A 72,089-nucleotide genomic window follows, 5' to 3' on the forward strand; every position below is an offset into this window, starting at 1 on the left:
AGGTCCCTAATCACTCTAACACCTTTCCTTCTTCCTCATAAAGTCTAGATCTCATGCATGGCTCAATATTCACGGCCAAGATTGGATTTTTATGAACATACAACTCATATTACCCTGAAATATGGCAGATCTAGGCCAATGGAGACCATTCGCTCATAAAGTCTCCACCTTGGGACCAAAAACCCTAAAAATTGGTCCAAGAAGCACAAATAAAAAATGACAAGGAAAGCTTTGAACTTTTTACCTCAGAAAGAAGCTCCAACCTCTGTAGAATTCGGATCTACTCTTGTCCACCAACTTCTAGCTCCTAAAATGGCCTCCTCTTCTCTTTCACCACCTTGAAATGGCACTTTGAAGCTTAGAATGCACACTCAAGCTTAATACGGGTTTTCTGCTCTCTTAGGGTTCACTCACTGAAGTATGGTGGCTGGGGATAAGGCCTTAACATTCCTTTTATAGTGTACAAGCCTCAAATTAGGGTTTGCATCTGGGCCCGCTACGCCGAGCGTAACCCTAGGTACGCCCAGCGTACCTAGGCGAGTCCGCGTCCAACTTAAGCGCATGAGTACGCGCAACGTACTCTTCAGTACGCCCAGCGTACTCATTTGCCTTAATATCTCCTTTAAGGGTTAAACTTGACAACTTGGAAAAGAAGAAGGGTTTAAGAGACGCACCTGAATTCCGGGATGTTACACTATTATTGGTGTGTATTCGACCCGAGAGTAGCATGGTCCATTTGGGTTGCACTTCACCGGAACAATTTATATGGATAGTCTTTTGAGAATAGTATGTTTATTATTTATATTAATATATTATATGTTCTAATATATTAATATGAAATCATATTATTTAATTAATATTGATCAAGAATTAATTTAGTGATCAAAAGGAACTAATTAAATATGGACTCTTGTCTATATATGGAATGAGCCAAGTTCATTTAGGTTGGGCTAAGCTTGCGTGGATAGTCCATGGAGTTTTTAACCCATGGATCATATGGAAATGAAAGGTCATGGGTATTAGGGTATACATGAATGTAACCCTAATCCTCCATACTATATAAAGAGGTCTTTGACACATGAAATGGGACTAGTCTGTGAGGATACAAGAGTGGGCCGGTTTCTAGTGTGCATTCTATTCTCTCACGTTTTCCAAGGTGTTTTGGTGATTTGTGATTCCACTTGAGGATTCCACACTTTGAGGCTAATCTCTTAAAGTTCAAGACTTCAAGCTCAATCAAAAGGTATGTCATCTAACTAGGCTTTTGTAGTATAGTTGCTTCATATTATGCTAGTTAGGATAAAACCTTGGAATATTGAATATTTGCATTTATAATAGAGAAAACATAGATCTAAGGTTTATAGGGTTGCATGTACACCATAGGAGTGTTAGAATGCTCAAAACCCATCAGAGGCAACATGCCAACATACCCGAGGAATTCTAGTCTTTGTGGCTGTGTACCTGGGGGTAATCCAATCTTTGTGACTGTGGGCCCGGTGTGCATGCATTATATGTGTATTGTGGTGTGTAGTATTTTGGGACAACTCACTAAGTTTCGTGCTTACTCAACTGTTTATGTTTTCCAGGTACCATCATGATCATGGGAAGGCGAATGCATGATTGTACACATTCATCAACAACAATGAAGATTCTGCATTTACTATATTACTCTGATTTTAAACAATTTACTTTCGAACAAATGGTTTTTTTTAACTTGCATTCTAAATATGTAAAGTTTTACTTTAATTAAAAATGAAAATTTTTGATGTAAAAATGGGGGATTACAATATATATATATATATATATATATATATATATATATATATATATATATATATATATATATATATATATATATATATGCAAATTGAGTTTGTGAGTGTAAATCACATTTCATTTTTAGATTGCTATTTCCAAGTAAAGAATGACTAAATTCATAACATATACAACATTTTCAACATATAATACTGTCAAATAAGTATCTTTATGGAAATGAATGTTTTCACTCTGGTCACAAGGGATTGTTACCTTTATATTTTTTTTCCATAAAGAAACTTTGATCTAACAGTTTTCAACCTTCGTAATTTTAAAGTTAAATTAGTGGTATTTTATAGGAAAATCTCCAAAAAAGTCATAATATTTTAGTCCAATATATGAAAAAAATCCCAAACTAAATTTTGTTTACAGAAAATCATAGAATACCGGCTAAAACTTCGAAAAAACCTTTTTGGTCGGCTTCACAGATTTAGCCGGTATTCTGTCATTTTTCGTTTGTTTTGTCAAAATAGTGGGACTTTTCTAACAATTACACACTAACCAAAGTATTTAGACTTTTCTAAAAATTACCCTGGAATTAATGAATATTATTATTAAAAAATAATTCATAAACATAACAAATATTTTTATTTAAACAATGGAAATACATTTATTGCTAATTTCTAAGAATAGAATGGTAGACTAAGTACTTATTTATTGCTTGCTGACCACTTTAAACTCTGTATGTTCCTCCTATGCTTCGTTGTGGGTGTCATGGTGAGATGTACTATGTGAGTGTTCCTCTAATAGTGGTGTTCCTCTTATTTTCTTTAACCTATCTACCACCCAACATCCATACCTCACCTTGTAACAACCACTGGCTAACACACATATATCAAATATGAAAAGTGAACCATGAATGACAGTTTATATGGTTACAAGTGAATGGTGATTATCTATTTAAATTGTCATTTAAAGTTGTCACACCCCAAAACCGGAACGGCGGAAACGTTCCGGGGTGGAGGACGTCATGTCAAGTATCACAACATATGCAGTACAGTAATCAAAGTACAACAACCATTGCATTAATAGTAACAATTTTACATAGGTTACATTTAGCAATACCATCAAAAGTAAATACAGAGAATAATATAAAATGCAGCTCGGTACAAGGCTGTCTTCACAAAAGCTTCCGGAGTGTACTTGTCTACTGACGACCTGAGAATACAAGTTATTTTGAAAGAGAGTATCAGCATTTTAATGCTGGTGAGTTCATAAGTATTTTAATGACATTGATATAAATACATGTTTTTCTTCAAAATAATCTCACTAGATAATGGTGATTTGAGTTTACAGAGTATTAGAATTCTTTCCAGAAAATCCTATATTTTATAATAAAAGTAGTCTTCTACCAAGACCCAATTGTTTTATGTTTAAGGAGTAATTTCCCCCAAAGGTAACTATTATTATCAAAATATAGTTTATACTTTAAGGAATATGTGAGAAGATCACAAGCAAAAGTAATAGGGAAAATACTATTTTACCTCAGCAGTAACGCTGTTGACTAAAAGTGAATAAAACATAGACTCCAGGTGGTATCGAATGAACCATACGCCTCGGAGAGTCTAAAGGAATGAAGTATAGACTCCAGGCGGTATTAAGTAAACAATACGCCTCAGAGAGTCTAAGTGAATGAAATACAGACTCCAGGCGGTATTAAGTGAACAATACGCCTCGGAGAGTATAAGTTAACCTTTAATCCTAAGTAGGTCAGTTTAAAGGTTTAATATGAGGTCTAGTGTATAACTAGGAAAATATATTATGATGGTTTCATATGTAGAAAATACCGTGATAATACTTATTACCTTAAAGCCATGAATTATAAGGTAATTGTAAAGATACTCGTAACCATACTGATTGACGGATGTAAACACGACGACCTGCTGGCATCGAAATGAATGTGACATTTGTCACCCCTTGGCTTGGTCGGCCGGGACTGTAGCTAGCAGTCAGGATGTGGGATGGTCTGTCCCGTATAGACCTATACACACAATGCCCGCTCTCCCTCCAGGAGACTCTGGTTACCGACTTGACAACGGTGAAATCCGCGTCATGAGGATGTATCTCGTGTTTTGATTTCTATAAACATTTCTTTTTACTAAAAGTACAAGTTCTTAGAATATAGATATAACTAAGTTCTCCTTCATGAAAATTATGGTTGGTTTCTAAACTATACCTATTATAGTTTACTCGAGAGGTTATCTAGATGCCTTTGCTACCCAAAGGTGTTGAACTGGAATAAGAGTATTAACATCTAACCAGATATACATAATATATAACTAGGACTTCAACGACACTCGGACAAATAACCGGATGCTCTAAGTCCACAACCAAACAAGGAACAAGAAATAAAGCGGGTTATCAGTCCTAAGTCCTTCAAACCCTACTTATATAACTATATCTATATAGACATGAATCTATCAAGAATATAAGTTTAAAAGACATTGATAAAAGCTTGGTAATTTATAAGAGACTCTGGCACTTTAAAAGAGATTTGAAAACAAAATATGAAAACCTTTAGCTGGATAAAACAGTTTAACATGCAGAAATCTTTTTTTTGCTATACAGTTATTAATCACATGCGGTTGATATAATAACTTTATAGTTCAACTTGTATTCCCCCCCCCCCCCCATAAAAACATTTAAAATCATTTAAAAAGGTTGATTAAGGGGTATGAACTCACCTGAAGTGAGTAACTCGAAAGAAAGATTAATACAGGATCGCTGGGTGTCGAATGAAGTCGTGAGCACAACCGGATCCTAGTTTAACATGTAATAACACATATATGAATACACTTAGGGTATCTAACCACTAATAGAAACATGGACACACCTTAGGGACATGAAAACACTTAGAATTAAGTGTTACAAACACATATTGAAGTCCCCAAATGAGTGTAGGGCTTTAGATTTGAGTGTAAGGCCACCAAACTCGACTTTTATGAGTGTGCGGCCAGGTATACGGCCAGGGTGTGCGGCCAGGCTGTGTTTGCGGTTGCACACAGGAGTGTGCGGCCGTACAGAAGGTGTGTGCGGCCGTACAGAGGAGTGTGCGGCCGTACACAGGAGTGTGCGACCGTACACTCCTCATTTGTGCCCGAAATGTCGATTTTTAGGTGTTCTTGTGCTAATACCAAGTCCTACTAGTGAATGAAGGCCAAACTCTTCACTTTGGAGAGCTTTAAGGTGTGTGCGGCCACCTTATGAAGGTGTGCGGCCGTACACCTTCAAAGGATGAAGAACACGAAGAACACTATGAGTTTTAGGCTTAGATTCAGGTGTCTTACCAATATAACAAGCTGAATAATGGAGTACTTCACGTTTTTGAGGCCCTTAGAGTGTTCTTGAATGAAGTTTCTAGAGAGAGAAAGTAGAGAGAGAAATTTCCAGCTTTGAGAGAGAGGGAAAAAGGGGTGTAAGGTTGGCTAAGTGTTCAATATATAGGGTCGAGTGTGAGGCTGGAGGGGGTGTGTGGCTGGGTGGCCGCACACGCGGGTGTGCGGCCGTACACACCTTCTTTGGTGTGTTTGGCCCGATTTTGTGATGCTACACACTTTCTAACCCTTCCCAAGACTCATACCTAGGTTATACTAAGCCTAGAACACTCATATAGACCCACAATTTCGTTAAAAGATAGCAAAACGAAGGCTGACACTCGGCTGAGTTGAATAGCTGAACTTTACAGGACAATGATTTTCGGGTTGTCACTTAATCCCCCCGTTAGAGGGAATTTCGTCCCGAAATTAGAATCTTAACGAACACTCACGGATGGACACGAAAGCTGCGGATACTTCATGTTCAATTGATCCGCCCATTCCCTTGGGGAATCAAATCTATACTGAGTCCTTAACGAACATTTATTACGAGGTATGGCTTTTCCTCCGTTCTCTAGGCAACACGAGATAAGGTTTCATCAGTTTCCTTTACCGAGCTAGATTTCTCCTGATTCTCTTAACGAACGTTTATTACGAGGTATGGCTTTTCCTTCGTTCTCTAGGCTACACGGGATAAGGTTTCATCAGTTTCCTTTACCGAGCTAGATTTCTCCTGATTCTCTTAACGAATGTGGCCCTGGTTTCCATGGATCAAATCGAGAAAATGGTGAGAGTTTTGTCGGGTACTACCGGTTCATTCGCTGAGACGTGGACAGGTTAGGGTGGAATTTATGGAATCCCTAAAGCAGTCTGGGCCTGACGGATACTGGACCAATTCTATCAAGAATCTCTGCTGGTCCTCAGTTCTTTGGAATATGGAACGTTTTAGTACCCGAATCATAATGTACTTCCATGGTGAGATCATCACTTGGCGTGATCACCATTCTGAGGTTCCAAAAGTTTTCCCTTACTGGAGGTGTGGTCCTCATGATTGGTTCCTAGGAGTCTCAGGTCGTATTCGGAGTCGTATTTCCTACTGGTTGGCTTTCGGAGATTTTCTGGATCATTGGAGGTATTGGCTATATACTAGCATCTATTGCTTACGTGGCATCTATCTCGACCCTGTGCAAAATGGACCTACACTTCTGACTCTCGAGGTGTTTCTAACAGAAACTCTCAAAGTCAGTGAGATAGAGGGTTTTACCAGACGATGCTTAGAAAATTACAATTTTTCTCATCGTCTAATAGATGCTTTCACAGTATGATCCCTATTCGAAAAGAATCATTCTCTAACTTGCTTCGCTGTTTCATGGATAGCAGTCTCAGATCGGGGCTAGCTTCGCCCTTAGAGATTTTCTGAAGTGATTGACTATCTCGGGAGGTGGATCTACTATCTCTTTAGAGATAGTATTCCTTGGAACACCTAGTAGTCTAACAAATCTCTAAGACATGCTCCATTCTCCATTGTGTCTGCTCCCTCCAGTTTGTAGGAAGCACGTGCTCTTGTATAACCCACCGACTAACACCTAGACCGGTGTCGAGTCCACAATCTCTTTACGACCTGGGTTATATAGCTTGACACAACTTACCGTCTACTTTACTCAAGTATTCTTGGTCGCGAAGGTTATCACGTGGTTCTTGGCATTCTAGTATCAACTTCGATGAATGCAATCGATCGTCTATGGGGCGATGGTGACTTTTCTCGCATGAGGAGGCATGGCGTCCTTGGCACTACTCGTCTGTATCTGGATGGACGAAGTGCCTGAGTAGTGCGAGTATCCCTTGCACTACTCTTCCGGTGTTACTGAGTTTCTCTATCTGGGTTAAATCTAGATAGAAATGGATTCTGCTACCCAGAACCTCTAATTTCTTCATCCATTCTTCTCAGAGTTTAACCTGTCACAGCTTTTCAGGTTTCTTGGCCCACTACTGAGATGCTTAATTTGTGGGATTTGGCGTGAATGGATGGTTGTAGTCAATGTTTTTGACCCTTATGACTTGAGTTACTTTTCCTAACTGAGGGTGTTAACTACTATGTTGGCTTAACCGGGATGACAACAACTTTCGAATTTGTGGTCATTTTAGTAGTTCAACCCACAGTGGTTCTCTTGACTCTAGCTCCTTTTTTATGGGATAGGATGAAGGGTCTTATTATAAGGTTCGTGGTAGACCTCATACTCGACTCAATCACTATTACTCCGTGTATGCAAGTCGTATATAATTGAGATTGACGGGATGTTCAGATGTGTGGCCCCACCCCAAACCCACAACCAAACAAGGAACAGGGAGTAGGGAGGAAGCACACATCTTAAATTTCATTGATCTAAATTATATACCACTCTAATGCATATACTCAGCAGTAGTAAGTTGATCCCATGAGTTCTTTCTCTTGATTCACGAACCCGATTGCGCGGTGCAAATGGTCTTTCTGGGGGATCTACTGAGTAGGCCTCGGGCGGTTATTGTTTTCCGGAATATCTGCAGTGCCTTTCGTTTCTGGTCTTAAAGTCTAGCGGGATTGGTTAACAGCACGCGGTACCCCTCTCCTAGGTACTTCTGAAGGTTGGACGAGAGATACGACTGACGGTTCGCATTAGGTTTTCCTTATTAGGTTCGAAAGAACCTTTATTCGATGCACAGGATATGGTGAAAGTTCGTTTTACACAGCACTAGGAATTCTTGCATGGTTGAACTAAGTCAAGCCATGGCTGACGGTAGTGTCGAAATTTACACTCATCGACACGATATGGAATGAAGATCGATAGGACCATGTGCTGGACAGGGCACACAAGTTCTTAGCGTCCCGGGTTTCGTCCAGGGTATCACTATCGTGGATACTTGGACCGTCATGATTGACGCTGAACTCTAGGGGTCCTGGTGTTTTTGAATAATGTACTTTTCATGAACGGATTTCTCACGAGACCTCTCTATAACCGCCTAGTATACACTAGTCATGTATAATTAAGATTAAAAGGACTGTTGACTGAGCGACCCCGCCCTAAATCCACAACCAAACAAGGAACAGGAAATAAGGCAGCATCACTCACTCGTGGTCTATCAATCCCAATTATACATGGCCTTAATGCATATGCTAAGCCATCATAGCTTTATCTGATGGGTTTTTAAGTGTTACAACAGTGCTGCGACTTTCGCCTTAACGAGGGAGTAATTACAACTACAATGGATTATTTTAAGTTTTCGATTAGCTACTTAAGGTCTGAGAAACGTACCAAAATTCTACCGGGTTCTTGATGTTCCCCTAGGCATTAGGGTTAAACTCCTCCTGCACCCTTGTCATTTTTTTCAGTTGGGCAGTCCCTCTAAAGTGCCCAATTTCACCACATAGGTGGCATATTGGACTGGTCCCAACATTGGTGGTTGATGTAAATAACTCAACCGAAGTTTTTGCAGTTGCGAGCGGTATGCCCCTTCATGTTGCACCTAACACAAAGGAGTTCTCGACAGACTCCATAATGATGGTAGTCACACTTGCTGCAGCGGGGAAGGTTTCCTAGGTATGCTCTTCTTGGTGTCGAGGCAGAAGGGTTGACAGAGGCATTGACCACTTCAGCTCGTTGTCCTTTGGAAGGTCCTTGAGTCGAGGTACTTCCCTCCTCGTTCTCAAACTTCCTTTTCAGTGGGTTAGGTTGGAGTTCTTGGGTGGCTTTACACACCGGTGCTGGTTGCTGCTGTCCATTGCTATGATCGGGATTCCCGATAGGGCTTCTACTAACATTGGCGTTGTTAGCATTCAGGTGAGCCATGACAGCTGCTACGGCTGCGGAAACTGCAGCTTGGAACGTAGCTTCATCGATTTGAAGAATCGGTGTCTTACCAGCGGGTTGGTTACGTTTCTTTGGAGGAATGGTTTTTCCTACACGAAAAGGAACACAAGCTGATGAGAGACGATGGTTAACCCTAGACGTATCCTTCTTTACTATGATAGGCATAAATTTTCCCGCGCCTTGATTTATGGTTATCTGAGCGTCGACCTACATCCCTATTATGCAGTCTGGGTAACAGAGTAGGAGTAAGTGTATCGGAAAGCCACAAAATGGGTGTCGTTCCTACTAAGTTATCTTTATATTAGAGAGGTTCACTTTCCGGCTTTGAAAAGATTCGAGAGAAGTTCGGAACGAAGATCACGGAAGAAAAGGCTCATGAAAACTGATGGCTAAACACTCTCAATCGAGGTTTTGTGATCCGATCTATTTATATTAATCGCGACGGGAAAGGCGATTTGCCTAGCACATAGTGTGAGTAGTGTAATCACTAACTCACTAAATTGTATTATTTTATGGATTATTAGCGTGACGTTAAAGAGGTAGAAACACTTCTCGGGTTCCATGCATTGGCTCCCTCTGTCCACCTCTTATCCCTGACTGGAACAAGCGTTGGTTTCCTCCGGGTATCTATATAGGGTTCTCTGCTCTCGTAGACATATTGAATTTCTGCTCCGCCTTACTTCTGATTCTGATTCTGAGTGTCATCACTTCATAATGGATGACTGGAATCTCAGAAGTTCAGGCGAATTCCCCACCGATATCCCTAAAAGGTATAGGCACATGGTGATTTCAATAGCCTCATCACTGTTCGTTTACTTCCTACTTGGAAATCTTTCTCAATGAACCTCTTCTGGGTCTTTATCGACTCCTCTGCTGATTACTGAAGTGGATAAGGTTTCCTAAAGGGGTTTGTGCGAGAATGGGAATGTCTAAAGAATCTTACGAGATTATTAAAACATTTTACTGGGTGATCCATATCGAGTCCGGCTACAATTACATAGTGTACACAAATCATATATAACTTAGATCTGATAGGCCTTCGAATATGTGATACTTCCCTATATCCACATCCAAACAAGGAAAAGGAAGTAGAGCGAAACCACACATTCTTAGCCTATGAGATCCTCACTATATATAACCTTGGGAGTATACACTCTGTAATCATAGGTCTATCAATAAGGATCTCTTTTAGTTTTCACGCAAGGTTATTTATGGTTCCTAAAATACCACTATAGTATTTTAATTACATGTTTGATTCCTAACTTCTGAACATGCTTTTGGGTTTATTGCGAGTCTTTTAGTATCCTAAAATACTCCTATAGTATTTTAACTTTATGTTTGGCTCTAGCATTCCTATTTGGTAAGTTTCAGATTCATTGCAACACCACCATCACTCCCAAGCACACGTTAGTCGCATCTCGAATAAATGTAGTTGATCAGGTTACATTTATTCCAGCTTACGATTACATAACTGCCCAGGTTTGACGGTAATGCTCAACATCCAAAGACTTTTATTCTTGTTCTTCTTGTGATACTTGTTCGGGCTTTTATATTTTGGATGTTCTTATACTTTTGTAAAATATGGTTATATTTTAAAGTATAATTCTTGGTCAGATTGTTTTTATCCCATTGTATTTATAGGTTGTATATCTTTTATGATTTGATATACTGAGCTCACTATAAACAATGCTCTGATACCAATCTGTCACACCCCAAAACCGGAACGGCGGAAACGTTCTGGGATGGAGGACGTCATGTCAAGTATCACAACATATGCAGTATAGTAATCAACGTATAACAACCATTGCATTAGTAGTAATAATTTTACATAGGTTACATTTAGCAATAACATCAAAAGTAAATACAGAGAATAATATAAAATGCAGCTCGGTACAAGGCTGTCTTCACAAAAGCTTCCGGAGTGTACCTGTCTACTGACGACATGAGAATACAAGTTATTTTGAAAGAGAGTATCAGCATTTTAATGCTGGTGAGTTCATAAGTATTTTAATGACATTGATATAAATACATGTTTTTCTTCAAAATAATCTCACTAGATAATGGTGATTTGAGTTTACAGAGTATTAGAATTCTTTCCAGAAAATCCTATATTTTCTAATAAAAGTAGTCTTCTACCAAGACCCAATTGTTTTATGTTTAAGGAGTAATTTCCCCCAAAGGTAACTATTATTATCAAAATATAGTTTATACTTTAAGGAATATGTGAGAAGATCACAAGCAAAAGTAATAGGGAAAATACTATTTTACCTCAGCAGTAACGCTGCTGACTAAAAGTGAATAAAACATAGACTCCAGGTGGTATCGAATGAACCATACGCCTCGGAGAGTCTAAAGGAATGAAGTATAGACTCCAGACGGTATTAAGTGAACAATACGCCTCAGAGAGTCTAAGTGAATGAAATACAGACTCCAGGCGGTATTAAGTGAACAATACACCTCAGAGAGTCTAAGTGAATGAAATACAGACTCCAGGCGGTATTAAGTGAACAATACGCCTCGGAGAGTCTAAGTTAACCTTTCATCCTAAGTAGGTCAGTTTAAAGGTTTAATATGAGGTCTAGTGTATAACTAGGAAAATATATTATGATGGTTTCATATGTAGAAAATACCGTGATAATACTTATTACCTTAAAGCCATGAATTATAAGGTAATTGTAAAGATACTCGTAATCATACTGATTGACGGATGTAAACACGACGACCTGCTGGCATCGAAATGAATGTGAAATTTGTCACCCCTTGGCTTGGTCGGCCGTGACTGTAGCTAGCAGTCAGGATGTGGGATGGTCTGTCCCGTATAGATCTATACACACAATGCCCGCTCTCCCTCCAGGAGACTCTGGTTACCGACTTGACAACGGTGAAATCCGCGTCATGAGGATGTATCTCGTGTTTTGATTTCTATAAACCTTTCTTTTTACTAAAAGTACAAGTTCTTAGAATATAGATATAACTAAGTTCTCCTTCATGAAAATTATGTTTGGTTTCAAAACTATACCTATTATAGTTTACTCGAGAGGTTATCTAGATGCCTTTGCTACCCAAAGGTGTTGAACTGGAATAAGAGTATTAACATCTAACCAGATATACATAATATATAACTAGGACTTCAATGACACTCGGACAAATAACCGGATGCTCTAAGTCCACAACCAAACAAGGAACAGGAAATAAAGCGGGTTATCAGTCCTAAGTCCTTCAAACCCTACTTATATAACTATATCTATATAGACATGAATCTATCAAGAATATAAGTTTAAAAGACTTTGATAAAAGCTTGGTAATTTAAAAGAGACTCTGGCACTTTAAAAGAGATTTGAAAACAAAATATGAAAACCTTTAGCTAGATAAAACAGTTTAACATGCAGAAATCTTTTTTTTGCTATACAGTTATTAATCACATGCGGTTGATATAATAACTTTATAGTTCAACTTGTATTCCCCCCCCCCCCCCATAAAAGCATTTAAAATCATTTAAAAAGGTTGATTAAGGGGTATGAACTCACCTGAAGTGAGTAACTCGAAAGAAAGATTAATACAGGATCGCCGGGTGTCGAATGAAGTCGTGAGCACAACCGGATCCTAGTTTAACATGTAATAACACATATATGAATACACTTAGGGTATCTAACCACTAATAGAAACATGGACACACCTTAGGGACATGAAAACACTTAGAATTAAGTGTTACAAACACCTATTGAAGTCCCCAAATGAGTGTAGGGCTTTAGATTTGAGTGTAAGGCCACCAAACTCGACTTTTATGAGTGTGCGGCCAGGTGTACGGCCAGGGTGTGCGGCCAGGCTGTGTTTGCGGTTTCACATAGGAGTGTGCGGCCGTACAGAGGGTGTGTGCGGCCGTACACAGGAGTGTGCGGCCGTACACTCGTCATTTGTGCCCGAAATGTCGATTTTTAGGTGTTCTTGTGCTAATACCAAGTCCTACTAGTGAATGAAGGCCAAACTCTTCACTTTGGAGAGCTTTAAGGTGTGTGCGGCCACCTTATGAAGGTGTGCGGCCGTACACCTTCAAAGGATGAAGAACACGAAGAACACTATGAGTTTTAGGCTTAGATTCAGGTGTCTTACCAATATAACAAGCTGAATGATGGAGTACTTCACGTTTTTAAGGCCCTTAGAGTGTTCTTGAATGAAGTTTCTAGAGAGAGAAAGTAGAGAGAGAAAGTTCCAGCTTTGAGAGAGAGGGAAAAAGGGGTGTAAGGTTGGCTAAGTGTTCAATATATAGGGTCGAGTGTGAGGCTGGAGGGGGTGTGCGGCTGGGTGGCCTCACACGCGGGTGTGCGGCCGCACACACCTTCTTTGGTGTGTTTGGCCCGATTTTGTGATGCTACACACTTTCTAACCCTTCCCAAGACTCATACCTAGGTTATACTAAGCCTAGAACACTCATATAGACCCACAATTTCGTTAAAAGATAGCAAAACGAAGGCTGACACTCGGCTGAGTTGAATAGCTGAACTTTACAGGATAATGATTTTCGGGTTGTCACAAAAGTTCACGTTTCACTCGTGTAATCTGATGGTTGTTACCAGGTAATGTAAGGAGGTTAGAGGATACTTATGTTAAAGAGCATAATGAAAGATCTATATGTTCAAGAATCGTTGTGTAATGATATTGTCTAATAGCATGTGATCTTATAGCGTCACACCTTATAGCAAGTAGACACTTATTAACTGTTTATTAATTAATTTGATTATTAATAAGTATTATCAACTCTTGTAATTAATTAGAGAAATGTATATAGTACATCTCACCATGACACCTACAACGATGTATAGGAGGAACATAAAGAGTTTGAAGTGGTCAAAAAACAATAAAGAAATACTTAGTCTATCATTCTATTCGTAGAAATTATCACCAAATGTATTTGCTTTGTTTATAATTATAAATGATTTGTTAATAATAATATTCATTAATTTCATAGTAATTTTCAGAAAAGTCTCAATATTGCTGTTATTGAGTATTTTTTAAAAAAAGTCTTACTATTTTAACCAAACTAACGAAAAAGGACAGAATACCGACTAAATCTGCAAAACCGGCCAAACAAGGTTTTTTCAAAGTTTTAACCGATATTCTGTTGTAAACAAAATTTAGTTTGTGACTTTTTCATAAATTGAACTAAAATATTAGGACTTTTCTCAAGATTTTCTTATTTTATAAATTGTTTGATCCCTTGATATATTTTAAAGTTATTTTTTTTTAATTTACATCATTTTTTTTATAGTTTTCGGCTTTATTATTATTATTATATATATATTAAAGTTATGAAAAGTTTTAATAGTAAAGTGACACCATTTTTGTCAATTTTGGTCCTCCAACTTACAATATTGACCCTTCATCTTTATTCTTTTGTTCACAAACAACCCTTTCACTTTGGTTTGAATTTTTCATAACCCTCGCCTTTTATAACACATAATTAGTATTTAGTCTTTTGGCAGAAATGGTCCCTCATCATTATTATTATTATTGTTAGACAAAATTACACGATTGGTCCCTGTGGTTTACCAGATTTAACATTCTCTTTTTGGTTTTAAGTTAATGTTTTATTTATTAGAAAATACCAATGTTCTAAAAAGCTCGTCATGGCTCCGCCATGGCGCGACATGGCTCCAAGGCTTGTGTCTGCCGCCAAGTTTTATCAAAACGCCGCCTTAACTGATATATGTGTATAAAATGAAATAATAGTTGAAAATACATATAAAAATATTAATCATATACAAAATTGACGCCTTAAGTCACGACTTACAAACGACGTGGCTTGCCAAGGCTCGAAAAAGCTTGAGGCTTGACATTGCCGCCAAGTCACGCCTTACGTTATTTAAAACATTGGAAAATACTCACCCAATACCATAAACCCACCCACCATCTGCCATCACCCCCATCACCACCACCGCCAAAATTACATAAATGGTCCATATGATTTACCCATGGTGACAAATTCAGTCCCTACTACCTGAAAAGACCAAATTACACTCACATTAACGGAAAAAACAACCAACATGCTACTTTACTTTACAAAGCAATACCTTCCGACCCCGGCAATACCGGTGAATCTTTTCTAGTTATTATTATTATTATAGTTTCTCAATTAATTGTCATTTATGTTTCACCAAGATATATTTTTAAATTTTATTTTTGTCCGCAACCTCCATACATATTTTTTTTGTATCGAAACTATATTTTGATAATTTTATAGCCACTTGATATGGTATAATTGTCACGGTTTTATATGTAGTTTTGAAATTTGGAAATGAAATGCTAAGGAGTTCTTCGTCACAAAGCACACGGGAACTAAATACTAGTTTTAATTGTAAATTATAAATATACTTTTATACTTCAATTTCATTAAATTTATGATTACGTAGATATTCATGAAACTAGGCTTACGATAAACTAAATTTACAAACGAAATATGTAATTACATTTGGTCATAAGTCAAACACAAGTATTTTCTTACGTGTGACTATGGTACATATTCTTTTGACAACATATAACGACATACTGATGACATTATGACCTCTTATATATATAACTGATATTTGAAAATTCAAAATTAAACTAGCACAAATAGAAAAAGATACCTTTCTCTGCTATAAATTACATCATCACCTTCCCAATTAACTGCCCAATTGTATACAAGAGTGGAAAGGTACCAAGAACGAGATAACTTCCATGATGATGAAGAAGTGGGCATTCCAGAGGAACTCAGAACAGAAGACTACCTCGGAGACACCCACAAGCAGCGTTCTGACTAAGCTCATGTCAAATCTCAATCAATCTGACCGCAGACCTATCATCCCTATGGCCCAAGGCGAACCATCTCTCTCCCCTTGCTTCCGTACCATTCAGATGACCGCAGATGCCATTGCTGAAGCCGTTCATTCAGCTAAGTTTAACGGTTATTCCCCCACAGGTGGGCTTCTCCCAGCCCGAAGGTACGTACTCCAATTCTTCTTTCACTTGCAAGTTCTTCATGCCAACTCTTTTAATAGTTTTGTGTACGAGAGTTGTAGATAATATGTAAAATGTAGATTGGCTAACTAAATCTTGTTTTATTCAAGGAATATACTCGAATAAAACAAGCTGATAGACCAAATTAACATACTGCTATGATCACTATGAGTCGTTGAAATTTCAGAAAAATTACAGTTGTAATTATTCCAAGGCAGAAAAGTATACTAAATTTATTGCATGGGGTTACATGTGACATAATTTAGTAAGTGCAAAATTAGAATTTGCTATAGCCTTCTCTATCTCCTTTTCACGATTCATTAGTAACACTGAAGTCGTTATGTACCATCAATTTTCCCATGACAATGATTTGGTTAAGTATTAATGAAATTAATGGTTAAGTATTAAATCTAGACAGTTATATATTTATGATTGTTTTTTTTATCGACTTAACGGATTAATTCAAAATGCATGGCTTAATGTATTAGAGGTTAAGTATTTACCTAATTTATCTTCTTTTTTTTGTCAAAATTCTTGTCATGTTAAAATTGATGAATATATATTGTGAAATACTGAAATGTACTGCTAAAAGGCCTTTTCACACGTTTATGCTCTAGAAAAAGAAACTATATATCTTATATATTAATCCTCTATTTATCTATAACTAACTCGTTTAAAAAAAAAAAAAAAAAGACAACCTACACATGCTACTGTTGTAATAGTTGTGTATTACTGTCGGATTTGTTAATTCCAAATCCGGAAATAATTCCTCAGCTTGATATAGTCGATGTCTTTTTTAATGAATACGTGCTATCAAGAAAGGATTATGTTGCATGATACCATGCTCGAAGTATTGTCTTTTTTATATTCTCCTTATTATATATGTAATTTTTTTAATCAATATCAATTATTCGTATATTATTGGTGAGATTGTGAGTGTTATAGTCAATATTTTTTTAATGCATAATGTTTTCTAGAAAGGATTATGTTGCATGTACCACGCGTTAAGAGTGGTTAGATGAGATAATTGCACTTATATGTTAATGTGTTTCTTTTGTCTATATGTATATATTGGAGAGCTGGATAAGGTGTGATTCATGCTTCTCATTTGTAGGAATTTTTTTATGCCTACCCCTTCCTAGAGTTGGTGGAGACCGGAGAGTCTTGGCGAAGTGTTTAATTTTTTAGTCTTAATAAACAAGTAACAATAATAATATAGCTATAGATATTGGAATAGTTTGGGTGAAGAATGTTAAAACCGAAGTATAAAAACAGAAAACGAAATTTGCATACAACTATACACGAAAATGAGGACATGATAATATCACCACCCTTAAGGATAATTTGCCCCCAATATTTTGCTGTTGATTTATATGGCAAAGGCTTTGAATAGTTGCAATGGTTAATGAAAACCGAAAAAAAAATGTCATTTGTTTTTCCTCCAAAATAACTGAAAAACTGTCAAGTGACGATAAAACTTAAAGGTATGTGAGGATCAAAATGTAAGAATTTTTATGTATACGTGCAAAAGGTGAAATATGCTAGGTGCTAAGTACTAGTCTTCGATAATTAATATATACTACTAATTGCCAAGAACCCATTAGATCTAATCACTATATGATAATGACCAAAAACACGTTTTATGAAAATATTGCACAATTTACTTTAATACTAGTAAAACTCATCTTACTTTGACTCTATAAATTTTTTTAGGGCTGTAGCAGAGTACCTTTCTCAAGGACTTACAAATAAGTTATTACCAGATGATGTATTCTTGACAATGGGATGCAAACATGCTGCTCAAAACATACTAACCGTTCTTAAGGGTTCAAAATTGAATAATATTCTATTTCCCAAACCAGGCTTTCCATATTACGAATTCCTTGCTCGATCATGCCATTTGGAAGTCCGTCACTTTGACCTTCTTCCTGAGAAAGACTGGGAAGTTGATCTTGATTTAGTCGAATCTCTTGCAGATGAAAATACAGTTGCCATGGTTATTATTAACCCTGGAAACCCTTGTGGGAATGTTTTCACACACCAACATCTAAAGAAGGTGCAATGCCCATGTGGATTTATTAATTTGTTTTCCATGATTATCATTGTTGATGTGTTTTCTATATGTAGGTTGCCGAGACTGCAAGGAATCTTGGAATATTAGTGATTTCGGATGAAGTTTATGATCATATTGCTTTCGGGAAAAATCCTTTTGTTTCAATGGGAAACTTTGGATCAGTAGTCCCAGTTGTTACACTTGGTTCCTTATCAAAACGGTTCATTGTTCCTGGTTGGCGACTTGGATGGCTTGTTACCCATGATCCTAACAACATTCTCAAACAACACGGAGTGATCTCTCTTTCTCACACAAACATTAATACATATATGCTTTAAGCAAACTCATAAATGCATCGCTCTAACTTCAAGTTTTATTTTCAGATTATTGAAAGCATTAAGGGATATTTCCATATGTCCTCCAACGTGCCAACGTTTATTCAGGTATCTTATTGATGCTATGTACTTTATACTTCATCCAAAAAAGTCACCTTTATATTCCTTCTACACTCATTGTTGGGGCAAAGAGAGTAAGTAGAAATGAAAGTTCAAAAATTAAATCTAATATTTATAGTTAACACCGAGAACGTTCAAAAATTAAATCAAAAATTAAATCTAATATTTATAGTTAACACCGATAGCTTTTTAAATTATCAAGTCAAACTTCAGATCTTAATTAATGCGCATTTAGTTTTGCATAATGATTTACTTGATAAGATCTCTAAGTTTGTTTTACATGTAGGGTGCGCTTCCTGATATACTTGGCAAAAGGGAAGACCATATCTCCTCGAAAAATGTTAATATAATTAGAGAAGCTGCAAATTCTTGTTATAAGGGAATTATAGACATCCCTGGTGTAAGTTGCCCGAGCAAGCCTGAAGGGTCCATTTTTATTATGGTAAGGAGATGATGCAAAATTTTTATAAAGAATATAGATTCGAAGAGCTCAAGGAGGTAGATGCAAATTTTATAAATTTTAAAGATAATAGATATGTTAAGTTGCTATTTATGATATGAATTGTTTCATTAAAGTTTATGTACAAATGCTCTCCTTGCCCACATATGAGAGTAGGTACACTTGGTGTTTGTCTTACTTGTTTTTTTTTAATGTTTATAAGGTGAAATTGGATATATCAGCGTTTAAGGACATCAAGGATGATTTAGACTTTTGTGTCAAGCTCGCTAAGGAAGAATCAGTTCTAATCCTACCAGGTAATTTTTACATTAATCTTTTCCCTATAAAGATCTTTTAGTAGTTCATCTTCCATGGGTACCTAAAAGGACAAAGGCACAAAGCATCCTTAATTGGATCTTGAACTTCAAAACCATGTCCTAATATTTACTCGAACACCAATGAAATTATTTCCTGAAAATATAAGAATTTTTCTATGGTGAATATGAAAACTATTTTTTGACCTTAAAGGCCGACATTTAAGTTATTCCTACCCAACTTTGCTACTTTTTTTTTTCCCTTCAGGGATAAGTGTAGGACTCAAGAATTGGCTTCGGGTAACAATTGCTATCGATCCATCAGCTCTTGAGGATGCCATCAAGAGGCTTAAATCTTTTTGTGGAAGGCACTCCAAGAAATCAATAAGTGTTGAATGCTGGTTGGATCATATTTCATAATCTCCAGAGTCTCCAGTGGAGGAAATTTGTGGATCAAATATTATATATATATATATATATATATATATATATATATATATATATATATATATATATATATATATATATATATATATATATATATATATATATATATATATAGCTACCGATTGATAGAATGAAGCTGTATATTTCAAGAAAATCTAAACCGTTGATTATTGGGAGTTTGGGATTTAACTTTAACCTGCTTTGTGATGGGAAAAACGGAGCCACAATGGTAAATAACAATGTGAAATAATATTTTGTTTAACTAAACTATTCCCGTCTTGAATCAACCTTTTAGGATGCAAACAAATAAGATATTTTCACTTGCAACAAATCAGCCCCAATGCAAGTTATATGATCAATATAATCAACCCAAAACAATAAGTAATCAACCAATAAAAACACCGGAATTTTAGCGTGGAAACCTCTCAAGAAAGGAGAGTAAAACCACGGGACTACTAGAGCCGTTTGAAATCCACTATCACCAAATTAGAGCAATACAAAGTCTTCTCTAGATGTACTAGATGCATACAATAATCATCTTATACTTGGAACTAAATCACATCAATCATATGGAATCAAATAAGAAAAGACAAAGAAGAATATCACCAAAAACGTTCCTGATTTCCAGCAGCAAACAGAAGCGACAATTCCCGAGTCTCTGGAGCTGATCTGGACAATTCAACTGTTGGATCTGAAGGTCTCGATGTTAGGAAGCTTTTGTCCAAAAATCAAAGAAAACGGACCGTTGGATCTCCGAAAAATTACCAAACACTGCAGGTGTATCTTCAAAAACGGGAATTGAGAAAAAAAACCATCTTTTCTTCTTACTCTCTCTAACTCTGTTGGTGGCTGAAAGTTTTTTGTGTGTTAATGAAATTAAGGCATGTAACACACACACACACACACACACACACACACACACACACACACACACACACATATATATATATATATATATATATATATATATATATATATATATATAAAGAAGCGGGCTTTCCTCATGGGCTAAAAAACCCAAGAGAAAACCCAACAAATCTCCCCCTTTTTGGCCTACGAGGAAGAGTTCGCTATCCCGATGATCGAGCAACATATCTTCAACTTCTCCCTTGCTAAAGCTTTAGTCAACATATCGGAACCATTATCATCAGTATGAACTTTCTCAAGTTCAAACAAGTTGTCTTCAAGAGCATCTCTAATCCAATGATACCTCACATCGATATGCTTTGTTCTTTTGTGAAATATAGAATTCTTAGAAAGGTGAATGACACTTTGATTATCACAAAGAACAACGTAGCATTTTTGCATAAATCCAAGCTCTTGCATAAATCTTTTCAGCCACAATAACTCTTTGCATGCTTCTGTTGCTGCCATATACTCAGCCTCAGTTGCGGACAAAGTAACACACTTTTGCAGTCTTGACTACCATAACACAGCTCCCCCTGCAAAAGTCATCAAATATCCAGAAGTGGATTTCATGTTGTCTTTATTTTCTGCCATATCAGAATCTGTATAACCAACAAGCATATATGCTCCATTTCCAAATGTTATACCCAATTTGGAAGTACCACGTAGATATCTGAAAATCCACTTAATTGCTTCCCAATGCTTCTTTCCGGGATTTGACAGAAACCGACTAACAACACGAACTGCATGGGCAATATCTGGCCTAGTACATACCATGGCATACATCAAACTTCCAACGGCTGATGCATATGGAACTCTATCCATCTCTTTAATCTCCTTCTTAGTGGAAGGACAATCTCTATCAATCAGCTTAAAGTTGGTAGTTAGAGGCAAACTAACCACTTTAGCTTTATCCATGTTGAATCTGCAAAACACCTTCTCAATGTATTGCTCTTGTGACATATCCAACTTCTTTGAAGCTCTATCTCTAGTAATGCGAATGCCAAGAATCTGTTTTGTTGGCCCCAAGTCCTTCATAGCAAAAGACTTGCTCAATTGTTTCTTCAGCCGAACAATTCTCTCTCCATTCTTGCCAACAATCAACATATCATCTGTGACAACTTGAAATTTCTATTCTGTACAACCAATCACTTCAATAGAAGTCAGAACTGTTTTTGCTAACTTTCAAGCTTTTTGGAATCAGTTTGAGTATTTTAAAGTAAGTACTTCAAGAGATAACTGGAGAGACGATACCCTAGGGTTTATTGTGCAACAATAAAGACTCAAAACTCCAAGAGTTTGGAGTTTACAGCCTAAACATGGTGTTTACGGCCGTAAACCCCAAGGGGTATAAATATGGCACTTAGCCATTTTTATCACTTTTTCACACTTTCAAGAACTAGAACTCAAATCCTCTCAAGTATCATCCGATTTTCCTTCTTGATCTTCAACTTTGTAAGTGTTTCTTGCCCTAATTAGTTGATATCATACTTAATCTAGTGATCTTACATGATTCCATCCGTGAAATCATTCCATTTGTGTAGATCTTCAAGTGTTCCTAGTTTCACCAAGAACACACACTAGTGTTCTTGGACTTTTAACACCCTTTCAAGCTTCTACATAGTAAGTACTCTTACCTTGGCTTGTTATAAGGCTTGTTACACTTCTTAATCATCTAGAAAACACAAAGAATCACAAGATCAAAGGTGTTTACGGTCCAAACATGTTCTTGGACTGTAAACCCTAATGAAGCGGTCATTGTGTGCCCTAGTCCCTTACCAAGCCTTGGATACTAGTCTGGATCCCATCCTTGATGTGCTTAGGACTTTAAACATCAAAAAGACCATGAACCATTAGAGTTTACGGCCGTAAACTCATAGAGAAATGGTCCATGGGCCGTACACTCTACAAAGGGGTGAAATGATGCCACAATCACTTCCTAAGGCTTAGACTTGAAGTAGGAATGCTTCTTTATGAATTATAGGCTTCAAAACACAAAATGGTGGAGTTACCATGAGTTTACGACCGTAAACTCCAAAAGAGTTTACCCTTGGACCCTAAACTCAAATGCAAGGCCCTACAACCCTTAGATGCAATCCTTAGTACTTATAACACTTGAATCAAGGTGTTTTTCATGTCCTAGGGTGTCTTAACTTGTTTAATTAGTTGTTAAATGACTAATTGGATACATATATGTGTTATTATATGTTAACTAGGATCCTTGTGTGTGTTCAAGTCTTCACTTGACACTTAGCATCCTATATCACCCGTTCATCCAAACCACTCACTACAGGTGAGTTCATACCCCTTAATCAACCTTTTTAAATGATTTTAAATGCTTTTATGGGGGGGGGGATACAAGTTGAACTATTATAGTTATTATATCAATCACATGTGATTAATAACTACCAAACAAGTGGATTTCTTACTTTTCAAACTGTGTTACCAAACTGTTTTACTTCGAACTGTTTTACAAACTCTTTTACATATCAAATACTTTTATTAAACTCTTTTAAACTTATATTCTGTTAAATGTGTATCTATATAGATATAGTTATATAAGTAGGATTTAAAGGACTTAGGGCTGATAGCTCACCTTACTTCCTGTTCCTTGTTTGGTTGTGGACTTAGGGTATCGGTTGTTTGTCCGAAGGTCGTTTGAATCCTAGTCATATATTATGTATATGTATATAGATATAAAAGGTTACTCCTTTCTATTCAATACCTTTGGGTAGCAAAGGTATACAAACATGTTCATACATTCAAACAACATTACTAGTAAGCTATAATAGGTATAGTTTAGGGAGATACTAATACTATTACTAGAACAGTGAAACATACAAAGAGTCAGTTCATACATGAGTCAATACCATACAGAGAGAACATAACATACAGATAGAGAATACTATGATGAGAAACAAACAATACCATACAGAGAGAACATAACATACAGATAGAGAATACTATGATGAGAAACAAACAATACCATACAGAGAGAACATACATACATGCTAGACAAAGAGAGAACACACAATACAGCTAGCACATATATATATATACTAGAACATTACTAAAGTTATGTGAGCCACGTAACGGGGCATGGCATCACCTGTCATGGCCCGTTTTGTATCCAGAATCTCCTTAAATGGAGAGCGTTGAGTTTGTGTATAGATGTATACTGGATTGACTATCCTACACCTTGCTGCTCGCTACAGTGGGACTTGCAAGTCTACGGGTGCCAAACGTCATTTCTTCCGACGTCTTACATCATCGTGTTTATAGTCGGTAGTATGGTACAGGCCGATCACATGGTACTTTAAATAACAATTGGTTTAAGGTAGTTAGTACAGCAGTAGTTACTTAATACAACACTACAGTACTATTTCATTTTCCCATTGCATTCACTTTGTGATCTTCACACAATAAACAGTAATGTAAAAACTATATTTTTGGTTAATGATAGTCAGATTTGGGAAAATACATACTCTTACAAGAGACACACACACGACCACTAGATGCCTTGGTAGAAGGCTACTTTTAGTAGGAAACATAGGGTTTTCTAGGAGAATTCAAACACTTACAAACATTTTCAAACTTATACATTACATACTTACAAACACTTTCATACAAACACAGGCACTAATATACTTATGATCTCACCAGCTTTAAAGCTGATAAACTCTTTCAAAATAACTTGTATTCTCAGGTCACCTGTAGACAGGTACCGGTGCCAGGTTTTCAGAAGATGGAGCTCGTTCAAGACTCATCTTTTATTTTGATTCATATTTTGGTGTCTATATAACTTGACAGAACACACTTGTATTAAATTATATTATTAATGCAATGGATGTTGTTGTTGCTTGTTTACTACTTTGCATTGTTGTGATATTGTACATGACGTCCTCCACCCCCGAACGATTCCGTCGTTCCGGTTTTGGGGTGTGACAGATTGGTATCAGAGCATTGTTTATAGTGAATTGAGTATATCAACCCATAAAAGATATACGAACTATAAACACATCGGGATTAAAATACTCTGATAAAGAGTTTATACTTTTAAATAATAAAATATTTAACCAAGTATACATACCTGCATTCATACTAAAATCAGTGTCACTAGGATAGAACAAAAGTATTACGATTGTTGGGCAACACAATTAGACTTAGAGACATATGGTCAACCCTGGGAAGATATAGCCTGATCAACTATATTATCCGAGGAGTGACTAGCATGTGCCTAAGGGTGGTTGTGAGGTTGCAACAAGTCTAAAAACTTACCAACATTACTACAATGAAAACAATAAGAACAGAACATAAACTTAAAATACTATAGGAGTATTTTGTGTTACTATAATTACTTATCTGAGAACTAAAAAGGTCTTTATTAGTATGCCAATAATTGCTGAGTGGATACGCTAAGGTTATATGTACTAGGATGTCATAGACTTAGAATCTGTGATCTTTGCTCTACTTCCTGTTCCTTGTTTGGTTGTGGGCTTGGAGTTAGGGTCACCTATTCGAAGGTCTATCCTATTTTGAGTACATATAACTGGTATGCACTAAACAAGTATTGGAGTAACTGATAAAGATGCTCTTATAATTATCTAGTTAGTTCGTCTATTAATTATTTCTTTATCCCTTTTCTCGCATAAATTTCATGGCTGGATTCCATATCCCCGGAGACCCGTACTATCCCAACCACGGTAATGCTGGATGGCTAGGAGAAGAGCCGGAAGATGATCACCCAATCCCTTTGGATGATCACCAAGCTGAAGGATTTTCTGATGGTTCTGACTCAGAACCTGAAGTCAACAACCTACCCCCAGCTGCTCAAAACCCAAACCCGAACCCTCGTCCAGCATTTCAAGGACTCACACCTCTGTGGGCCACAAACTTGAACAGATGGAGTCAGGAACAGGGCCAACCCATGCCCTACAATGGAGACAGAAGCTTCTACAACCTCACCGAGGGAGGTTCAGCTGACAGGGTCCTACCCGTCATGGTTCGAAGGATTTCTCGGAACACCGAGCAAGGTCGAGCGGCTATCGACCGAGTTGTGGAGATTGACGCCAACTCTGGCGTTAACACAGTCCGCATTCGCCAGCTAGAGTCTGCTCATGAAAGGACTCAGGTCCGCAATGCAGCTCTGCAGAGAGAACTTGCTGAAATCCAAGTTGAAGTCAGAGAACTTCGAGCTCAGCAAGCAAGATCTGAAAGACGTATGAGGGACATAGAACGTCTTCTGTCGGAGTCAAGAACTCACTCTAGTAGTTCTAGTCGCCGATAAAGTCCCACCGACTTCTCTTTTGGATATAACCTAGTTTATGTAAAAACTCTAGTCTAATTTCCTATCTTTGTAAAACTTAGACCTGTTAGGTCTTGATTAGGTCGTAGTTCTGTCAAAATTTTCCCATCTTGGTTGATGTAAGGCCTACTTCTAGGCCGTTTTTCCCAAACTTGTTACATCTGTAATTCCAGTATTATTGACAGATATCTAATCGCATGGAAATTATATCCAAATGCTTTCATCTACAGTCAATCATACTATTCAATTGTGTTGTTGGGCTATGGAGAGTTAGTCCATGAGTCATTCTCATCAATTTTCCTATTAAATTCTTATCAATATCTGATGTGTTTTGAGCATTCTAACACTTCCTAAGTGTACATGCAACCCTAATAACCTTGGATCTATGTTTGTCTAATAATCATGCAAAGTTGAATTCCAAGGTTATATTCCTATCTAACATACATGGGGAACATTTTTAACTTGAATGAAAGATAGAATAACTTACCTTGTTGTTGATTATGATCCTTGAAACCTTGTGAGCCTAGCACCCCAAGTGTGATGCCTCAAATGCTTCACACAACACCAAATGCAAAGGAGTAAACTTTGAGAGAATCTTACACTTGCAAAATCGGCTCTAGCCCTCTTGTTTCTTATTTGTAGCCAATTTTGGTGGAGAATGGGTTTCTTATATAGTGTTGACACATCTAGGGTTACACCATGTAAACCCTAATGTGTCATGACTCTTCATTTCCATGACCCATGGGTTTGTAACTCCCATGGAGCATCCATGGAGCATCCTATGGGTGGAACCCAACTAGATAATCCATGGAGCCTCTTAGCCCACTATATAAGATAGGGAAGATTTACATAATCTACCCATATATTTAATTAGTTATCTTTTGATCACTTAATTAATTCTAAATTAATTCTTGATCAAACTAATTAAATAATATTATTAATATATTAGAACTTATAATATATTAATAAACCATAAGTGTTATTTCTCTCATTTTAGTTTATCCAATTGCATGGTGCCATGCAACCCAAATGGACCATGCCGGGTCAGGTCAAGTACATACCAGAAATAGTTATGGACTTAGACACCTTATCCAACAGTCTCCCACTTGGATAAGTCTAATAACTATAACAGCAATACTTCAGGAACCGATCGGCAATCGTAGCTCTTTCAAGGTCTCTCGGAACTGAGAAGATGATGATACGCCATTTAAGATAAGTGATCATATAATCCTCTGTTCTAGATATCAGCCGGACAAATACATGGAACAATGTCTTACTTATTGTCCAGCAGTTTGTTTCCCGATTTCCGATTTGTTTGACAAAGAACTTAATTGAACACATCAACTTAGTTCTGACCGGGCCCGGTACATAGGTCAAAACAAAATCATCGAGGCGCCCAGATATCAGCTTCTAATCCAAGAAGGAACAGATAAACTTCGACTCATATGTTTGTTCTACCACTCATTGAATTATACACAAAAGCACGTTTTATAACATCGAGTTACCAATGCATTAACGTACAATCAATGCATAACCAACTCATAAGTAACAAATCATATCTCTAGGTTTGAAGACTTATATGATATTACCGTCTCACAATCACTCGAGATAAATTCCATGAAGTGATTCCAGTGAGCGTGGGTTGAGTCCAATGCTCAGAACTTATGAGCACTCATGAGTGTTGTAGCCATGTCCAACAACTTAGACCTCTGCAACCAATCATGACAGTCTTGATTCATACCTACTTCCGACATATGACCGACTGTGGAGGTTCGAATAATATGATATACCAAACATAATTATTCTGGAAGTCAAAACATGCAAAAGAAATATAGTAAACGATCAACAAGAGATAGCAACACTTTACTCATAAATAAAACACCTTTTATTCATCATCTAATGTCAATTACACTTTACAAATTTCAAGGTTATCTAACTACTAAATCTAATATCATCCTTCAGCCCTATGCTCCGAGCATGTTGGAGATGCTTAACCCGAGTCAGTTCCTTCGTGAGGGGATCTGCTGGATTCTCATCCGATGATACCCTCTTTGCCACGAGGAGTCCTTCTTCTATTCGATGTCTGATGAAATGGTATTTTCTGTCGATGTGTCTGGATCTCCCGTGATCCCTTGGTTCCTTGGCTAAGGCAACTGCACTTTCACTATCACAGAAAATTTCCATTGGCTCTTTAATAGCTGGTACAACTCCAAGGTCTCCAATGAAGTTCTTCAGCCATATCGCCTCCTTTGCTGCCTCGCTAGCTGCTATATACTCTGATTCGCAAGTTGAATCAGCCACTGTCTCTTGCTTGGAACTCTTCCAAGAAATTGCTCCTTCATTTAAGGTAAAGACCCATCCTGACTGAGAGCGGAAATTATCCCTATCAGTCTGAAAGCTAGCATCACTATACCCTACAACTCTCAAGTCTTCACTCCCACCGAGGGTAAGGACCCAGTCCTTAGTCCTCCGTAGGTACTTGAGGATATTATTTACCGCAGTCCAGTGTGCCTTGCCAGGGTTCCCCTGATACCTGCTAACCATGCTCAAAGCAAAGGCTACATCAGGTCGAGTACACGTCATAGCATACATGATCGATCCTACAGCCGAAGCATAAGGTATTCGACTCATTTCTGCTATCTCAGCCTCAGTACTAGGGCTTTGTGTCTTACTCAATCTGGCATTACTCTGGATGGGTAACTCTCCTTTCTTGGAGTCTTGCATGCCGAATCTCTTCAACACCTTATCCAAGTAAGTACTCTAACTAAGTCCAATTATTCTTTTACTCCGGTCTCTCAAGATCCTTATCCCTAGAATATAGGCAGCTTCTCCTAGGTCCTTCATAGAGAAACACTTCCCAAGCCAGGACTTAAATTCCTGCAGAGTTGGGATGTCATTTCCTATGAGTAGTATGTCATCCACATACAATACCAAAAAGCTAACTATACTCCCACTACCCTTGACATATACACAAGATTCATCTTCACTCCTAGAAAAGCCAAATTCCTTGACTTTCTCATCAAAGCAAAGATTCCATCTGCGAGGTGCTTGCTTTAACCCATAAATGGATTTCTCAAGCTTACACACTCTATTAGGGTACTCTGTGTTGACAAAACCCTCTGGCTGACTCATGTAAACATCCTCAGCCAACTTTCCATTAAGGAAAGCGGTTTTGATATCCATTTGCCATATTTCATAGTCATGAAATGCGGCTATGGCTAACAGAACCCTAATAGACTTAATCTTGGCCACTGGAGAAAAGGTCTCATCATAATCAACTCCCGGAGTTTGTGAGAAACCCTTTGCAACCAGTCGTGCCTTATAAGTGTGTACATTACCATCCATGTCGGTCTTCTTCTTGAAGATCCATTTGCACCCTACAGTCTTACGACCTGGTACATTCTCAACCAAGTTCCAAACTTGATTGTCATACATGGACTGTATCTCGCTGTCCATTGCCTCTTTCCACTTGGCTGATTCAGGGCCTGCCATGGCTTCCGCGTAACTGTTAGGTTCATCCAGACCTATCAGTGTCTCATCACTGATAAGTGTATCACCTTCTGCAGTAATATGGAATCCATAGTAATGCTCAGGTGCATTCCTAACCCTTGTGGAACGCCTCAGAGGTACAGACTTGTCAATTGGCTCAACAGAAGTTTCCTCCTCAAGTTGAGTGCTAGGGTTTGAAGTTCCTTCACCACTTGACTCTTGAATTTCTTCAAGGTCAACTTGCCTCCCACTGTCTCCTTGGCTTATGAACTCTCTCTCTCTCTCGAAAGAAAGCCCTCCTAGCTACAAAGACCACATTCTCACTAGGTCTGTAGAAGAGGTAACCAAAGGATTTCTGTGGGTAGCCGATGAAAATACACCTCTCACTTCGAGGTTCGAGCTTATCATGAGTCTTGCGTCTCACGAAAGCCTCGCAACCCCAAATCTTAATGTGGTCTAGTTTGGGTACTTTACCAGTCCACATCTCATGAGGCGTTTTGGCAACTTTCTTTGTGGGAACTTGATTAAGGATATGGGCGGCAGTCTCTAAGGCATACCCCCAAAATGAGATTGGTAGCGAAGCTCGACTCATCATGGAACGAACCATATCCAACAAGGTTCGATTACGCCTCTCAGCTACACCATTCAACTGCGGTGTCATGGGAGGTGTCAATTGTGAGACAATCCCACATTCCCTAAGATAGTCGAGGAACTCTGAACTAAGATACTCACCACCTCGATCGGATTGAAGCATCTTAATGTTCCTGCCCAATTGATTCTCGACTTCCTGTTTAAACTCTTTAAACGTCTCAAAAGTCTCTGACTTATGCTTGATTAAGTAGACATATCCATATCTACTGTAATCATCAGTAAAAGTCAAATAATAACGATTAGCATCCCTTGTGGCATGTTTGAAGGGCCCACACACATCCGTGTGTATAAGATCCAACAAACCTTCACCCCTCTCACAAGAACCTGTGAAGGGTGACTTTGTCATTTTTCCAAGTAAGCATGATTCGCAACTATCATCTGACTTTAGGTGAAATGACTCCAATACTCCATCCTTTTGGAGTTCGCCTATGCGTTTCTTGCTTATATGTCCAAGACGACAATGCCATAATGATGCTTTATCCAAGTTATTATCATTAACAGAATCAATACACAATACATTATTTCCTAAGTTATCAACCACAAATACAGTTTCATACACACCATCACAAGGTAATGCTTTAAAATAAAGAACATTATTAAAGAAAGCATTAATCGAACCAACTTCATTATCAAATGAAAAGGTGAAACCTTGTTTATACAATGCATGAAAGGAAATAATATTTCTTGCCATTTCTGGCGAATAACAACATTTATTCAAATCTAAACTAAACCCACTACTTAGCGATAAAGTATAAACTCCAATCTTGGTGACAGGTAAAGCTTTCATATTCCCCATGATTAAGTTTATTCTTCCATGCTCCACATTCTCACTTCTTCTTAGTCCCTGCAAATCAGAACATATATGAATACCACAACCGGTATCAAGGACCCAAGAGTTAGAATGGGGTGAGTTATTAGATAAGATAGTGTAAATACCTGCATGGTTGGGTTTAACTTTCCCATCCTTCACATCTTGCTGGTACTTTGGGCAGTTCCGCTTCCAATGTGACTTTTCATGGCAATAGAAGCATTCAGCCTCTTTAGGGTCAGAAGAAGGAGTGACAAAACCTTTCTTGGTTCCACTTGAAGAAGAGCCATCAAGGGTCCTAGCCTTGGTACCCTTCGAAGAGCTCTTTCTCTTCTGCCCTCTACCTTTCCCGATTGCCAAAACCGGGGCGGAGTTTGGAGTAGGAGTGTTAACAACTGACTTACCCTTAAGACCTGTTTCTGCGGTCTTGAGGAGTCCCTAAAGTTTGCTGAGTGTGACCTCTTCCTTATTCATGTGATATGTCATGCGGAATTGATCATAGCACGATGGTAAGGAGTGCAAAATGATATCTATTGCAAGCTCCTCAGGGAAGTTCACATTAAGCTTCAGCAACCGATCCACATACCTTTGCATTTTGTGCATGTGGCTCGTGACGGATTCCCCGTCCTTCATCATGGTTGTTATGATAGAGCATATGATTTCATACCTCTCTTGTCGTGCACTTTGATGGTATCTTTCCATCAGATCTTGGTGCATTTCAAAAGGGTAGAAGTCCTCATAGGACTTTTGGAGTTCCGCTGTCATGGTGGCCAACATGATGCATGCCACTTTTGTAGCATCCCTTTCATGTGCCTGGAAGTCAGCGATCTCCTGGGGAGTTGCAGTGGTCTCATCAATCTCCTTAAGCTCCTTGTCAAGGACATATTCTTTGTCCTCGTAGCGGGTAATCATCCTGATGTTTCTGATCCATTCATTGAAGTTGGATCCATCAAAAGTGACTTTCCCACACAAGTTCATAAGGGTAAAGGAGCCATTAGAATTAGAGCCAGAAGCAGCATTGTTTGAAGACATCTGAAAGAAGAGAACAAGATTAGTTTAGATATTAAGTGAGTCCTTAATAAAACACCCAAATGTAATATTAAGGCTAGGATCCAATCACAATATATTATAACTTAGAAGAGGTATGACGTAATCCAAGCTATAACATATTTGAAAGGTAGGTGAATGACGATTCACCAATTTCCACCATGAAAAACGAAATATAAATATTAGGTTTTTAATTGGTTCTTAGAAATTCCTAGATTCTTTTGAGATTCAATGAACTTTTCAAAGGCATGTTTCAATCTCGAGTGTGCCCTCCAAGTTTTGTGACTGGGATACCGAGGATCACAAAACGAGGTGTGAAGTAACCATGCAAATCACTTGGCACCCTCAAGGTTTATCACTCAATCGATGTGCCGGTAAACCACACACGCTCCACCGATGCTATGGTAAACCTTAAGTCACCCTTTACCTACCTTGTTAAGTCCAAGTTAGTGTGCCGGTTAACCACACACGCTCCACCAACGACTTAAATAAAGTGTAAAGTGTAATTTCATGGATTAGAACCTTATTCACATTTTCCTAAAGTAACTAAGATTGGGAATTTAATAAAAGCATTTAGTTACTTTATAATATTCATCATACTTTTAATGAGAATTTATAAGTCCTTGTCTTACCCGTTCGGCTAACGACCCTCCACCGATCAAGGAAGCGGTGGGTGAGAGTGGACACCCATTAAGTTGCCATTTTATAGGCAACAACCTTATACCCCCCTTATAGACCGGCTTCGTGAATGAGGCGTACTAGCGGTAAGACGACTTGTTGTTATACATATATATATTAGTAACTTATAATATTATAAAGTATAAGGGTTGAATTTTAACTTTTAAAATTCTAAGGGTTGGAACTAAAGTTTTAATCAAGACTTTACATGTTCCAAAACTTGAGGGCAAGTTTTGTAAACTTCCAAAACTTTTCATTTCTTAAAACTTATGAATTAATTGAGTAATAAAAATGAAGACTCTTCATTTTTATAACTCTTGTGTTCTTTTAATGGCTTTAATAAAAGTGAGACTTTTGGTTTTCCATAACTTGAGGACAAGTTATGGACTCCATTAAAACACATTATGATCATGAATTAAACTACCATGAAGGTTACAAACAATTCCTATGATCATCTAATCTTCATAAGTTCAAGAACATGAATATGAACACTTTCAAGAATAAAAAATTACACTTAAAAAAAAACTTGTAATTTAACGATTTTTTTTTTTCAAGCTGTTTGCACACAAAAAAAAACAACAAACAAACCTAGGCTCTGATACCACTGATGTGTTTTGAGCATTCTAACACTTCCTAAGTGTACATGCAACCCTAATAACCTTGGATGTATGTTTGTCTAATAATCATGCAAAGTTGAATTCAAAGGTTATATTCCTATCTAGCATACATGGGGAACATTTTTAACTTGAATGAAAGATAGAATAACTTACCTTGTTGTTGATTATGATCCTTGAAACCTTGTGAGCCTAGCACCCCAAGTGTGATGCCTCAAATGCTTCACACAACACCAAATGCAAAGGAGTAAACTTTGAGAGAATCTTACACTTGCAAAATCGGCTCTAGCCCTCTTGTTTCTTATGTGTAGCCAATTTTGGTGGAGAATGGGTTTCTTATATAGTGTTGACATATCTAGGGTTACACCATGTAAACCCTAATGTGTCATGACTCTTCATTTCCATGACCCATGGGTTTGTAACTCCCATGGAGCATCCATGGAGCATCCTATGGGTGGAACCCAACTAGATAATCCATGGAGCCTCTTAGCCCACTATATAAGATATGAAAGATTTACATAATCTACCCATATATTTAATTAGTTATCTTTTGATCACTTAATTAATTCTAAATTAATTCTTGATCAAACTAATTAAATAATATTATTAATATATTAGAACTTATAATATATTAATAAACCATAAGTGTTATTTCTCTCATTTTAGTTTATCCAATTGCATGGTGCCATGCAACCCAAATGGACTATGCCGGGTCGGGTCAAGTACATACCAGAAATAGTTATGGACTTAGACACCTTATCCAACAATATCTTCATCTTTCTAAACTTATAGTTAAAAGATGCCTCCACGACGATCAACAAGACGCGATCCTCTAATAGCTGCAACACCACCTTCTCCTCAAATCGATACGGCCGCTCTGAATGCTGCTGTAGCTGCAGCTGTGGCTACAGCCATGGCTCAATATCACTCTTCTGGTTCCACTGGAGGAGGAACCCCTGTTCAATCTATTCTTGGTGAAGCCCCTGTGCGCTTGAGAGAGTGCTCCTATAAGGACTTCACTAACTGTAAGCCCAAGTCCTTTAGAGGGACTAGCAGAGTCATTGCCCTCTCGCAATGGTTCGAGAAGACCGAATCGGTGTTCGAAATCTGCTCTTGTCCAGAAGGGAACAAGGTCAAGTTCGCTGCTTGCAATTTTGAGGAGAAAGCCCTGACATGGTGGAATAGCCATGTCAAGTCACTATCTCTTGTGGTGGCTAATGTCATGGGCTGGGAAGCTCTGAAAGAGCTAATGATCGAAGAGTAGTGCCCGAGGGGCGAGATCCAAAAACTGGAGGAGGAACTGTGGAGCCTAACCATGAACGGCTCCGACATAGTCTCCTACACCGTCAGGTTCTGCGAACTGGTGGCCCTCTGTCCCAACATGGTTCACACAGAGGGAAAGAAGATTGAAAGATACATATGGGGGCTGGTGCCTCCATTCCAGGGAAATGTTTTGGCTTCAAACCCCACTACATTCGATAGTGCCAAGCGATTGGCACAGCGGCTTATTGACCAAGGAGTTCGTACCCCGGCCGCAACAACAACCCTGGCCATCTCAGAACCTTCCAAAACCGTTGATTCCAAGCGGAAGTTCTGGGATCACAAAAAGAAGAAGAAGGCTGCCAAAAAGCAGCAGGTCGTGGCAGTTCATGCTGCGATAGCACCTGCCGCTGCTGCTTCGGTAAAGCAGTACGCTGGAAGTTTGCCTAAGTGCAACAAATGCAACTTCCACCACACAGGAGCCTGCCGGGAAATGCAGTGTTCGAACTGCAACAAGAAGGGGCACACCGCCCGTTTCTACAAAGCTCCGGCGAGGCCACTCAACCAAGTCCCCGGCGCTGGTGTGGGCCAAGCTTGCTACGGTTGTGGCGAGGTGGGCCACTACAAGAGGGACTGCCCAAAGGCAGGGAATGCCGGTAGAGTGGGAAGGGTTCTGGCCATAGGCCACGAGGAAGCGGTTGGCGACCCCACAGTGGTCACGGGTACGTTTCTCCTCGATAACTCTTATGCATGCATTCTGTTTGATAGTGGAGCGGAGAGGAGTTTCGTGAACCAAAAATTTGCTCATTTACTTAAGCAAAAATCACGAGCACTTAAAGAACCGTTCACTGTAGAAATGGCTAATGGAAAGACGGAGAGCACTAGCAGTATATTCATAGGGTGTACCCTAACTCTAGATAGCCATTCATTTTTGATCGACCTCATGCCAGTCTCAATTAAAAGTTTCGACGACATTATCGGCATGGATTGGTTGAGTCTTCATCATGCCGACATCATGTGTTACGAAAAGGCTGTACGCCTTAATCCTCCGTCTGGCGAAACTCTAGTAGTTTATGGCGACAAACCCGACACGAACCTTCGCATCATCTCAAGCATTCAAGCCCAGAAATTCTTGCGAAAGGAATGTCGCGCATTCCTTACTCATGTGGTCGATGTGAGCCAAGAAACGAAAGACATTCAGAACATTCCAGTAGTACGCGACTTTCCCGATATCTTTCCAGAAGAACTCCCAGGATTACCTCAGCAACGTCAAGTCGAGTTCAGAATCGACTTAGTTCCAAGGGCTACCCCCGTAGCCAAATCACCCTATCGTCTAGCACCTGCAGAGATGCAAGAACTGTCCTGTCAACTTAACGAACTGCTCAGCAAGGGCTTTATAAGACCAAGCTTTTCACCCCGGGGAGCTCCAGTCTTCTTCGTCAACAGGAAAGACGGATCATTTCGAATGTGCATCGACTACAGGGAGCTCAACAAACTGACCGTCAAAATCGTTACCCTCTGCCTCGTATTGACGATTTATTTGACCAACTTCAAGGGGCGAACTTCTTTTCAAAAATCGACTTAAGGTCCGGATATCACCAACTACAAGTGCTAGGGGAGGATGTTCCGAAGACAGCCTTCCGAACTCGTTATGGGCACTACGAATTCGTAGTGATGCCGTTCGGATTAACAAACGCGCCCGCAATATTCATGGATTTAATGAATAGGGTGTGTTGTCCTTACTTGGATCAGTTTGTCATCGTCTTCATCGATGACATACTTATCTACTCTCGTAGTAAGGAGGAGCATAATCAACATCTTCGACAGGTCTTAGAAACGCTGCGTTCGGAGAAGCTCTATGCGAAGTTCTCGAAATGCGAATTTTAGATCCGACGAGTCGAATTCTTAGGGCACGTGGTTAGCGAAGAGGGAATACACGTGGACCCTTACAAAATCAAAGCCATTGAGAGCTGGTCAGCACCGAAGACCCCTACTGAAATTCGTCAATTTCTAGGCCTCGCTGGCTACTATCGCAGGTTCATTCAGAACTTCTCCCGAATTGCGAAACCTCTTACAACACTGACCCAGAAGGGCGTGGCCTTTGACTCGGAAGAGAAGCAGGAGAGAGCGTTCCAAACGCTCAAGCAAGCCTTGTGCACCGCACCTATACTATCCCTCCCCGAAGGGATAGAAGACTTCGTTGTCTATTGCGATGCGTCAAATCAAGGGCTCAGATGTGTTCTGATGCAGCGAGGTAAGGTCATCGCCTATGCCTCGAGACAGCTGAAGACACACGAGGTCAACTACACCACTCACGATCTTGAACTAGGAGCAGTTTTGTTTGCTCTGAAGATCTGGAGACACTACTTGTATGGTACAAAAAGCACTATCTTTACAGACCACAAAAGCCTACAACATATATTCGACCAGAAGGAGCTCAACATGAGACAACGACGGTGGGTCGAGCTACTCAGTGAAAGCAGAGATTGCTACCTTCGTGAGTAAATGCCTTACTTGCGCCAAGGTCAAGATCGAATACCAGAAACCCTCCGGTCTACTACAGCAGCCGGAGATACCGGAATGGAAGTGGGAGCGGATCACAATGGACTTCATAACCAAGTTGCCCAAGGCAACGGGTGGACTTGATACCATATGGGTCATCATCGACAGATTGACCAAGTCCGCACACTTCCTGCCTATCAAAGAAACATACAAGATGGAGAAGCTTACAAGAACCTACATTCGGGAGATTGTACGACTGCACGGTATTCCCATATCCATTATCTCGGACATAGATAGTAGATTCACTTCGAGGTTCTGGCAGTTGCTACAAAGTTCCTTAGGAACTAGGCTGGACATGAGTACAGCCTACCATCCATAGACCGACAGACAAAGTGAGAGGACTATCCAAACCTTGGAAGATATGTTGCGAGCATGTGTGATCGACTTTGGGAAAGCATGGGATACTCATTTACCCCTTGTCGAATTTTCCTATAACAACAGTTATCACACGAGCATAAAGGTTGCTCCATTCGAAGCCCTCTATGGCCGAAAGTGCAGATCCCCTCTGTGCTGGGCTGAGGTGGGTGATACCCAGTTAGCTAAAGGACGAGTTCCTGAAAGCACTCTTACAAGTCCGGAGATCATTCGGGAAACGACAGAGAATATCGTTCAGATTCGTGAACGATTGAAAGCCTCTAGAGACCGACAGAAAAGCTACGCAGATAAATGAAGGAAACCATTGGAATTCCAGGTGGGCGACCATGTTCTATTGAAGGTCTCACCCTAGAAAGGCTTAATACGCTTTGGAAAGCGTGGAAAGCTAAATCCAAGATACATAGGGCCTTTCGAGATTCTCGCTAGAATCGGCCATGTAGCTTACAAACTTAACTTACCACGCGAACTCAGTAACATACATTCTACATTCCACGTCTCGAACTTGAAAAAGTGTATATCCGACGAGACTCTTGTAATCCTACTCGATGAGATCGAGATCAACGAGAGCCTCAACTTCATGGAAGAACCAGTAAAGATCATGGACCGGGAGGTCAAGCAAATGAAACAAAGCCGTATCCCGATAGTGAAGGTTCACTGGAACGCCAAGCGAGGACCTGAATTCACTTGGGAGCGAGAGGATCAGATGAAACTGAAATATCCTCGTCTTTTTACTTAGTTATTTGTAACTACTTATTTGCTTAAACTCTAATTTCGGGACGAAATTCCTTCTAACGGGGGATGATGTGACAACCCGAAATTTCTATTCTGTACAACCAATCACTTCAATAGAAGTTAGAACTGTTTTTGCTAACTTTCAAGCTTTTTGGAATCAGTTTGAGTATTTTAAAGTAAGTACTTCAAGAGATAACTAGAGAGACGATACCCTAGGGTTTATTGTGCAACAATAAAGTCTCAAAACTCCAAGAGTTTGGAGTTTACGGCCTAAACATGGTGTTTATGGCCGTAAACCCCAAGGGGTATAAATATGGCACTTAGCCATTTTTATCACTTTTTCACACTTTCAAGAACTAGAACTCAAATCCTCTCAAGTATCATCCGATTTTCCTTCTTGATCTTCAACTTTGTAAGTGTTTCTTGCCCTAATTAGTTGATATCTTACTTAATCTAGTGATCTTACATGATTCCATCCGTGAAATCATTCCATTTGTGTAGATCTTCAAGTGTTCTTAGTTTCACCAAGAACACCAAGAACACACACTAGTGTTCTTGGACTTTTAACACCCTTTCAAGCTTCTACATAGTAAGTACTCTTACCTTGGCTTGTTATAAGGCTTGCTACACTTCTTAATCATCTAGAAAACACAAAGAATCACAAGATCAAAGGTGTTTACGGTCCAAACATGTTCTTGGACCGTAAACCCTAATGAAGGGGCCATTGTGTGCCCTAGTCCCATACCAAGCCTTGGATACTAGTCTAGATCCCATCGTTGATGTGCTTAGGACTTTAAACATCAAAAAGACCATGAACCATTATAGTTTACGGCCGTAAACTCATGGAGAAATGGTCCATGGGCCGTAAACTCTACAAAGGGGTGAAATGATGCCACAATCACTTCCTAAGGCTTAGACTTGAAGTAGGAATGCTTCTTTATGACTTATAGGCTTCAAAACACAAAATGGTGGAGTTACCATGAGTTTACGGCCGTAAACTCATGGGTTTATGACCGTAAATCCAAGGGAGTTGGTCCCAAAACCGTAAACTCCAAAAGAGTTTACCCTTGGACCCTAAACTCAAATGCAAGGCCCTACAACCCTTAGATGCAATCCTTAGTACTTATAACACTTGAATCAAGGTGTTTTTCATGTCCTAGGGTGTCTTAACTTGTTTAATTAGTTGTTAAATGACTAATTGGATACATATATGTGTTATTATATGTTAACTAGGATCCTTGTGTGTGTTCAAGTCTTCACTTGACACTTAGCATCCTATATCACCCGTTCATCCAAACCACTCACTACAGGTGAGTTCATACCCCTTAATCAACCTTTTTAAATGATTTTAAATGCTTTTATGGGGGGGGATACAAGTTGAACTATTATAGTTATTATATCAATCACATGTGATTAATAACTACCAAACAAGTGGATTTCTTACTTTTCAAACTGTGTTACCAAACTGTTTTACTTCGAACTGTTTTACAAACTCTTTTACATATCAAATACTTTTATTAAACTCTTTTAAACTTATATTCTGTTAAATGTGTATCTATATAGATATAGTTATATAAGTAGGATTTAAAGGACTTAGGACTGATAGCTCACTTTACTTCTTGTTCCTTGTTTGGTTGTGGACTTAGGGTATCGGTTGTTTTTCCGAAGGTCGTTTGAATCCTAGTCATATATTATGTATATGTATATAGATATAAAAGGTTACTCCTTTCTATTCAATACCTTTGGGTAGCAAAGGTATACAAACATGTTCATACATTCAAACAACATTACTAGTAAGCTATAATAGGTATAGTTTAGGGAGATACTAATACTATTACTAAAACAGTGAAACATACAAAGAGTCAGCTCATACATGAGTCAATACCATATAGAGAGAACATAACATACAGATAGAGAATACTATGATGAGAAACAAACAATACCATACAGAGAGAACATAACATACATATAGAGAATACTATGATGAGAAACAAACAATACCATACAGAGAGAACATACATACATGCTAGACAGAGAGAGAACACACAATACAGCTAGCACATACATATACTAGAACATTACTACAGTTATGTGAGCCACGTAACGGGGCATGACATCACCTGTCATGGCCCGTTTTTTATCCAGAATCTCCTTAAATGGAGAGCGTTGAGTTTGTGTATAGATGTATACTGGATTGACTATCCTACACCTTGCTGCTCGCTACAGTGGGACTTGCAAGTCTACGGGTGCCAAACGTCATTTCTTCCGACGTCTTACATCGTAGTGTTTATAGTCGGTAGTATGGTACAGGTCGATCACATGGTACTTTAAATAACAATTGGTTTAAGGTAGTTAGTACAGCAGTAGTTACTTAATACAACACTACAGTACTATTTCATTTTCCCATTGCATTCACTTTGTGATCTTCATACAATAAACAGTAATGTAAAAACTATATTTTTGGTTAATGATAGTCAGATTTGGGAAAATACATACTCTTACAAGAGACACACTCACGACCACTAGATGCCTTGGTAGAAGGCTACTTTTAGTAGGAAACATAGGGTTTTCTAGGAGAATTCAAACACTTACAAACATTTTCAAACTTATACATTACATACTTACAAACACTTTCATACAAACACAGACACTAATATACTTATGATCTCACCAGCTTTAAAGCTGATAAACTCTTTCAAAATAACTTGTATTCTCAGGTCACCAGTAGACAGGTACCGGTGCCAGGTTTTGAGAAGATGGAGCTCGTTCAAGACTCATCTTTTATTTTGATTCATATTTTGGTGTCTATATAACTTGACAGAACACACTTGTATTAAATTATATTATTAATGCAATGGATGATGTTGTTGCTTGTTTACTACTTTGCATTGTTGTGATACTGTACATGACGTCCTCCACCCCCGAACGATTCCGCCGTTCTGGTTTTGGGGTGTGACATCATCAACATAAAGCAATAAAATGATGAAATCATCATCACCAAACCTATGGAAGAAAACACAGTGTTCTAAAGTAGTTTTGCGGTAGCCTTGCTCACCCATGATTGACTCAAATTTCTTGTACCACTGTCTTGGTGCTTACTTCAACCCATAAAGACTTTTCTGAAGCCTACACACATAGTCTTCTTTGCCTTTAACCTGAAAACCTTCAGGTTGCTCCATATAGATTTCCTTTTCCAAGTCACCATGAAGGAAAGTTGTGTTGACATGCATTTGCTCGACCTCAAGATCAAGGCTAGCAGCCAAACCAAGAATCACCCGAATGGAACCCATCTTCACGACTGAAGAGAAAATCTCATCAAAATCAATACCTTTCTTTGACTTAACCCATTGACCATCAATCTAGCCTTGTACCTAGGCTGTGAGGTATGCTCTTCAAAGCTCTCTTGCCTTTAGGAAACTTCACCAACTCAAAGGTATTATTTTCATGCAAGGAATTCATCTCATCTTGCATAGCTTCAACCCTCTCTCTTTTATGCTCATCTTCCATAGCTTCTCCGTAACAATCAGGTTCTCCCCCATCAGTGACTAAAACATACTCATCAGCAGAATAACGGGTGGAAGGATGACGATCTCTAGTAGACCGCCTATGTGGGACAAATGGTGGTATATCAGGTACCGGCAACTGTAGATGAAGACCCTCATCCAACTTTGACTGCTCTGGAACATCATTGTCATCAGTACCATGTTGGTCATCATTCTGAACATCTTCATTAATTGGCTCAAAATGTTGAGGGGGAACCAGATCCAAATAAAACGATCATCAGTAGATTGAGGAACTATCTTTGTCTTCTTAATATCTTTTAAACTCTGATCTTCAACAAATACAACATCACGACTCTTTACGAGTTTCTTCAGAACTGGATCATATAACCTATAATCGAATTCATCTTGGCCATAACCAAGGAATATACACGAATTGGTCTTCACATCAAGCTTTGATCTTTCATTCTTTAGGAATATGCATAAAAGCCTTGCATCCAAAGACTCATAAATGACGATACGAAACATCTTTGCCACTCCAAACCCTGTCAGGAACATCAAAAGACAAAGGGACACAAGGAGTAAGATTGATAACATGTACCTCCGTATTCAAAGCTTCTCCCCAAAAGGAATCAGACAATCCTGCATGTGAAAGCAAACATCTAACTCTTTCACCTAATGTTCTATTCACCCGTACTGCTAAACCGTTCAACTGTGGTGTCTTTCGAGGAGTCTTTTGGTGCCGAATACCTTGCTCTCTACAATAAGCATCAAAATGAACAATATATTTAGCGCCATTATCTGTCCGAACACACTTCAATTTCTTCCCAGTTTGTCTCTCAACCAAGGCATGAAGCTGCTTAAACACATCCAATACTTGATCTTTAGACTTCAAAGTATAAACCAATACCTTCCTTGAATAGTCATCGATGAATGTGACAAAATACAAGCAACCCCAAGTGTACTAGTCTTCATGGGACCACATACATCAGAATGTACCAGATCAAGTATATTCTCTTTCCTGGAAGGAGGATGTCTCTTAAAGGAAACTTTATTTTGCTTACCTGCCAGACAATGAGAACATCTCTTCAAATTCACATCATGCACACCAGTCAACATATTTTTCTTCAACAATAGAGACATCCCCTTTTCACTCATGTGACCAAGTCTCTTATGCCACAAATCGGTCATGTCACAATGTATCGATGTATGTATCGATTCTTTGGAGATCTTCGGATGTGTCATGTACAACTTTGAGTTTCTTTCACCTCTTTCCACGATCAAAGAACCACGAGTGAGTTTCCAAATGCCACCACCAAAGGTACTATGGTAACCGTCATCATCAAGTAAGCCAACAGAGATCAAACTAAGTCTAATATCTAGAACATGTTTTACATTGTGTAAAACCAACTCCATACCAGTCTCAAACTTCAAACAAATATCTCCGACACCAACAATCTTTGATAACCCATTATTACCTATCTTAACATTCCCAAAATCACCAGGAGTGTAAGATGTGTAAAAATCCCTTTGTGATGTCACATGACAAGTAGCACCACTGTCAACAACCCAACTCGAGTCATCATGTGCAAGATTAACCATATCATAATCACAACAAATAAATAACTCTTTGGTAGTAGTGTTAACTTCAACAGTATCATTACCGCCATCATCTTTCTTGTGGTTGTTCTTTTGATTGTTGTAATTTGTCTTCTTGTTCTCCCTTTTCAACTGTTTGCAGAATCGTATTGTGTGCCCTTTTCTACCATAATTATTGCATTCATAGTCAGCAAACTTTCCTTTAGATTTACTGTGATGCTTCCTTTTGTTAATCAGACCTCTACTTTGACTTCTCCCCTACTTTCTGTGACCAAGACATCTGAATATGAATAGGAAACTTGTGAATTTCTTCTCATCTCTTCATTTAAAACGCCGCCTTTAGCTAATTCCAAGTGATAATATCATCTGGTGCAGAGTTGGACAAGGATGTCCTAAAAATTTCCCAAGTATCCGGTAAAGTGCCAAGGAGCCATAAACCTTGTAACTCATCTTCAAACTTGATACCCATTCCGGCAAGCTGATTAATAATTCCCTGGAAATAATTCAAAGGATCACTAATAGGATTTCCATCATGGTACTTCAAGCCAATCAACTGTTTAATCAAGAACAATTTATTGTTCCCGGTCTTCCGAGCATACAACTGCTCAAGCTTGTTCAACAAAGTACGAGCATGAGTCTCTGTGCTAATATGGTTCAAAACATTATCATCAACCCATTGTTGAATATACCCACAAACATTTCTATGCAAAATATTCCACTCTGCATCTGTTTTATCTTTAGGTTTTTCAGCAAACACAGGCATATAATAATCCTTCACATAAAGAAGGTCTTCCATCTTGCCTCTCCAAACTTGATAATTAGAACCATTAAAATTTACAATCCTAGGTTTATTAGCTTCCATTATTCAAACAAGTAACTCAATAACAAGAACCAGGCGCTCTGATACCAATCTGATGGGAAAAACGCAGCCACAACGGTAAATAACAATGCGGAATAATACTTCGTTTGACTAAACTATTCCCGTCTTGAATGAATATTTTAGGATGCAAACAAATAGGATATTTTCACTTGCAACAAATCAGCCCCAATGTAAGTTATATGATCAATATAATCAACCCAAGACAATAAGTAATCAACCAATAAAGACACCGGAATTTTAGCGTGGAAACCTCTCAAGAAAGGAGAGTAAAACCACGGGACTACTAGAGCCACTTCAAATCCACTATCACCAATATTAGAGCAATATAGAGTCTTCTCTAGATGTACTATAGGCATACAATAATCATCATATACTTGGAACTAAATCACATCAAGCATATGGAATCAAATAAGAAAAGACAAAGAAGAATATCACCAAAAATGTTCCTGATTTCCAGCAGCAAACAGAAGTGACGATTCCCGAGTCTCTGTAGTTGATCTGTACAATTCAACCGTTGGATCTGAAGGTCTCGATATTAGGAAGCGGCTGTCCAATATTCAAAGAAAACGGACCGTTGGATCTCCGGAAAATTGCCAAACGCTGCACGTGTCTCTTCAAAAACGGGAATTGAGAAAAAAAACCCTCTTTTGCTTCTTACTCTCTTTAACTCTCTTGGTGGCTGAAATTTTTTTGTTTGTTAATGAAATTAGGGCATGTAACAATATATATATATATATATATATATATATATATATATATATATATATATATATATACATGGGCTAAAGAAGTGGACTTTCCTCATGGGCTAAAAAACCCAAGAGAAAACCCAACACTTTGTTGGAAAAAAAACATAGCCACAAACAGTAAACAACAATTGTGGAATTAATCATCGTTAGTGTTGTATAAATCGGGCTAGGTGGCCAGTTCATCGACACGTATGCGCTTGACGGTCATTCACCGAGTAAGATAGTAATATGTCAGGTTCAAAGTCAGTCAAAATCGGTTTAGACGGTCAAAAAGTCAAAAGGTTAAAAATATCAAAAAATTCAAAATAAGTCAATAATGAAAGTTAAATTTAACCAGAGACATATATATTAATTTCAGACATATATACTGTCTAATCTGACCTTTATGACTTTATATATGTGTTCATCTCCCCTCCTATGACAAGTCTCTATATCTTTATTAAATAAACTTCACTCTTCTCTCTTCACTCTCTCATTTGTCTATGTATCTATCCCTCATTGTATTAATGTTAAACATTAGAATATGACCTTTTTATTGTTATTTATTTATACTTTTAGGATATTGGTCATATTTATCTTAAAAAACATACATTTCTTTTTAATTTATGGTCATCCTTTAATCCCTACCAAGACCAATTATTCTTTAAACCCTAATCCACCGACTGAACTAACGCATAGAAATTTTTAGAACATTGATATTCATTTGGCTAAACTTTCTCTACCAAAAAGAACCAATGAGTATGAAAACAAATAGGACATTCATTAATGAATATCAATCACAATAGGGGATTCATATCTGAAACGAAAACATATTTTTCATCAAAATAATATGTAAATAACAGGGGATTCATAAAAAGAATCAAAACAACAGGTAAACAACTAACACGAGACACCAAGATGTTTATCTTGGAAACCTCACAACGAAAGTTAAAATCATGGGACCACTTTGACGGCTTAAAACCCTATACCCCAAATAATATAGTAATACAAAATTTCCTTTCAGCCTCCGTATACTTAAAACAAATCACTTTAAGTAGATGGAATCCAAGAAGAAAAAGATAATGAGGAATTTCAATCATAAATACTATTGGTGATTAAAACCGAACTAATAGATATGATCAATTCAATCCAACCGTTGTAACCACATAAAACCTAAAAAAAACTTTCATATAGACTTCGACTATAATACAAAACACTTTACAAAGACAAAAGGCAACATACGACATGTACTAACATACGAAATAAACATGATCAAAGCAAATATATATATAAACTACTAATGTCTACTCTATAAGTGTTGTTAATGCTGCTAAAAAATGGTGTTTCACCTAATGCTAGTGTCGCCTATATTTCTTATATTCTCATGACTTGTATGTTATCGATCTGTATAATCCAATCCATCAACATTTTAAACATCAATCCAACGATTTTTAGAACTATTCTCATGATCCCCGTGACATCTTAACCAATTACCACCACTTTTAAAACTATATTCATTCACATCTTTCTAAAAAAGTTAACTACAACAATCACCGTCATCCACCACTCTAACCACCTTACCGTTGCACCGTCGCACCATCTTCCACAGTCCTCCACCAGCTTTCATTTCTTTGGGTTCACTAGTACAAAATTGGTCTTTGACCATGCAAAAACCTGTCACCATAGACATTTTATGACGTGTTTTTCTTCATTCAGTCTGTAATTAAAGGTCACATCATTAAAGGTAAGTTATGGTGACGTTTAATTGTGGTAAATATAACCCATAAAAACCATTACTATAGGTAAAATTCGTCACCATAGGGTACCAATTTTTATAGTTTTTTCAATCATGTTTTGATAACGGTCACGATAAATTTATTTCCCTCACAAGTTGTTTTGTTTTCATGACTATTGCTGACTTTTAATGACACATAATAGATCATAAACTACATTCAGTCACACATTTTTTTGTCATGACTATTATTGACTTTTAGTGACATGTAATATATTAAACCGTGACCATAAACTACTATAAGTCACATATTTTTTTGTTGACTACTGTTGACTTTTAGTGACATGTAATATATTAAACCCTGACCATAAACTACTTTTACTCACACGTTTTTTCATTTTTCATGACTATTATTGACTTTTAATGACACATAATAGATTAAGTTGTGTCTATTGTTGACATTTAATCACAATTTTTTTGTTTGTCATAACTATTGTGGAACAAATTAAAATAAATTATATGTCAAATATTGACCAATTAATATCATGTACGCTATTCTGATAAAAAAAACTTAAATAAATAAATAAAATACAACATTCAAATATACATTCACATTCACATATAGAAAGTATGTTTACAACAACAATTTGATAAATCATTACAAGAAGTCGGCATCTCCAATTGTCAAGCCATAACACGTACAAATGCAATATTGCCAATGGACTCACATTCATATACACCATCCCCATTAATCCCTTTAATAAAAACATATGCACGAATATAAATAAAAACAAATCATCACTTAATATAGGCAACATACTTTATCATTTACACATCATCACTTCATATAGGAAAGAAATCATATCTTTTAACAAATATAGGCAATATACTTTAGCTTTTACACATAATATCAATGTACTTACATTTTTTACTCGTTACAAAAACATACTTACTAACACTTTTCCCATACTAGAAGTCAAAGTTGAAGAGCATCCGTATGTCAAGAAGCTCACAATGGTGACAATATTAGATGAAAACATCACTCATCTTCATTGTGTTGAACCTAAACCTTCTTTCTAAACCTTCTTTCTCAGCCATACCAAAACCACCACTAACCTTCTTCCATACCTTTACCTGCTGCGACTTCCTGTTGTGCTACTACTTTTCATCTAGCAATCTCCTCTTCAGCTGCATAAAAATCTATCATACTCTAAATTATTGATTTTGACCGATCAAATATATGGGTAATACTTATCTCATATTGTTTTACATTATTATGATAAGAATTGACTTTAAAATCTTGGGTTAGTGGGAAAACAAACAGCAAAAGGAAGAAGAGATCACCTGAGTGAAGAAGACCAAAAGGCAGAGTTTCTTGATGAACACAAATCCGAGTCTTATAGGCATTAGAAACCTATGCGCAAAATATTTCTGCACAATCTTCTCTTTTTAAATCAGACGATTTTTTGAGAAGTTATGTACGTATGGTTATTTATGAGAAAGACAAAGAGTCCCAAAAAGTAAAAGGGTAACCGGCCTGCTGGAAAGAAGTGTTAAGACCAATTTCACCACCATTACCGCTTCAAGAAATGCCCTCATCCATAAAAGATGAAGTACCCGTTTCCAATTCCATTACTTTGATCAATTTCAATTTGATAAATAAAAACATCAAAGAAATCGAATTTAAGGATATTTGAAGATTTAGATTGATGTTACCTTATTAGGTATTGGGTATTTGTAACACCCGTATTCTTGAGATACATTTTTGTTGTGGATTTTTTGATTTGGCGGTGGCCATGACGTGGTGGAGGAACCACCACAACGTGGCAAGGTCAAATTTGGTAGCATGACCTTTGGACCACCACGGCATGGTGTAGGTCACCACGATGTGGCAGCTGATCAGGCCTAATCCCATGATTATTTTAGGGTTCCCTTCATATTTAAACCTCTCCAGACCCATTTTAGGGTTCATCCTCAACCTCCAAACCTCCTTTCACCTCAGAAACCCTAACCCTGGCCTCCATTAAAGTTGTGAGCTCATGTTTGGTGCTTTTTGGTGATTTTACAATGAAAAGGGAGCTCTTGGTGATGTGGTTACTTGGAAAACATCATTTCTTCAGCTAAGCTTATCTCTTAGACCTTGGTGAGTGCCCAAGACACAATCTTTTCTTGCCATGTTGCTAGATCTCTTGTTTTTGTCCCCTTATTCCATGAGTTAGATGGACTTAAGTGATGGGATATCATAAAGTTGGTAACTTTATGAATCTCCAAGTCATAATGATCAAGTAGTGCATTGGATCTGGATTATAATCAAGTTTTGATGTCATGCATGGGATTTAAGTCATTAAACCCTATTTTTGCCCTAAAATGGAAAAAGGGATGTTTTGGACATTCAAGTCCATAAAGTCACAATTTTTATGGTCACTATGGGGTGTGAATCATTTCTGGAAACTTTGGAGGTGAAAATCTAAGGATTTGGTGCATAATGAGAATCTTGATGCATTAAGTCACCATTAGTGAATAGTATTGTGAGTTTGACTTATGGAAGGATTTGAGGGATAAAGTTGGAAACTTTATCCATCAAGACCATGGGAAGGTCTAGATTTGAGCGTTGGGGTTGTTGTAGTTGGAAAAGAAGAACTTATTGGTTTAAGTTGTCCAGACGCATCACCACGGCGTGGTTGAGGTCACCATGATGTGGTGACTTGGTCAAGACTCGCTTGTTTTGTCGGGTTGCGGCCACGACGTGGAGACTAGTTGGGTTGACTTTTAACTTTGACCTGAATTTTGACCAAAGTTTGACTTAAGGGTAATTTGGGTAATGGAACACCGTAAATTTTCAAACAAAAATTTCTTTTTAAAACACAATTATCTCATTATCAAAATCACACAATCTCATAAAATATCAAGTTATCAAATCACATGTTCAAATCACAATCCAGGATCTTCTAAAACATAACCCTAACTCTGGTGTGTGTGTGTGTGTACAATCACGCCGGTTCCTTCCCATGATTCTGAGAGGTACCTAAAACACATAACACATACACGATAAGCACGAAGCTTAGTGAGTTCCCCAAAATACCACACACATCTCCTGAGCCTCTCATGACTATACTCAAATTATAACATCCGGTTTTCTAAGTATATTAATTTAAGCATTTATTTTAAGGATCTTGGGTGGACTCGACGAGTTGGTGCCTCAACTCGTCGAGTGGGATCGCGACTTGGTGACGTGTTTAATGAATGGACTCGACGAGTCGGGTATCTGACTCGCTGAGTCAGTGCTGCTGAGGGAAACCCTAATTGCTCGAGTTTGTGGCCTATTTAAAGGCTCTTATGGCCTCCATTTGCGGCCACACTTTCCCTTGAGAGAACCTTATCGATCCAGAGAGCTTAGAGAGAGAGAGAGAGAGAGAGAGAGCGAGCTAATTTCTTCATTTTGCTGCATTCTTGCAAGGAAGAAGGAGAGGGTTCAAGCTTAGCTGTCTACAGGGGCTCAAATCCTTCTCTATTTCATTCAGGGCTGCTGTTGGAGGTATGAACCTATACCTGTTTTCATATGATTAGTAGATCTCTTGAATTTAGGGTTTCTTTACCCTTTTTTAAGTTGAGTTATGAAATATGTGAAGTCCCTTTGAGACTTAGACATCAGATCTGGACCTTAAGAGGTCCAGAGAGTCCCAAGAACCCAGCTTTATGCAGTTACATAAGAATGTTGAATCAAAGACACCATTTTTAGGGTTATTTTGTCATTTAGAGCTAGATGAGTGATGCATGGACATAAAGGTTGAACCTTTACGTGATTAATGAGCCTTGAGGGCATAGATCTGAAGTTTGGGAAAGTATCTTGCACCAAATCGGCTGAATGAAAAAGAGTCTGAATAGACTCGCTGAGTCGAGCCGCTGACTCGGTGAGTAGCCTAGGGTTTTGTCCCGATGAATTGAGTCAGATGGTGACCCGTCGAGTTAGGGGTTAGCTCGTCGAGTTGGATCTTGCTGGGTTGCCATGAATCGACTAGACTCGACGAGTCTGGTCAAAGTTGGGCCGTTGACTGGAGTTGACTTCTGTTGACTTTAGGGTTTGGTCAATATGAGTGAAAGGGGTTAGAGAGGGGTAGAATGGTCTTTTACCCACTCTTCAGAGATAAGAGTAGAATATTAATTAGAAATATTATCTTGTGATAGGCGGAGGCTAGACCGAGGATTTCGGGCATGAGATTTTACTAGCTATCTTACGAGGTGAGTCTTCTCACTATACTTTACCTAGAGTGGTAATTATGTGTGACCATAGGGGCTTATGTGCTTGCTTGAGTTATGCATGATTGTGTGATATGTATTGTATGCTATATTATTTGTTGCTTAGACCGGACCGGAGGGTCCAACGAACTATGAGGCCAGAGGGTTCTCAATCAGACCGGACCGGAGGGTCCAACGAGCTAGACCGGACCTGAGGGTCCAACGAGCTACGGGACTGGAGGGTCCCGCTGAGACACATGGACCAGAGGGTCTTACAGAGTATAGCCTCGAGTGACGAATGTGTTGTATGTGGTATTTTGGGGAACTCACTAAGCATTCGTGCTTACCGTGTTATGTGTTATGTGTTTCAGGTACTTCCGAGGATCGCAGGAAGGCACCGACGTGATTGTACACACACTCTTGATATGGAGCCATGATTGTGGATCCTGGATTTGAATAATTGTATTGAAAACTTGTGGTTGTTTTTGAGAATTAATGATGAGACATATGTTTTATGAGTTTTTAAAATTGAAAAATCTGTTTTGAAAATCATGTCGTTACACAAATAAGACCCTCCGGTCAATTTGTCTCAGTGGGACCCTCCGGTCCCACAACTCAGGTGGACCCTCCGGTCCTAACTCGGTAAGCTCAGAGTAATAAACATCACAAATCACAAAGACATAATGCAGAATATCACAATACTCTATATAAGCATATTGTTGGGTCTAAAATATTGGTTTGTACTTTACTTTTCTAGGCAATTGTAATTTTCAATCTTGGACCAAAAACAAACTTGGATTTACGGCTGGTGTGTTTGCGGCTCAGGTGGTGTTCACGGTCGTGAACTGGTTTGCGGTCGTGAACCCATTTGCGGTTGCTTATTTGGGCCTTGGGTTTGCGGTCCATATATATATATATATATATATATATATATATATATATATATATATATATATATATATATATATATATATATATATATATATATATATATATATATATATATATAGATGTAAGGGTGAGGAGTCTAGTGCAAAAAGGAGTCATAAGAGAGGAGCATTGTGTAGAGAGAGAAAGTTAGAGAGAAGAAGAGTGTGTGTGAGAATCTTGTGTTGGATCATAACTCCTATCATCAATACATTGAAGATTCATCATCATCATCTTCTTCTTCTCCTTCTTCTTCTTCCATATTTGATCTTGCATCATCCACTTGATTGGGATTCCGCACCATCAAGTGGATCTGATTGATACATCAAGCAAATTTGGGACTTACAGTTGGTATCAGAGCTTGGATTTTATCAATCTTTTGGCAAGATCTTGAGCGTTTTTGCACTTTTTCTTGAAGGATTTTGCGTTTTTGGATAGTTTTTGAAGAAATATTGGGGGTTTGTTCTTCAAGTTTTTCATAAAAACGAGTTTTTGATAGAGTTTTTGGGCTTAAAAGGGTGAAAAACATTGTTTTTTCATAATCTGTTGAAGCTTTCACGGCCAACCGAAGCAGTGTTCACGGCCAATCGAAGAAGCTTTCACGGCCAACCGAAGAAGCTTTCACGGCCGGTCCGAAGAAGGGTTCACGGTCCTCGGTGGGTTCACGGTCCTCGGTGGGTTTGTGGTGCGAGGGTTTACGGCCAGCCTCGCACGTGTTCGGTCCTCGCGTTTACGGCTAAGCAGTCGCGTTCCTGGTCAGCCTCGTTCTCGGCCCAGCAGCGTGTGCGGTCCTCGCGTGTGGTTTAGTTCGCAACAGCAACAAATAATTAAAAGGATTTTGGGGGTTGCAAGGTTTCGAACCCGGGTCTCTTGCCTCCTCAACCCCCGCCTTACCAACTTATCTAGCAACCCTGGTGTTATTTCCTTCCTGATTTAAATCATCAAGACTCGCTGCTTCGCTCCTAATTTCGCAATTTTAACAATTTCAGCCCAAAATTCAATTTCTTTTAATTTTAAAATTCCATTTTCAACCCAAAACTTTGACTTTTAATTTTTTACTTCCTAAATTGACTTTTGACCTTAAAAATTTGACTTTGAATTTCAAGTTTGACCTTTGACTTTAAACTTTGACTCTCTCGTTTAACTTTCAAAATTTCAAATTTATCTTTACGGATTGACTTTTAAGCTTGACTTTTCAAGTTTGACTTTTAAAATTGACTTTTAAGGTTGACTTTTGAGGTTTTAAGTCAAAGGGCATTTTTCTTTAATCAATGAGTTCCTCAAACATTCCGGTCAATGAATTTGCATGCTCTCAATCTTGTGAAAGTACTATTAAATTTGTCCGAGATCAAATCGATTTATTAAAAAGAGAAAATGAGGACCTGAAATATGAAGGCTATACCCTAAGGAAGGCCCAAAAACCATTAAAAACACAACTAAAGGCGAAAACAAAGGACTTCCGAAAACTTCAAGAAGAATATAGCAATAAATGTGAAAATTATAACTATGTAAAAAGGGAAATGGCCGAATTGACTGTCGAACTTGATGCATTGAAAGGTAAATATAATGATGCTGAATTCACATTTAAGAAATTCGATGCGTCAAGTGAGGTAGTTGCATCTATGATAGAAAAACAACTAAAATTTAAGGATAATGAAAACAAGCATCTAGGGTATCATAGTGTTCCAACTCCCTTTAATGAAAACTATAACCCACCCCTTGAGACCAACGGGGAAGAAATTCCTGCTCAGTTTGGCCAAACCCCTGTTCCAGCTTTAGTTAAGACTGTACCATTTAGGCCTAATGAGGTTATTAAGGTGAATTTTTCTGATGCTTCTACTTCATGTGCAGGTAAAGTAGTACAGGATGAGGACAAGGAGAACATAACTAATCCTAGTTTTGTTGATTTTGTTGACTGTCAAACCAATGTTTCCTTGAACTCTGAGTCTATTGCTTCTAACTCAGTTACTTCTGGCAAATCTGCTGTTGGTAAATACAGGCCACCAAAACAAGCGAAGCAGACCGTGTGTTGCAAGTGTGCTTGTGGGAATAATCAGAGACAAGGCAAGGTCATGCTACCAGGGGCAGGCAGAAACAATTCCTACATGAAGAAAAAGACATGCTTCCACTGTGGAACACCTGGACACATTGGCAGAAATTGTCCAAATCGCGCATACATTCCCTACTATGCACAAGGCTGGTAGAACGCACAAAGAGGGAGCTTTTCCAAAAGAAACCCTTCAAGGCCACGTTCAAACAATGGTGAGTGGAATGCGGAGAAGGCCAATAATCAAAATCCCAAATTCAAGAAGGGAATGCCGACAAAGGATTCCAATCCAAGAGATGCTCCAGTGAAACGAAGATCAGTTAGATCAAAGTCATCTCGAAGATCAGCTTCAAGTTCAAAATCAAATGCCGAGGCACCCATCTGCTCGAACAAGAAATGGGTTAAACCCAACTACAGATGGGTACCAGAGGTTCAATCTCCCAAATCGTCTAATGATTCTAACATTTCTTTATCTGCTGTTTGTGATAAGCAAGATATGTCATGGGAGAGAGTATCTTGCAAGGATGATAAAGGTCGACCCAGTTTCAAAATGGACTGGGTTTCAAAGACCAACTGATCCTGCACTTTGTACTGGAGCAGCTATGGAGGCATATCATCAGACTTCGGTTTGTTGATAGTGGGTGTTCCAAGCACATGGTAGGGGACATCTCTCAACTGTACAACACTCAGAACTTTAAGGGAGAGTATGTATCCTCTGCGGGAAGGGAATAAAGGAAATGATCACACATGGGGTTTGTGCTTAACGATGTGAAGAATTTTTGGATATGTTCTGAGATCGAAATATGTGTGCTGTTCTCAGACCTTCTGGATGCAAATTCAATCGATGACTTACAGTTTGACTTTTCTTCTCGATACTCCTGAGGTTTCTCTTCCATTGATTCGTTCCAAAGATAATCTTTTATTTTCTTATAATTTTGTTAATTGGGAAGTGATATGAAGTATAGTGCTAAAGGGCAATTTATGATGTGTGTAATGCACTAAAGCCGAATTGTATAGACTCTGTGTTCAATGTGCTGGTAGGCACAAAGGATTTAAATAGACTAGACTAGGCATAGATGGACTGTGAAAAGACTTGACAAACATTGACTTAGATAGTTCCGTTTTGTCTGATAATGCAACGCTCGGGTAGATTGAGCAGTGAGACAAACATGGGAACCTGCAGGACACACTAAAGTCATATGTATCTAGAACTGTGGATCAACAATTCCTCGATGTACGGACTTATGTCCTTAATTCTGGTGTTGATAGAGCGACTAGGGGGGTTCTGATAAAGTAGGTATGTAGGAATTCATTTTCTTGCTTTCTATCTGTCAGTCATATGTTGCCTCCTCTGCGTGATCGGAAGATCCGACCTGGAATGCAAAATATGAAACTCTATTTCTATGCACCTCCTTATCTATGCAATTCTTTCTATCTGTTAGTCATATGTTGTCCCCTCTGCGTGATCGAAAGATCCGACCTGGGACACAGCATATGCATCCTTCTACTTCTCTATCCCTCTATCTATGTTATTCATATGCTGTTCCCTCTGTGTGATTGGAAGAAATCCGACCTGGGATACAACATATGTATCTCTATATCTGACTTCTTTCTTAATGATTGTTTACTCACCTAAAGTAAAGAGTTCTTTGGAAGTTCTTGATTACCGGGGTATATCGGGAAGTGGGAAACACGTTCTAGTACATCTAAAATTGAACAATTTAAAAGGTTGTCTGTAGATCTCGCTGCTGAATTTAAATGGACAACAATATCCTTGGTCGTCGTCAGCCAAATGGTCCATTTAGAAATATATATCACAATGTCTTGTCACTTATAATCTGTCAAATTTGTCCATATCCTTTGTGTTTAAGTGGACCACAATACCGGTGATTGACCAGATCTAAACATGCAGGTGTGTGCATATAAACAATATTGAATTGTTTGCCAACTTTGATCCCAAATTAGTTTTGGAATTTAGTTATTATTTTTGTTTTGGTTAAATTTGTTCATAGTTTTCCTTTATGCACAAATTTAGGGGGAGTATTAAAATTAAAAAAAAAACAAAAACCAGAAAATTCAAAAATCAAACAAAAATCAGAAAATTAAAAAATCCAAAAATATTTTTGTTTCTGTTTTTATTTCTTTTTCAGAAAAATATGAAAAATCCAAAAATATTTTGAGTATTTTACTTTTGATTTCTTAGTTACTTTTATCGTGTGCTAAGTTTGTTTTTAGTTTTGTTTCTATTTTTAGCTTTGTTTGTCTTGAAAAAGTGTATTCAGATGTAGATGAGACTCATGGAGACTGTATCGAGATTTTATGAGCCAAGGTTTCATCCGTGATCATTGAAGAATTCTCATTCGAAGGAACAAGAAATGAAGATTATTCTTTCAACATTCAATCTTTTAACCCCAGAAGCAAGGTGAAGCTGTACTTGAAGATTATATTACAGATTGCATTGAAGCCTCCTCAATCAATTTGTTGCTATCTATGTACCTGCTGTATTGATCCATAAGTTTCATTCTCTATTCTCTCTGAAGATTCTCAAGCTGAAAGCGCCAATTTTCAAGAATCTCTACATGAAGCCTCCTCACCCAACGTGCTTTCAAAGTCAAATTTTGAAGAGAAACCCAACTGTTCAAGATGAAGTCACTCACATAGAAGATTCATATGTTCATCTTGAAGTTGTGAAGAAATCGAAGACAAACGCTGAAGCCAAGCTCCAAATGAAGTTGACAAGAAAAGCCAGCTATATTTTTAGGGGGAGTTTGTTGGGTCAAAAGAAAAGAAAGCTATAAACCAAGGGGGAGATTGTTGGGTCTAAAATATTGGTTTATACTTTACTTTTCTAGGCAATTGTAATTTTCAGTATTGGACCAAAAACAGCCTTGGATATACGGCTGGTGTGTTTGCGGCTCATGGTCACACAACTCAGATTACCACACTAGGTAAGTATAGTGAGAAGACTCACCTCGTAAACAAGCAAGTAATAACCTCGTACACGAATCTTGAACTAGCCTCCGCCTAACACATAGGATAATTATCTCTAATTATCACTCTATTCACAACTCTAAATAAATCAAGGCTATTCTCTTTCTCTCTAACTCTTGAAATGGGTAAAAGACCATTTTACCCCTCCATGGCTCTCATAACCCTGTCTTGACCCAAAACCCTAAAGTCAACATCCAAGTCAACAGTCCATGTTTGACCCGAGTCGGCGAGTACATCTATGTGACTCGTCGAGTCCACTCATTTCCTCAGAAGTCTCATGAAGGTCCAGCTCAGCTCGTCGAGTTGACCCACAACTCACTGAGTTATTGCATGATCACTCTCATCAGGACAAACCCTAACCGACTCGTCGAGTCAGTTCATGGACTCGGCGAGTCCCTTCAATCTGATTTCTCATTCGTACATTTTAAAGCATATCTACCACTCCAAACACTAGATCTAGCATCCCAAGACTCGTTTTCACATAAAGCTTCGATCTTCATGTTCATGCATGGTATTTTTGCTCCAAAATACCATTACATGCTCTCACAAGGTGTTAAGCACAATAACCCCCATATGGATTAATAAAATTGGGACCTTTGGACTTTAGGAACCTCACAAGGTCCAGATTTGAGGTCTAAACCTCATGATAACTCAGTATGCTCGAAGTCCCAATAAAAGGTGGTAGAACCCTAATCTTCCATAATCATGAGATCTAACCAAATAAATGAGAAAGGTGCAGGCTTTTTACCTTCCACTTGAAGCTTTGGATGAATTGGCCCTGGATATAATAGTTCCTCCTTGTTCCTTGCTGGACAACTCCTCTTCTCCTTAAAAGATGCACTAAAATTCCTCAAGATTAGCTTTGAGACCCTCTTAGCTCACTACACTCGTTTAGGGTTTCACATAGGGATGAGCATATGGACCGGGTAACCAGCTGGAACCGGCCGAGCTGGGACCGATACTATAATTTTGTCAAATTTTGGAACCGGGAGCCGGTAAGAACCGGTCGTTGGAATCGGCCCAAAACCGGGAACTGGACCGGATAACTCACTCAAATTTTGTAAGTTGCATAACTCACTCAATTTAACTTTTTTTACCTGAATCTTTTTCCTACTTATATATTATGATTTTTAGTTAAGTTTAGACTATAAAAACGCTTGATTTGGTTAAAAATTGAATGAGTTACAAGCCCCGCAAGGAAGGGTGTCAAATCAGAATTTTTTTTATGTTTCAGCACTTAATTGTAATCTGACTTTGTTGTTCAAATGTGCATAACTCACTGAATTTAACTAGTTTTGACCTAAATCGTTTTCCTACATGTAGATTAGGATTTTTAGTTAAGCTTAGACTATAAAAACACTTGATTTGGTTAAAAATTGAATGAGTTACAAGCCCACCAAGGAAGGGTGTCAAATCATAATTGTTTTTATGTTTCAGCAATTAAATGTAATCTGACTTTGTTGTTCAAATGTGCATAACGCACTCAATTTAACTTGTTTTGACCTGAATCATTTTCCTACATGTAGATTAGGATTTTTAGTTAAGTTTAAACTATAAAAACGCTTGAGTTGGTTAAAAATTGAATGAGTTACAAGCCCCACAAGGAAGGGTGTCAAATCAGAATTTTTTTATGTTACATCAATTAAATGTAATCTGACTTTGTTGTTCAAATGTGCATAACTCACTCAATTAAAGTTTTTTTTACCTGAATTTTTTTTCCTACACGTAGTTTAGGTTTTGTAGTTAAGTTTAGACTATAAAAACTCTTTATTTGGTTAAATATTGAATGAGTTACAAGCCCCGCAAGGAAGCGTGTCAAATCAGACCGGTTCCAAAATCGAAAACCCGGCAAAAACCGGACCCGGAACCGGAACCGTCGGGCTGTTTCGGTTCTTGATTTTGGCCGAAGCCAGTTCCCGGGTTGGGCTGGTTCCGGCCGGTTCGGTCCATTTGCTCATGCCTAGTTTCACACAAGGAGGTTGGGTAACTACTGAGGCGCAAATGAGGATAGAAGTTCCCTTAAATAGGCCCCAACCCCGGGGATTTAGGTTTTCATCGCACAACACCAACTCGGCGAGTCGGCTCTCTGACTCGTCGAGTCACTTCATTAAACCCCCTTGCAGCCAATTCGACTCCACTCGACGAGTTGGGCTCACAACTCGTCGAGTTACTCAGTAAATCTCCAAAAATAAATACATAAATAATATACCTGGGATCCCGGATGTTACAATTCTCCCCCACTACAATCAGACTACGCCCTCGAAGTCATGCTCTGGAAATAACATTGGGTACTGCTCGCGTATCTCGGAATCTGACTCCCACGTCCACTCGGATCCCTTCCGATGTTACCATTGGAACTGAACCAAGGGCACCTCTTTGTTCCTAAACACCTTCACCTTCCGATCCAAAATTGTTATCGACCTCTCAATGTAATTCAGGCTCGCATCCACCTGAATGTCCTCTAAGGGTACCGCTGCCATCTCATTGGCTACACACTTCCTTAACTGAGACACATGGAAGGTGTTATGAATCTGGCTCAACTCTACAGGTAGCTCCAACCGGTATGCTACCTTACCCACTCTGGCGATCACTCTGAAAGGGCCAATGTATCTAGGGCCCAGCTTGCCCCGTTCCTGAATCGGATCACCCCTTTCGACGGGGATACCTTCAGGAGGACAAAATCTCCAACCTGGAACTCTAGCTCGGATCGTCGTTGGTCTGCGTAACTCTTCTAGCAACTCTGGGCCGTCAGCAACCTTTGTCTGACCTGCTAAATTTGCTCCGTCGACCTGAGCACTATCTCGGTGCTCCCCGACACTCTCTGTCCAGAAGGGTGACGAGAAGCCCTACGCTCCGAGCAGCTCATCACAACCTAAAAACTCCCAAAATCCAAGGTCCATAAAAGATCGAACCAACCCTTCGCCCATACTCTTGGGCTCCCTAGCACAACTCGGAAACTCAGACATACAATGATCTCCTCAAGATAGCCGAATCAAAACAGAAACTTCCAAATCGAGGAAGAACACTCTTCTCACTAATCCACAAGGAAACTGAAACCCTACTCAAGGTCTGACCTCCAGTCAGACTGAACCATCCCTACACAAATCCAGGATGATTCATGTCCGGCCTCGAACTGAAAGACCAAATCCGACCGAAGCTATCCACTGATATCCGCGAACATAAATCCAACCATCTTCCAATGCCCATCACCAGACCCGAATACAGGGTCTACTCCCGACCCAACCGTGTTACCGTCCTAGGCTACCCTTAGCACCCTCGGCGGTCCACTGCCGTTCCACCCAACGGAACTATCTCGCTCAATCTCATAGTACACGCAGTTACTAAGTTCACTTTACCCCAAGCGAATATCACAATCGATCTCTAGGCACTCATCACCTACGACCTCAGATGTCCATTCCTTACTAATCTCCATGCACGTTGGGATTCTTCCCACGCCAATGAATCGAACCATACACAGGTATAAGACACCAGGTGGAAACCATTACCTCTCAAAATGAAACCCATCCGAAAATCCAGAATCTCATCCTGTCTACTCAATACACAATTGGAGCCAACTCAAGCTCGAGAGGCTGATTCAACAGCAGAACTGGAACCACTTATCTCCAATTGGATACTCAACCCATCCGAGATTTGTGAATTCATGCACACCCCATCTCTCTAATTTCTTCTGATCATCACGGAGACCCTAGTCTCGCCCCTGGTCCGACCACCAGGTTCCTGAGAACTCAATTAATAAGGCTACCCAAGCCTAAAAAATTCTTCTTCATCATGCTCTGACTAGCGAATGATACGACTCCCCGTAGCATCACAACACTCTCTCGCGGACTAGTGAATACTACGTCTCCCCGCAGTATCACAGCACCCTCTCGCTGACTAGTGAATACTACGGCTCCCCGCAGTACCACGACACTCTCTCGCAGACTAGTGAATATTACGGCTCCCCGCAGTATCACAATACTCTCTTGCTGACTAGTGAATACTACGGCTCCCCGTAGTATCACAACACTCTGTCGCTGACTGGTGAATACTACAGCTCCCCGCAGTACCATGCCACTCTCTCTCCCTGACTCATGGATGCTACGGCTCCCCGTAGTCTTACAACACCCTTTCACTCACTGACTTACCATGGGTTCACTCCATGGTTTTCCCCTGATACTCCCAAGTGACTACTCCCACTCGGATCCACACGATCTCTTATCTCCCCATAATCTCCTCATCAAGTCATCACTACACTGAGTTCACTAGCTCATGCTCCGCGGTCCAATCATAGATAGGTGCACACACCCACCCAGATTAAGCATCACTACTTCTAACGAAAGTCGACACAACATAACACTTTCTCCTGCTACGATGCACATTCTTGGTTAATCCCGTCCGATGACAATTAGCTGAAGGGCTCCCACTTGCCATTTCACAACTCAAGTCTCAAAATAATCCGAAATTTTAGGGCGTCATACTCGGATACCCCAGTACACCATCACAGAACCTCACGATGTTTTGCCTCAACCACCGATCTTCCACTCACGGCATCATACTCGGATACCGCAATACACCCTCTCAGAATCTCACCATGTATTGCCTCGACCACTGATCTTCCGTTCGCACAACTCGTGACCTCGAAATACTCTAACTCACAACTTGAAACACGAAGGAATCGTTAATGTCTAAGAACACGTTGACGACAATCCGCAACCCCATCCTCTACTGCTCAAAACCCATGCGAGAATACTCATACCGACTCTAGAGTTGGTTGCCAAAACAACTACTGCCCTTCCTGGAGTGCATACAACAACCCGTACATCGAACCAGAATTCTCAACAGTCGAAAATGGACCTCAATGAGCCAACCGCCTCGAACTCAACCACTACAAACTCAAAGAGTTTCTAACCACAATAAGGCCTCTGACCAATGGCTACTCGCTGTGGATACACTCATCCTTTCCTGAATACGTACAACATGCATCAGCTCGCTCTGCATCTCGCCTCATTCACCAATACCCCAAGTCTCATGTGTCCGCACCGCAAATCTCCATAACCAGTTCTCTAACCACCCTTGAACAGATCGCTGATCCTCTCAATAGAATACCCAGTTCTCCCCGACTTAGGGTTCGAACCATCACCCACTGGCATACCAACAGTCTACTCCATAGACTGTTTCACCAGGTACATCACACTTGACTCTTGGAATCATACAATGTAACACTCAGTGATCTTCCCAATGTAGACTAAGAAACTCCAAATATCCCGAATCTCAAATGAAATCCCCGGAGCCCTCCCAACGTGACTGCCTCTAGTCATCCCGAAATCTCATACCGACGCACTGTCGGATATCCCAACTGTCCTGAACTAATCACGAATCTAAATTTGGAAGTAATGCACTATCACAAATCGCGGCTCCGATCCCTCAACCAACATTCCATCGCATGGATCATCATAGGAATAGGAGACCTCACTCTCACAATCGATACACAACATAGACAACGAGGGCCGCCGCCCCGGTATACTCCTCTTGATCATCTGAAACTGCTGCTAAAAGTATGCCTTACTTGACTAAGGCATCTCCTTGTCCTCATCCATCTCAGTCCCTACCAATGACTCTTTCACGGTATAAGGAATACCTCGCAGCAACATATCACAATTACTCTGATGAAAAACATCGTGGCTATATGATACCCCACAGAATTACCTCCAAACTATGGAACCGGAAGCTCGTTATCTCGTTCTCTCCACACGAAAGTGGAAATAGTGTAATCTTTGTCACAAGGTGTGACATCTCAACCATCGGTCGATCACTCAACCCATACCGAAATTTTCCTCAGCGTATCACCTCTACTTTTTCCTCAAGTCCTGCGACTCCAACTGGAAGCCCACCAGTCAATTCCTCGAAATCTAAACTCAATTCCCTCACAAGGTACACTCCATCGAAGCTCAATCGATATGGCCCTCTGGCCCAACAATTTACCATATCCTCTCTCAATCTGAACACCCATCGTCGAATAATTGGTAAAGATGAAAATACCCTCTACTACGAATCATGGTTCCCGAACCATGTTATCTCCTCTTATCCTGATATTTAGAACCTATGGGATTCTCCCTGCTTCGAGTATGGGTCCTCTACTTTCAGTAGTACGAGCCCATACTACCTGCCACATCTACCCATACCTTTCACATGGATCATCCCAGATTTCCTAAGTAGCTACTCAACCTTCTCGATCACCAATCTCGTTACACATGGTCACTCTCCAGCGAATACTCTCCTCTATCAGCATACTTATCTGACTAAAGTGTCTCCCTAGGCTCTTCCTCGGTTCTCACACTTCTCTGTCATCAGCTGCTGAAGAACTCCTTATGATGCCAGCCATCTACCTCCTGAATATCATCATATTCACTTCGTAGGCGACTCCCATCATCAAGAGTTCCACAAAGCACGAAGCAAGCAGCATTCGGGCATCGAATAACCTCCACCAGCACGTAAAACCACTCTGGCATATAACTCCTCTCGCTCTATCCACAACTCAAAAAGAATCGCCGACTCAAGCAACCCTACCCCTCGTGACATCTAACTACTCTCTCAGTAGATTCCTCGAAGGCACATCCAGGTTTCTGTCCTAGATTACTCCATTACTAAAAGCTCTCTCTAAAAGATTCCTGCTGGATACTCTTACTCAGCACATACTCAAGGCACATAACAGATAGCAACAGCTCATAGGCTAAGGCATCACAAATCAGACACCTCTACCCCTAAGATATGAAATACCTAGCCTATACTCTAGCATGCATCACTAATATCTCATAAATATCTCCATAACATAAAGAAGTAAGGGTATTTTGGGAATCACCGTTCAGGCTTTGGCTGATTGTACACACTACTCCAATCTTGTTTTCTCTTAAAACTCTTTCTCATTTTAGAAAAACATTTCTTTTGAAATTTTTTCTCAAATCCTCAGTTTGAGTCCAGACATTCCCGAAGATACATCTGAATCCCTCAAACATGGGCTCTGATACCAACTTGTAACACCGTAAATTTTCAAACAAATTTTCCTTTTTAAAACACAATTATCTCATTATCACAATCACGAAATCTCATAAAATATCAAGTTATCAAATCACATGTTCAAATCCCAATCCAGGATCCTCTAAAACATAACCCTAACTCCGATGTGTGTGTACAATCACGCCGGTGCCATCCCGTGATCCTGAGAGGTACCTGAAACACATAACACATACACGGTAAGCACGAAGCTTAGTAAGTTCCCCAAAATACCACACACATCTCTTTAGCCTCTCAGGGCTATACTCAAATAAGACCATCCAGTCAATGTGTCTCAGTGGGACCCTCCGGTCCCACAACTCAGGTGGACCCTCCAGTCCTAACTCGGTAAGCTCAGAGTAATACACAACACTAATCACAAAGACATAATGCAGAATATCACAATCCTCAATATAAGCATATAAGACCCTCTGGTCACATAACTCAGATTACCACACTAGGTAAGTATAGTGAGAAGACTCACCTCGTAAACAAGCAAGTAATAACCTCGTACACGAATCTCGAACTAGCCTCCGCCTAACACATAGGATAATTATCTCTAATTAATACTCTATTCACAACTCTAAATAAATCAAGTCTATTCTCTTTCTCTCTAACTCTTGAAATGGGTAAAAGACCATTTTACCCCTCCATGGCTCTCATAACCCTGTCTTGACCCAAAACCCTAAAGTCAACAAAAGTCAACGTCCGAGTCAACAGTCCATGTTTGACCCGACTCGGCGAGTACATCTATGTGACTCATCGAGTCCACTCGTTTCCTCAGAAGTCTCATGAAGGTCCAACTCAACTCGTCGAGTTGAGCCCCAACTCGCTGAGTTATCGCATGATCACTCTCATCGGGACAAACCCTAACCAACTCGTCGAGTCAGTTCATGGACTCGGCGAGTCCCTTCAATCTGATTTCTCATTCATACGTTTTAAAGTAGATCTACCACTCGAAACACTAGATCTAGCATCCCAAGACTCGATTGTCACGTAAAGCTTCGATCTTTACGTTCATGCATGGTATTTTTGCTCCAAAATACCATTACATGCTCTCACAAGGTGTTAAGCACAATAACCCTCATATGGATGAATAAAGTTGGGACCTTTGGACTTTAGGGACCTCACAAGGTCCAGATCTAAGGTCTAAACCTCATGATAACTCAGTATGCTCGAAGTCCCAATAAAAGGTGGTAGAACCCTAATCTTCCATAATCATGAGATCTAACCAAATAAATGAGAAAGGTGCAGGCTTTTTACCTTCCACTTGAAGCTTTGGACGAATTGGCCCTGGATCCAACAGTTCCTCCTTATTCCTTGCCGGACAACTCCTCTTCTCCTCAAAAGATGCACTAAAGTTCCTCAAGATTAGCTTTGAGACCCTCTTAGCTCACTACACTCGTTTAGGGTCTCACACAGGGAGGCTGGGCAACTGGTGAGGCGCAAATGAGGACATAAGTTCCCTTAAATTGGCCCCAACCCCAGGAATTTAGGGTTTCATCGCACAACACCAACTCGACGAGTCGGCTCTCTGGCTGGTCAAGTCAGTTCATTAAACCCCCATGGCCAATTCGACTCCACTCGACGAGTTGGGCTCACAACTCGTCGAGTTACTCAGTAAATCTCCAAAAATAAATACATAAATAATATACCTGGGATCCCGAATGTTATAGGTAATTTAAGTTATAATTGAGATTGGTCACTAGTTAATATATAGGTGACGGTAGAGGTGATATTCAGAGCCGAGACCTATTCGGCTATTTATTCAGACCGAGAGGTGAGTCTCCTCACAGTACTTACGGGTCGAAGACACCAATATTGTAACGACCCAAATTTCCAAATAAAATTTTCATTTTGAATTAATCAAAACATTCCCATAAAGTATGAAATATCAATGACAATTGTTTTCAAAATCCATAACATCAACATTTTATTTCAAATATCAGTGTCCCAATCAAATCAAATGTCGAAGAGTGCATGTTGCGCCATCAAGCCTTGCCCTTGCCCTTAGGCTCAGAAGTAACTGAAAAAATCAACAAACCATAAGCTAATGCTTAGTGACTTCCCCAGAGCATACCCCACACAATCCACATAATCACATAATCCATGTTAGCTATAAAAGCTACATAAACCACATAAGCCATGCATACAAACATATAAGGATGTCGTGGGCTCCTACCAGGGTCTTACTCCAGGATGCCATGGGCTCCCCCACATGGTCTTACACCTAAGTGCCATGGGCTCCCCCATGGTATTTAGCTGGAAAGCCATGGGCACCCCCCACATGGTCTGACATCCAAGTTCCATGGGCTCCCCCCATGGTCTTTACCTGAAAAGTCATGGGCTCCCCCACATGGTCTTACATCCAAGCTCCATGGGCTCCTCCCATGGTCTTCCCTGCAAGTATCACATATACAACTAGCATACCACCTAGCATATAACATGCCATATATCACTACATCAACTAGTGTATCAGATATCGCAAAATGGTTCGGCCTTGGTGCCTTAGACCCATTGGTATGGTGAGGAGACTCACCTCTTAAAAATGTTGAACTGATAAGATAAAATCAGATAAGTCTCAACGTGCAGCTCCAAATCAACTGCCTATAATCATCATGTGACTAGGTTTGTCAAAATCCCAAAATACAAAAAATACCCTCAAGGTCAAACTTGGTCAACCATGGTCAAAGTCAAGGTCAACAGTCCATGTTGACCCAACTCATCGAGTGCATCTAGCAACTTGTCGAGTTCCTTCAGTGTTCAGAAAACCAGGGAAAACCCTAACCAACTCGCCGAGTTGTCTCATCAACTCGCCGAGTTACTCGTCAGACCGAAAACGGGAAAAACCCGATCCAACTCGCCGAGTTTCCAAGGCAACTCGTCGAGTTTTCCCTTGTCTTAACATAATCAGTCCTTTCAGTCGAATCCAAATCCCCAAACTACAGATCCAATCCTTTAGGACTGAAATACCACGTAAAGTTGCAAACTTTACGTGCATGCATGTCCTCAAGAGGCTAAAACACTAAAACCAAGTCTCACACAACGTTTGGGGCATAGATAAGGGCCTAAAGTAGATAAAGTGAGCAACTTTATGTCCATGAAGACCTAGAGGTGTCTAGATCTGGAACCATATCATCATGACAACTCCAAATCCGAGTATGACACCATTTTGCACCAAAAGTTACCATATACTTCATAAGATGAGATCTAAGCACATAAAGATCAAGGTAGCAACTTTTTACCTCCAAATGGATGCTAACACCAGGTAGATGCCGGATCTAAGGCCCTCTCATCACTTCAATCTCTTCAATCTTCAAGTTTCGTTCCAAAAAGCACAAGATTCACTCTCCAAAGCTCACACACACTCAAGAAGGAACTAAAACATGGCTAGTGTTTCTCTCTGGAAAGTTAGGACGATGAGGGAGGCCACAAATGATCCATAAGTTCCTTAAATAGGGTACAAACCCCTGAAAATTAGGGTTTTCCTTTACAGTGTCTACTCGTCGAGTTGGGGCCTTCCAACTCGTCGAATAGACCCTATGTCCCACTTCCAAATTGATCTATACTCGTCGAGTTGGGGCTCCCCAAATTGTCGAGTCCCAGTGCAAAACCTTAAAAACTTGAAAAATAAATGATACCTGGAACAAGCGTTACAAATCTCTCCTACTTGAACTAGACTTCGTCCTCGAAGTCCGCTGACGCAAACAAATCCGGGTAGTGATCTTGCATATCCTATTTCGGCTCCCATGTCCATTCAGAGCCTCTTCGGTGTTGCCATTGCACCTTCACTAACTTCACTTCTTTGTTACGAAGGACCTTGGTCTTCCTATCCAGAATCACAACGGGCCTCTCAATGTAGTTCAGGCTCTCATCCACCTGAATGTCGTCCAGAGAAACAATAGTGGCCTCGTTTGTGACACACTTCCGAAGCTGGGACACATGGAAGGTGTTGTGTATCTGGCTAAGTTCGTCTGACAGATCCAACAGATAAGCCATCTTGCCCACCCGGGCAGTAATCCTGAACGGTCTAATATATCAGGGCCCTAGCTTGCCTCTCTTCCGCAACCTAATGACACCCTTCGATGGTGACACTTTCAGCAAGACGAAATCCCCCACCTAAAACTTAAGATTCGATCGACGCCGGTCAGCATAGCTTTTCTGGCCGCTCTGTGCAACTTGCAGCTTGTCATGCAGCTGCTGAATCAACTCAATAGTCTTAAGCACCACCTCGGTGCTCCCCATGACTCGGTTCCCTACCTCACCCCAACAAACAGGGGTTCTACACCTCCGACCATACAACATCTCAAACGAAGGTCGGTCGATACGAGCATGATAACTATTGTTCTATGAAAAATCTGCTAGTGGGAGGTAGGTATCCCAAATTCTTCCAAAGTCCAATACACATGCCCGAACCATACCCTCCAATGTCTGGATTGTTCTCTCACTCTGGCCGTCTGTCTGAGGATGGTAAGTCGTGCTGAAATGTAACTGAGTGCCCAGTTCCTCGTGGAACTTTCTCCAAAATCTAGATGTAAATCATACATCCCGGTTATAGACTACTGACACTGGCACTTCATGCCTAGCCACCACCTCTCGCACGTAAATATCCGCTAATTTCTCAGCAGAGATGCTCTCGGAGATCGGAATAAAGTGGGCACTCTTCGTCAATCTATCCACAATAACCCATATGGAATCCACACCCCTTGCCGTCCTCGGTAACTTCGTGATGAAATCCATGGGGATCTCTTCCTATTTCCACATAGGAATGGGTAACGGCTGAAACTTGTCGTGATGCCTTTGATATTCGGCCTTGACCTTCCTACAGGTCAAGCACCGCTCTACGAACCATGAAATCTCCCGCCTCATGCAGGGCCACCAGTAACTCAGCCTCAGATCTCTATACATCTTCGTGGCCCCCGCGTGAATAGAGAACTTGGATCTGTGTGCCTCCTCCAGGATCTTCTGCCGCACACCTCCGGTTACCGGTACCCACACCCGGCCACACTGTGTTAGAAGACCTCGACTATCCCGAACAAACAAGGGAAACTGAGCCCGAATCCACTCTATCTTCCAATTCTGTTTCTTCACACCCTCCACCAGAGCTTGCTTGATCATATCCAACAATGGAGAGATCACTGTCATCCTCAAACAAACATTTCTGATCGGTGCACTTGCCGCTTTGCGGCTCAAAGCATCGGCCACCACATTGGCCTTCCCTGGGTGGTACAAGATCTCGCAATAATAATCTTTCAGTACATCCAACCACCTCCTCTGCCGCATTTTCAGGTTCTGCTGATCCATCAAATACTTCAAACTCTTGTAATCAGTAAAGATGGTGCACCGAAATCCACACAAGTAATGCATCTAAATCTTGAGGGCGAACACCACAGCCCCCAGCTCCAGGTCGTAAGTGGGGTAATTCGCCTCGTGAGGCTTCATCTGCCTCGTCGCGTACGCGATTACATGCCCTCTCTGCATCAGTATAGCGCCTAACCCCATGATAGACGCATCACAGTACACCACCAAATCATTCAGTCCATCGGGTAGTGCTAAAATCGGGGCCTCACATCACCTATGTCTCAAGGTCTCGAAAGCCATCTGCTGATCTGGGCCCCACCTAAAAGTCACATTCTTCTTGGTCAAACGAGTCAAAGGTACATCGATCTTGGAGAAATCCTGGATGAATCTCCGATAGTACCCCGCTAAACCCAAGACGCTACGAACCTCATATGCATTCTTCAGTACTTCCCATTGCAGTACTGCCTTAATCTTGGCTGGATCAACCAAAATACCCTCTTGGTTGATGATGTGCCCTAAAAACTACACCTCTGTCAACCAGAAATCACACTTTGAGAACTTGGCATAAAGCCTTTCCGCCCTCGATGTCTCCAATACCTCCCTTAGATGCTGCTCGTGTTACTCCTTGGTCTTAGAATAGACCAAGATATCATCGATAAACACAATCACCGACCAGTCCAACATCGGCCTACACACCTTGTTCATGAGATCCATGAACGTTGCTGGAGAATTGGTGAGCTCGAATGACATCACCACAAACTCATAGTGCTCGTACTGAGTCCTGAAAGCTGTCTTCGGTATATCTTCATCTCTAATCCTCATTTGATGGTACCCCGACCGAAGATCAATCTTGGAAAACCAAGACGCACCCTGCAGCTGATCGAACAAATCGTCGATCCTTGAGAGCGGATTACGGTTTTTCACCGTTAGCTTGTTCAGCTCTTTATAATCAGTACACATCTTGTGTGACCCGTCCTTCTTTTTCACAAATAGGATCGGTGCTCGCCACGGGGAACTACTCGGATGAATAAACCCTCGGTCTAATAGCTCATAAAGCTGCATAGATAGCTCCTGTATCTATGATGAGCTAGCCGGTACGGTGCCTTGGCTATCGGAGCGGCACCTGGCACCAAATCAATGTGAAACTCCACTTGCCTCTCCGGAGGCACTCCAGGTAACTCCTCAGGAAAGACATCTCGAAACTCCTGTACAACCGGTACACCGCCCAAATCCATCGACGTCTCAACCCTCGTATCCGAGACATATGCCAAAAATCCCAAACAACCATGCTGAAGTAGTCTCCTATCCCTCGCAGCTGAATAGAGGGTTAGACCCTACGAGGCCCTCTCCCCATGAATAAGCAGTTCTCCCTCACTTGGGATTCGAACCCTCACCAGCTGGCGCTTGCAATCTATCATGGCCCCATTGGCCCCCAAACAGTCCATCCCGACGATCACCTTCAGCCCTCGCAACGGTATCGGGACTAGATCAACAAAAAACCTCTCCCCAAGCACATTCAGGACACAGTCCCGATACACCCTCACAACACTCACAGTGCGGTCATCCGCAATCTCAACCTCAAGCGGGGAATCCAAAGTCCCCGGCGCATCCCAGAACTTCTTGCTAAGCACAAGAGATACAAACGATCGGGTAGTACCCGAGTCGAATAGAACGTGAGCCGGTATACCATTGACCATAAAGGTCCCTATACATGAGCACAAATATACACATAAGAAATGCAAATCAATATAGAGAAGGAAGATAAAATATGTACCAGCCACAACTTCTGGCGCTGCCCGAGCCTCCTCGGTGGTCAACTGAAATGCACGGCTCTTCACTGCTGTAGCATCCGCCTTAGCAGGGCGGCCATCAGTGATCGTCATTGTGGCGGGCGCAGGTGCTACCACTACTCCTCCTCCTCCCTCCAACCTCGGATAATCGGCCTATTTATGGCCGGTCTGGTTGCAGTGGAAACAAATCAAGCCCTTCTTGGGGCAATCTCTGCTCATGTGACCCGGTTGGCCACACGCGTAACATCCCCAGCCTGCCGCCCGATAAACCCCACTGTGCGGCTTACCGCACTTGGCACACCGGCCCCGACCCTGCTGGCCCCTACTAGAAGAATTCGAGGTCTTAGGCTTTTTAGCCTGACGTACCGCTGTTTGTGCCTGCTCTAGTTTCCGCTTGGTGCGGAAGTCTATTGGATTAGATGTCTAAGCCCATAACTATTATTGGTATGTACTTGACCCGAGAGTAGCATGGTCCATTTGGGTTGCATATCATCAAGACAATTTGTTAGGATAGACTCTTGAGAAAAGGTTATATACGATTTATTAATATATTAAAAGTTCTAATATATTAATATAAAATCATATGTTTTAATTAGTATTGATCAATAATTAATTTGGAATTAATTTTGTGATCAAAAGAGACTAATTAAATCTATGGGGACTAATTATGGTAATTAGTTATATTTATATGTGTTGGGCTTATGATCCATGTTGGACCAAGTTTATGTATGGATACATAAAGAGTTGGGCCACATGAACCATGGATCATAAAACCCATGGGTACGGATTTGGGTTATACCCATGACCTTTGGAATTTCACATATAAATATGTTACTTCATAGCCAAAGTCACCACTAATATATTCTTGGAGGATATGGACGGTTTCGGTGTGTATGAATTCTCTCTCAAGTTTCATCCTTTGTCCATGATATGTTGTGACTTCATTTGAGGCTTCCACACTATTGGGGCTAAGCTCTTAAGTCCAAATACATCAAGACTTCAAGCTACATAAAAGGTATGTTACTCTAACTAGTATCTTATATGGTTTATGCCAAATGCATGCTAGTTATAGGTTTAATGCCTTGTAAACCATTTACATGTATAATTAGTGAAAACATAGATCCAAGGTATTTAGGGTTGTATGTGCACCATAGGATGTTGTAGTATACTAAAACCCATCAGTGGTATCAGAGACATGGGTTGTTT

The 72,089-nt window shown here is 39.6% G+C and overlaps 1 protein-coding gene across 2 annotated transcripts; it reads left to right on the plus strand.

Moving 5' to 3' along the window:
- Positions 1-15,586: 15,586 nt before the first annotated feature.
- Positions 15,587-19,699, plus strand: LOC145132397 (putative aminotransferase TAT2). 2 transcript variants are annotated; one of them, XM_079067162.1, is made up of 7 exons: positions 15,587-15,951; positions 17,681-18,023; positions 18,095-18,313; positions 18,404-18,463; positions 18,762-18,917; positions 19,138-19,231; positions 19,497-19,699. In XM_079067162.1, the coding sequence occupies exons 1-7, from the start codon at positions 15,689-15,691 to the stop codon at positions 19,646-19,648; spliced, it is 1,287 nt and encodes a 428-aa protein (XP_078923288.1). In that variant the 5' UTR covers positions 15,587-15,688; the 3' UTR covers positions 19,649-19,699. The 2 variants fall into 2 exon arrangements, with proteins under 2 accessions (XP_078923288.1, XP_078923289.1); XM_079067163.1 differs by lacking the exon at positions 19,497-19,699 and having other exon boundaries at positions 18,762-18,973; positions 19,138-19,226.
- The last annotated feature ends 52,390 nt before the right edge of the window (positions 19,700-72,089 follow it).

Source organism: Lactuca virosa, chromosome 8, assembly GCF_052849685.1.
Source record: "Lactuca virosa cultivar CGN04683 chromosome 8, Lactuca_virosa_CGN04683_v6, whole genome shotgun sequence".
Taxonomy (NCBI): domain Eukaryota; kingdom Viridiplantae; phylum Streptophyta; class Magnoliopsida; order Asterales; family Asteraceae; genus Lactuca; species Lactuca virosa.

Bases quoted from the DNA above. Each gene is read 5' to 3' on its own strand.
- LOC145132397 (XM_079067162.1), top strand. From the start codon at position 15,689: ATGATGATGAAGAAGTGGGCATTCCAGAGGAACTCAGAACAGAAGACT. The intron at 18,024-18,094 runs GTGCAATGCCCA...TTCTATATGTAG, and splicing joins CACACCAACATCTAAAGAAG to GTTGCCGAGACTGCAAGGAA. The intron at 18,314-18,403 runs GTGATCTCTCTT...TTTTATTTTCAG, and splicing joins ACATTCTCAAACAACACGGA to ATTATTGAAAGCATTAAGGG.